The sequence below is a fragment of the Panthera pardus genome, unplaced genomic scaffold (assembly GCF_024362965.1).
Source record: "Panthera pardus isolate Hobbes unplaced genomic scaffold, ASM2436296v1 HiC_scaffold_13, whole genome shotgun sequence".
NCBI lineage: Eukaryota > Metazoa > Chordata > Mammalia > Carnivora > Felidae > Panthera > Panthera pardus.
The window spans coordinates 17,579,542-17,651,630 of NW_026526688.1; the positions used below are offsets into that span (position 1 = coordinate 17,579,542).

General features: G+C 41.2%; 1 protein-coding gene across 1 annotated transcript; it reads right to left on the reverse strand.

Moving 5' to 3' along the window:
• Window positions 1-15,308: 15,308 nt before the first annotated feature.
• MTNR1A (melatonin receptor 1A) lies at window positions 15,309-55,308 on the reverse strand. Its single transcript, XM_019422177.2, has 2 exons — window positions 55,083-55,308; window positions 15,309-16,426 (listed from the first exon to the last, which is right to left on the reverse strand). Exons 1-2 carry the CDS (start codon window positions 55,306-55,308, stop codon window positions 15,561-15,563), a joined length of 1,092 nt encoding a protein of 363 aa, XP_019277722.2. The 3' UTR covers window positions 15,309-15,560.
• Between the last annotated feature and the right edge of the window lie 16,781 nt (window positions 55,309-72,089).

The window sequence follows — 72,089 nt, forward strand, 5'->3', positions numbered from 1 at the left end:
TTTATTTTTGAGACAGAGAGAGACAGAGCACGAACAGGGGAGGGGCAGAGAGAGAGGGAGACACAGAATCGGAAACAGGCTCCAGGCTCTGAGCTGTCAGCACAGAGCCCGACGCGGGGCTCGAACTCACGGACCGTGAGATCGTGACCTGAGCCGAAGTCAGACGCTTAACCGACCAAGCCACCCAGGCGCCCCAATAATTTTTAAAATTATTGTTCATTTCAGGGCACCTGGGTGGCTTGGTCATGGAGTGTCTGTCTTTAGCTCAGGTCATGATCTTGCAGTTCGTGAGTTCGAGCCACACATCAGGCTCTACACTAACAGTGTGGACCCTGCTTGGGATTGTCTCTGTCCCTCTCTCTGGCCTTGACCTGCTCTTTCTGTCTTCCCCCCTCCTCCCTCCCTCCCTCCCTCAAGATAAGCTTAAAAAAATTAAAACAAAAATCCATAGTTTGTTTCAAACAAATCCATTTATTACAAGTGGTTAATAGGTCTCAATTCTCTTTTAATCTTTAGGTTCCCGGGGCGCCTGGGTGGCTCAGTTGGGCGAACATCTGACTTTGGCTCAGGTCATGATCTCCCGGTTCATGAGTTCAAGCCCTGCATTGGGCTCTGTGCTGACAGCTCAGAGCCTGCTTGGGATCCTCTCTCTCTGCCCCTCCCCATCTCTCTCTCTCTCTCTCTCTCTCTCTCTCTCTCTCTCTCTCTCTCTCTCTCTGAAAAATAAACATTTTTTTTTAAATCTTTAGGTTCCCCCTATATCTTTTCTTCATTCAATTTTTTGTTGGAAAAGGCAATGATTTGTTGTTGTTCTGGGGATTTTAGTGTAGTTTGAATTTTGCTGAATGCTTCCTGTGATGTTACATGTGCACCTGTTCCCTGTATTCCCTGATAATTTCTAGGTATATGAGTTGCAGTTTTGGAAGACAAGACTACTCCGTAGGTGATGTTGTGTACTTCCTTCTAGTTGTCTCTTTATGCTTTTAGCTGCTGAATATACGGTAATTATGTGTTACCATGCCTTTCCTGTGATGTGGTGAGCCCTTTGGAGAGCAAAGGCTGTATTCATCACTTTATCCGTACTATGTAGTACAGTTTAATATAATAGGTGCCCAATATTTCCTAAAAGTTTAGTGATTCCAGGTGCTCATGGCTCAGGGTCAGCTTTCACTAACTCTTTCTAGATCATTGGCAAGATAATTAATCTGTAATGAATCTCGTTTTCATGGTCGGTAAACGAAGACATTGGCTTAAACATGGCCTCTCTGCTTCCTTCAATGATTATATGAAATGGTCATACAAAGATCAAGAATATGAGCTATCTTTCCCACACCAAAGATTTCAGGAAGTAAGGGAACCCAGCCCACGTGCACATACTGAGTGAGAAACAATCTTTTCTGGGTTTTTCTTTAAAGCTTTCCACAGGACTACATTTGGAAATAGTGCACCAAATTTAGAGTAGGATATAATTTGTTGGTGGCATCTATCAGACTGAAGCAAATAATGTTAAATTCCCTTCTATGATGGATAAGAATATATAAAATACATGATATTTGAACACATATGAATAACTGAATAAATTCTGCTAAGAAAAACGCTCCAAGCAGAGAGATAGCCAGTTGTCCATAAACAGGTACATAACTTAATTATCAAACCACCCTCCATCCTTAAACACCGTTTACTTAATTCCCACCAAATAGAAAAATGAACTAATCGCCTTGAAGACAGTGATGAGAAATCAGTCATCTTTACATAGATACATACACACATATACAACTATTATTAGAATAAATATTAAAATTCATCTTTAGAAGTAACACAGTATAGACTTGAGTAAATGGAAGTAAAAAAATGCAAGTATATTATATCATGGGCTCTATTTTCAAATATATAAAAATAAACTGCCTTTTGAAAAAGGCTTTGTAGGTTTTACTCAAATTTATACCCAAATTACAAGAAAATATTTAAAAGTATAAAACAATGTCAGCTCTCAGATTACTGTCTTAGGTTTAACCTTACATTTGTTCATCTTTTTTTAAAGTTATTATTTCATTGTTTCTTTTAAAAAATGTTTTTAGTGTTTATTCGTCTTTGAGAGCGAGAGAGAGAGAGCACAAGTGGAGGAGGGACAGAGAGAGAGGGAGACACAGAATCCGAAGCAGGCTCCAGGCTCCGAGCTGTCAGCCCAGAGCCCAACGCGGGGCTCCAACTCATGAACCATGAGATCATGTCCTGAGCTGAAGTTGGACACTTAACCAACTGGGCCACGCAGGCACCCATTAAACTTTTAATTTTAATTCCAGTTAGTTAACATACAGTGTTACATTAGTTTCAGGTGACTACGTAGGGATTCACCACTTCTGTACATTACCCTGTGTTCCTCACAACAGATGAACTCCTTAATCTCCATCCTCTATTTCAGCCATCCCCCCGGTACCTCCCCCCTCGTAACCATCGGTCTGTTCCCTATAATTAAAAGTCTGTTTCCTGGTGGCCTCTTTGTTTTTATTTTCCTTTTGCTTGTTTGTTTTGCTTCTTAAATTTCACATATGAGTGAAATCATATGTCATTTGTCTTTCTCTGTTGGACTTACTTTACTTAGCATTATACTCTCTATAATGGCAAGATTTCATTCCATTTTATGGCTGAGTGATATTCCATTATATATAATGGAATATAACACACACACACACACACACACACACACACACACACACACACACACCCCATTCTTCTTCATTCATCAGGCAATGGACACTCGGGCTTCTTCCACATCTTGGCTATTGTAAATGCTGCTATGAATATAGGGGTGCATGTATCCCTTTGAATTAGTGTTGATACATTCTTTGGGTAAATAACCAGGAGTGCAATTGCTGGATAGTGCATAAGGTAGTTCTATTTTTAACTTTTGGAGGAACCACCTCCCTCTTTTCCTTAGTGGCTACACCACTTTGCATTCCCACCCACAGGGCACAAGTGTTTCTTTTTCTCCACATCCTCAAAATACCTGTCATTCCTTCTGTTGCTGATGTTAGCCATTCTGACGGGTGTGAGGTGATAGCTTATTGTACTTTAAATTTGCATTTCCCTGATGGTAAGAGACGATGAGCATATTTTCATGTGTCTATTGACCATCTGGATGTCTTCTTTGGAGAAATGTCTATTCATGTATTCGGCCCATTTTTAAATTGGATTATTTGGATTTTGTAAGTTCTTTATGTGTTTTGGATACTAACTCTTAATCAGCTATGCCATTTGCAAATATCGTCTCCCATTCTGTGGGCTGTCACTGACTTTTGTTGATCATTTCCTCTGCTATGCAGAAGCTTTTTGGTTTGATGCAGTCCCTATAGTTTATTTTTGCTTTTATTTCCCTTGCCTCAGGAGACACATCTAGAAAAAAGTTGTTATAGCTGATATCAAAGAGGTTACTGCCTTTGTTCTCTTTTAGGATTTTTTTTTTATGGTTTCTGGTCTCAGTTTTAGGTCTTTAATCTATTTTGAGGGTATTTTTGTGTATGTTGTAAGTACGTGGTACAGTTTCTTTCCTTTGTATGTTGCTTTCCAGTTTGCTCGGCACCGTTTTTTGAAGAGACTCTCCTTTTCCCGTTGGATATTCTGTCCTGCTTTGTCAAAGGTTAATTGACCATATAATTGTAGGGTTTTTTTCCTGGATTTTCTGTTCTGTTCTCTTGATCTATATGTCTAGACCTGTGATGCCTCCAGCTTTTCTTTTCTTTTTCAGGGTTGCTTTGGCTATTGGGGGTCATTTGTGGTTCCGTACACATTTTAGGATTGTTTCTTCAAGTTTGCTGAAAAATGCTGTTGTTATTTTGGGAGGGATTATATTAAATGTGCAGACTGCTTTGGATAGGGTAGACATTTTAACAGTATTCTTCCGATCCACGAGCATGGAATGTCTTTCCATTTCACTGTGTCATCTTCAGTTTCTTTCATCAGCATGTTATCGTTTTCCGAGCAGAGATCTTTCACCTCTTTGAATAGGTTTATTCCTAGGTATCTTACTATTTTGGGTGTAACTGTAAATGGGGTTACTTTATTAATTTCTTTCCGCAGCTCCATTTTTGTGTCTAGAAATGCAACAGATTTCTGTACATTGATTTTGTACCCTGAAACTTACGTGAATTCGTTTGATCCATTCTGCCAGTTTTTTGGTAGTCTTTAGAGTTTTTCCATATAGGGTATCATGCTATCTTTAAATAGTGAACGTTTTACTTCTTCCTTACCAATTTTGATTTCTTTTATTTCTTTTCGTTGTCTGATTGCTGTGGCTAGGACTTCTGGTACTGTGTTGAATAAAAGTGGTGAGAGGGGACATCTTTGTCTTATTCCTGGCCATAGAGGAAAAGCTCTCCGTTTTTCCTCATTAAGAATGATATTAGCTGTGGGTTTTTCATAGACAGACTTTATTATGTTCTGCGAACCTACTTTGTTGAGGGTTTTAATCATGAATGGATGTTTTACTTTGTCACATGCTTTTTCTGCATTTATTGAAACGCTCATATGTTTCTTAACCTTTCTCCTATTGATGTGATACATCACATGTTTGGTTTGTGAATATTGAACCACCCTTGAAACTCAGGAATAAACCCCACTTGATTGCAGTGAATGATTTTTTAAATGTATTATTGGATTCAGTTTGCTAGTCTTTTATTGAAGGTTTTCACATCTGTTTTCTTCAGGGATATTGGCCTGTAGTTCTCCTTTTAGTGGTGTCTTTATCTGATTTTGGTATCAAGATAATGCTGGCCTCATAGAATGAATTTGGAAGTATCCCTTCCTTTTATATTTTTGGAATAGTTTTAGAAGAATAGGTCCGGGGGCATGTAGGTAACTCAGTCTGTCAAGTGTCTGACTCTTGGTTTCAGCTCAGGTCATGGTCTCATGGTTCATGAGTTTGAGCACTGATAGTGCAGAGCCTGCTTGGGATGCTCTCTCTTCCTCTCTGTCTGCCCCCTCCCTGCTCACACTCTCCCTCTGAAAATAAATAAGTAAATTTAAAATAAATAAATAAAAAGAAAGAGGGGGAAGAGAAGGAGGAGGAGGAGAGGTCTGAACTCTTCTTAAATGTTTGGTAGAATGTCCCTGTGAAGCCATCTGTCCTGGACTTCTGTGTTTTGGGGGTTTTGGGATTACTCACTAACCTTTGTTGTTGGTTGTCAGTCTCTTCAAAGTTTCTAGTTCCTCCTGTTTCAGTTTGGGGAGTTGATATGTTTCTAGGAATTTATCCCATTTCTTGTAGATCGTCCAAGTTGTCGGCATGTACTTTTTCATAATTTTCTCTTATCGTTTGATTTCTTTGGTGCTGGTTGTTACTTCTCCTTTCTCATTTGTGATTTTATTTATTTGAGTCCTTTCTCTTTTTTCTTGATAATTCTGGCTAGAAGTTTATCGATTTTATTGATTTTTCCCCCCAAAACACCAGCTTGTTGTTTCATTTACCTTTTCTATCATTTTTCTAGGTTATGTATCATTTATTTCTACTCTAATCTTGATTATTTCATTCCCCTGCTGATTTTAGGTTTGCTTCTTTTTTCTTTTTCTGGCTTCTTTAGGCGCAAGCCTTAGGTTGTATATTTGAGATTTTTCTTCTTGAGGTCAGCTTGTATTATTGCTATAAACTTCCCTCTTAGAACCACTGTTGCTGCCCCCCAAAGATTTTGAACTGTTGTGTCTTCATTTTCACTTTTTTCCACGTACCTCTTAATTCCTTCTTTGGTTTCCTGGTTGAGCCATTTATTGCTGAGTAACATGGTATTTAACCTCCACGTATTTGTGGTCTTTACAGATTTTTTTTCTTGTAGTTTATGTCTCGTCTCCTAGCATTGTGGTCAGACAAGATGCATGGTGTGACTTTGCTCTTAATGAATTTGCTGACGTTTGTTTTGCAGGCTAATGTGTGATCTATTCTGGAGAATGTTACATGTGCCCTCAGGAAGAACGTGTATTCTGCTGTTTTAGGATGGAGTGTTCTGGACGTATCTGTTAAATCCATCTGGACCAGTGTGTCATTCGAAGTCATTGTTTCCTTACTGAGGTTTTACTTAGATGATCTGTCCATTGATGTAATTGGGTGTTAAAGTCCCCTACTGTTATTGGGTTATTATCGATTAGTTCCTTTATGTTTTTTTTATTAACTGTTGTATGTATTGGGGTGCTCCTATGTCAGGTGCATATTTGCAATTCTTTTTTTTTTTTTTTTTTTTTTTTTGGATTGTTCCAGAGTATCCGTCTTTATCTCTGCTTACAGTCTTTGTTTTAAGGTCTATTTTGTCCAATACACGTATTGCTACTCTGGCCTTCTCTTGATAGCCATTTGCATGATATTTCCCCATTTCCTGACTTGGAATATGCAGGTATCTTTAGGTCTAAAATAGGTCTCTTGTAGGCAGTATATAGATGGGTCTTGTTTTTTAATCAAATTGCCATGCTCTGTTTTGATTGGAGCATTTAGTCCCTTTACATTCAAAATAATCATTGATAGATTTGTATTGCCATTGTATTACTTGTTTTCTGGTTGTTTCTAAAGATTTTCTCTGATCCTTTCTTCTCTTTGTCTCATGTTTGCCAAATTTTCTTTAATTATATATATGGATTTCTTTTTCTTTATCATGTTTATTAGTGGTTTTGATATACAGTTACCATTAGGTTGTGTATAACCCTTCTGCATACAGCAGTGTGTGTTAAGATGATGGTAATTTAAGTTTAAACCCATTCTTTTTTCCTCTCCTCCCCGCACTATAGGTATATATTGTTATATTTTATATCCTTTTTCATGAGTTCCTTGACTGATTTTTTTTTACAGAAATATTCACTTTTACTGCTTTTGTGTTTTCTCTATTTATACTGTCACTTTTGATCTCTCCTTTCCAATCATAGAATCTCCTTTAAGATTTCTTGCAGGGCTGGTTTAGTGGCCACAGGTTTAGTCTTCGTCTGGGAAACTCTTTATCCTTCCTTCTATTCTGAATGATAGCCTTCCTGGATAGAATATTCTTGGCTGCAGATTTTTCCCATTCAGCACTTTGAATATATCATGCCACTCCCTTCAGACTTGCTAAGTTTCTGTTGGAAAACCTCCAGCTAGCCTTACGGGTTTTCCCTTGTAAGGTAAGGACTTCTTTTGTCTTGCAACTTTTGAAATTTTCTCTTTTATCACTATATTATGTAATTTTATTTATAATACGTCTTGATGTATAATATGTCATATGTATAATACGAATATCTGCTTTTGTTGATTTTGCTGGGAGTTCTCTGTGCCTCCTGGAGCTGGATGTCTATTTCCTTCTCCAGATTAGGGAAGTTTAGAGCTACTTTTTCTTCAAATCACTTTTCTGCCCCTCGTTCTCTCTCTTTGTCTGAGACTCCTATGACATGAAAGTTACTACATTTGATGGAGTCACTGAGTTCCCTAAGTCTGTTCTTTTTTTTTTCAATTTTTTTAAACATTTATTTATTTTTGAGAGACAGAAACAGAGCGTGAGCGGGGGAGGGGCAAGGAGAGAGAGGGAGACACAGAATCAGAAGCAGGCTCCAGGCTTGGAGCTGTCCGCTCAGAGCCCAACGCGGGGCTCGAACTCACAAACTGTGAGATCATGACCTGAGCCAAAGTCAGACACTTAACCGACTGAGCCACCCAGGCGCCCCTCTAAGTCTATTCTTGTTTTGCATAATTTATTTTCTCTCTTTTGGGGCTCTTGGATGGCTCAGTCTGTTAAGCATCTGACTCTTGATTTTGGCTCAGGCCATGATGTTACGATTTGTGAGATCAAGCCCCACTCTCAGCACAGAGCCTGCTGGGGATTTTCTCTCTCCCTCTTTCTCTCTGACCCTCCCCTGCTTGTGTGCTCACTCTCTCGCTCTCTCAGAAGATATATAAACTTAAAAAAAAAATGTTTTTCTCTTCTGTTCAGCTTGATTACTTTCCATTGCCGGGTCTTCCAGGTCACTGATCAGTCTTCTACTTCTTTCCCCCTGCCGTTCGTTCTGTCAAGTGCGTTGCCCGTTTCATTTCGTGTATCCTTTATCTCGACTGCGTTACTCTTTCTCTGTTTTAAACGTCTCACTCATGTCTCCCACTCTTTTCCCAAGTCCCGATAGGTATCCTTATGATCGTTGCTTTAAAGTCCGTATTTATCAGGTCTGTTACTTATCTCTGTTTTGCTTAGATCTCTGGCCGTGGCCTCATCCTGTTCATTGATTCCGGATAAATGTCTCCGTTTCCTCATTTGGTCTGCCTCTCCGTGTCTATTTGTCCGTGTTAAGAAATGCACCTGTGTCTCCTGCTCTTGAAAGTAGTGGCATAATTAAGTCACTGCCCTGCACTGCACTGTCTCCTGTTCACCGGAACCTGGCCCTTCAGGAGAGTGTCCTGTGCGTGTCGCTTACGCCCTGCTCTTGTGTCTGGGTCACTTATCTTTTCGGTGAAGTCATCTGCGTTGACTCTGCCTGCCGCGGGCTGTGCTTGCTCCCTGTGGCATTCGTGGCACCAGCCCTTGGGGGGCATACCACTGGGGAACTTGGGAGCAGAGCAAACTGAGCGCTGGGACACTTGTCCTATGCCTTATCCCCTGAAGTGCTTCAGCGGCCGGCGGCTGCACACCAGTGCAGCCAGGGGTATGCGGCTCGGCATGGTGTGGTGATTTGGCTCGTATTCAGCTATTTTGAATCGTCTCCACGTTTATTCACTAGCTCAGCGGTCACAGAGCCCGTGGTCACATAGCCCCTTGGCAAAAACACACAGGACTCAGTAGAGACTTGTCGAACTCATTATGGAATCAAAGTACAATTCATTTTTCCATTCCCAACGAAACTATTTTTCCACTCTGTGTTAACAAACCAGATACATTTGTATCACTCACTGGAAAGTAATGGTTGGATCAGAAATGAGAGTACCTGATTACCACCAGAAAAGGCAGATTCGGTAGGCAACGTCTAAAAGCAACAATAATCAATTGGTTTTGAAACAGGCATCTTCATCACTGACCTCCCGTAATCGAAACAGAAATGTGTCCTTGTAATAAATGGTTTCCTAGGGTGAGAGCATTATTACAAATAACAAAGCACAACATCTAAATAACCCTTTATTTTTTTTAAAGCTGCGATGCTATTCTTATTCTTGAAAATCATCAACTTTAAAGATGAATCAGTTGGCTAAAACACAATATGCACATGTACACACTCATACTCAAAAGCGTTCTCTGATGTTAACTCTTTAATGGTAAAAAAAAAAAGCAAAGTAATTGCTTTTATGAATTTAAAACGTTTCTGTTCTAGAGGTGGTAAATACAAAATATGAATAAAGCTTATGAGTCTAACATCATGATATATTCCTATATGTCGTATGATGTTCCATAGTTGAACTTAAATTCCTCTCTGTCACCTTAAACAGGGTGATTGCAAATGTGACTCCATTATCCTTCCGGTGGTAGACAAGCATGAGCTGACCCCAATTAGGATTTGCCCCAACATTTCAAGAATTTGACCCAGCTAAGATCATACTCCTCTAAACATTCTAATTACCAGATAATCTCTTGGTACCCACTCAATTTGTTACTGAGTTCTTACCCTGTTTATTACTGTTACATTATATGTCCACGGAGATTTTGAGTACATTTTTCTCCATTTTGGCTTTGTCCTGTATTTTACAAATCCTGTTTACATTCAATCTTTGGTTGTTCTGTAGACCTCTGCTAAAATAAATACTTATCAACAACATAAATATTGAATAGGACTAAAACCAATACCACTTCTCCTCTAAATTTTCACCAACACACAGTTTTAGGAGTTTTACAAAAGTTGTGATCAATATAGGAAAGTTGATGTTACCATTGTGTAGGACATCGCACTTTTTGTACTGTACGAGATAATTTTTTTTCTTTCTAAATTTTCTTTTTTTTTTTTTCAGTGTATGAAATTTATTGTCAGATTGGTTTCTATACAACACCCAGTGCTCATCCCAACAGGTGCCCTCCTCAACACCCACCTCCCACCCTCCCCTCCCTCCCACCCCCCAGCAACCCTCAGTTTGTTCTCAGTTTTTAACAGTCTCTTATGCTTTGGCTCTCTCCCACTCGAACCTCTTTTTTTTTCCTTCCCCTCCCCCATGGGTTTCTGTTAAGTTTCTCAGGATCCACATAAGAGTGAAACCATATGGTATCTGTCTTTCTCTGTATGGCTTATTTCACTTAGCATCACACTCTCCAGTTCCATCCACGTTGCTACAAAGGGCCATATTTCGTTCTTTCTCATTGCCACGTAGGACTCCATTGTGTATATAAACCACAATTTCTTTATCCATTCATCAGTTGATGGACATTTAGGCTCTTTCCATAATTTGGCTATTGTTGAGAGTGCTGCTATAAACATTGGGGTACAAGTGCCCCTATGCATCAGTACTCCTGTATCCGTTGGGTAAATTCCTAGCAGTGCTACTGCTGGGTCAGGGTAGGTCTATTTTTAATTTTTTGAGGAACCTCCACACTGCTTTCCAGAGCGGCTGCACCAATTTGCATTCCCACCAACAGTGCAGGAGGGTTCCCGTTTCTCCACATCCTCTCCAGCATCTATAGTCTCCTGATTTGTTCATTTTGGCCACTCTGACTGACGTGAGGTGATATCTGAGTGTGGTTTTGATTTGTATTTCCCTGATAAGGAGGGACATTGAGCATCTTTTCATGTGCCTGTTGGCCATCCGGATGTCTTCTTTAAAGAAGTGTCTATTCATGTTTTCTTCCCATTTCTTCACTGGGTTATTTGTTTTTTGGGGGTGGAGTTTGGTGAGCTCTTTATAGATTTTGGATACTAGCCCTTTGTCCGATAGGTCATTTGCAAATATCTTTTCCCATTCCGTTGGTTGCCTTTTAGTTTTGTTGGTTGTTTCCTTTGCTGTGCAGAAGCTTTTTATCTTCATAAGGTCCCAGTAGTTCATTTTTGCTTTTAATTCCCTTGCCTTTGGGGATGTGTCAAGTAAGAAATTGCTACGGCTGAGGTCAGAGAGGTCTTTTCCTGCTTTCTCCTCTAGGGTTTTGATGGTTACCTGTCTCACATTCAGGTCCTTTATCCATTTTGAGTTTATTTTTGTGAATGGTGTGAGAAAGTGGTCTAGTTTCAATCTTCTGCATGTTGCTGTCCAGTTCTCCCAGCACCATTTGTTAAAGAGACTGTCTTTTTTCCATTGGATATTCTTTCCTGCTTTGTCAAAGATGAGTTGGCCATACATTTGTGGGTCTAGTTCTGGGGTTTCTATTCTATTCCATTGGTCTATGTGTCTGTTTTTGTGCCAATACCATGCTGTCTTGATGATAACAGCTTTGTAGTAAAGGCTAAAGTCTGGGATTGTGATGCCTCCTGCTTTGGTCTTCTTCTTCAAAATTCTTTGGCTATTCGGGGCCTTTTGTGGTTCCATATGAACTTTAGGATTGCTTGTTCTAGCTTCGAGAAGAATGCTGGTGCAATTTTGATTGGGATTGCATTGAATGTGTAGATAGCTTTGGGTACTATTGACATTTTGACAATATTTAATCTTCCAATCCATGAGCAGGGAATGTCTTTCCATTTCTTTATATTTTCTTCCATTTCCTTCATAAGCTTTCTATAGTTTTCAGCATACAGATCTTTTACATCTTTGGTTAGATTTATCCCTAGGTATTTTATGCTTCTTGGTCCAATTGTGAATGGGATCAGTTTCTTTATTTGTCTTTCTGTTGCTTCATTGTTAGTGTATAAGAATGCAACTCATTTCTGTACATTGATTTTGTATCCTGCAACTTTGCTAAATTCATGTATCTGTTCTAGCAAACTTTTGGTGGAGTCTATCGGATTTTCCACGTATAATATCATGTCATCTGCAAAAATAATATCCTGTCATCTGCAAAAAGTGAAAGCTTGACTTCATCTTTGCCAATTTTGATGCCTTTGATTTCCTTTTGTTGTCTGATTGCTGATGCTAGAACTTCCAACACTATGTTAAACCACAGCGGTGAGAGCGGACATCCCTGTCATGTTCCTGATATACGAGATAATTTTTTAAAGGATATTCCTTAGAGAAAACTAAAAAGTGGGAAACAAATTATAAAAATTGTTTTTAAAAAGAAAAGCCTCCTGTATCCCTTGGGTAAATTCCTGGCAGTGCTATTGCTGGGTCATAGGGTAGGTCTATTTTTTATTTTTTGAGGAACCTCCACACTGTTTTCCAGAGCGGCTGCACCAGTTTGCATTCCCACCAACAGTGCAAGAGGGTTCCTGTTTCTCCACATCCTCGCCAGCGTCTGTAGTCTCCTGATTTGTTCATTGTAGCCACTCTGATGGGCATGAGCTGGTTTCTCAGTGTGGTTTTGATTTGTATTTCCCTGATGAGAAGTGACGTTGAGCATCTTTTCATGTGCCTGTTGGCCCTATGGATGTCTTCTTTAGAGAAGTGTCTATTCATATGTTTTCACTCTAATGCGGATCCTGAGAAACCTAACAGAAGCCTATGGGGAAGGGGAAGAAAAAAAAAAGAGGTTAGAGAGGGAGAGAGCCAAAGCATAAGATACTTTTAAAAACAGAACAAACTGAGGGTTGGTGGGGGTGGGAGGGAGGGGAGGGTGGTGATGGGTATTGAGGAGGGCACCTGTTGGGATGAGCACGAGGTGTTGTATGGAAACCAATTTGACAATAAATTTCATATTTAAAAAAAAAAAAGGCTGCTTATGCTCAGGCTATTTGCAAAAATAATAATTTAGTAATTTAAACTGACTTGAAATGTATCTAATTCCAAATGTGTCTGCTTATTCACAGTGAAGTATTTGATGATGTATCAGAGACAGTCCAAAAAATGGTCAAAATTATTATTCATTACACAACATTCAGGCTGAATGTGTTCACTTAATGAGCAATTATCGATTTAATCTCTAAGATTGGTCATCCTCCGGTATTACTTGCCAGAATATTTAAAGTCAGGTAGTTCTGCTACTTTGTCAGAAAAAAAAAAAGTCCTGTTTATACATGGAGATGGTTCCTACATAAATATTTGGTAATGAAATCTACAACAGAGTAGACAAACTGAAATTATTCCTCCCTCCCCCCATCTGCAGTATCTATTAGTTGTAACCAAATACAATCACATTTTCTGTGATCATGTAGCTTACATAACAATGTGTAGTCAGTATGTCCCAAACTCCTGTGTTGCAAACAGGTATAAGAAATAAAATAACATGTTTAAAAGTGACGTTCTCTAGGGGCCAGCAAGAATCCTACGTAATTTACATTTTTCATACGAGAATACAATTGAGGTGGTCATTCCACTGGTAATAGTCAAATGATTTACTTAAATTAGAATGGTCAAATTCTTTGGTCTATCCACTTCAACTGAGTATTAGGAACTTAAATAACATAATGTTAATAATTGCACACGATTCTGGCAGTTGATTTCAGAAGACAATGATAGATGTTTTGCTCTCCTTATTCCAAATCAAATGGTCTTGTGTAGATTTTACGTATCTAGAGTCTCAGAATCCACTGACTGTTTTTGAGAAAAAGACATCCCCCCCCCACCCTGTTACGACATATGTACTGTTTTCAGCCTCACAAAGCCTCCAGCCTATACACAAGCTATACACAAATATTAATATATTTAGTTAAGGACTTCCTACTTATTAATTTTACAGTGAGGAAGCCACTGATAATATTTTGAATGTTTAAAAGACTTCTACAAGGAGATACCATTAGAGGAAATCTGAGACTTTGCCTCTGATCTTGATGAGTTGCTTTCTTATTGTCAGTGTTTGAACGAGCTACTGTTCCTATGTAGTGAAGAAAAAACATTTCAAGACTTTAAAGTTACACACCTCATTTTCTGGTGAGATACTCTACTTGGCAGACAATTTTTAAAGGGCACAGTTTCTAGTCAGCATTTTTGCTATTGTATAAGTTAAGAAACAGAATTCTATAAAGAGCAAAGGAACATACAGTTAGCAACGTAGTAATTCATCCCCAGCATCAAGATAAAAGTGTCATACACTTAAAAAAGAGTTTAGCTGCCATGGTTAATATTTTTAAGGTTCAATTATATGAAAATTGGAACATGGATTTAAAACTCATCTCTACTATTTAGTGTTGGTTCTGACTAGAACATTTACACATAAATGACTCGATGGGTCAAGTTCTAGACATAACTTACACACACACACATATACACCTACATTTGACTCCATAACCCCACCACAAAGCATGACTTAATGTTTCTCAAATATCCTTGATAAAAACAGTTAACAGAAGAACCTTTTAAAACCATTGATAGAACTTTCCAAGGAGATTCTGATTATCTAGACAGAGATTAGCAGATATATGAGATCACTTTGTGTCTTATGTATATAGCTGCAAATCACCAACTCCTCCCGTGTGACAGTTTTGTTGCAGAACTTTATAATGCCAGAAAACATGTCTCTAATTTCCTGCAAAGCACTCCAGTAACAAACCTCAAGGTGGTCCTAAATAGCTTTTTGGAGTGAATGAGAGCCATAGTTCATGAAACCATAGTTTACCTGTGCGTTTTTTTCTTCTCCTAGACTTTCAGGATTATTAGAGCAATCAAATACTAAAATGAATTATTAAAGAATATTGTTTTGAAATATTTATACAAGGAAAGCAATCTGGTTCAGATATTTACTTGCCGAAAGAGATTATCAATCTAGAGCACAGTCAGCACTATACCTAAGGATCTATAGCTCTTTGATTCTTGGTACATTTTAACTAAACTCATTAAACGACTTCATAAATTACCAGCGATCAATTCAAAACAATTTGTCAGTGACATGAATAATAATCTTCAGCGACAAAATAAGAAGCCAATATCTAATAAAATCCAATAGAATTTTGTATTTCGCTATTGCTTTCAAATACTGTGGTTATTGAGATCTGAAAAAGAGCTCTGTCATATAGTCCATGCTTTATCTAGTTGAACATGCAACACTCAAGAGAAAGAGACCGCATTTAGAATCATGACTATAGTCACCCAATGCTACCAGTGCCAAGTGAAAACTTTGCTGTGGTTTGTTGCTGATGTGTTGTCATTCTCTGATTTATTTTCAGCCTTTCGCTGTGTAATGAATCAATCATCCCACTTCTCTCTTGTTGTTCCATTTGCTTGTTTATGACTACGACACATCATTTGTTTTCCTCTAAGAAAGCTTCAAAAAGTGGAGGAAAAAAGCAAATCCTTTATGACACCCATTTGCAATAAAAGTTTGCACACTGTTTCTCCACGTGAATACATTTAGCATTTTTATTTAAAATCATTGCCCGCCCACGCCTCTGTCCCTGAACCATATTCTCCGATTAACATATAACTCTTACGTTCTGTATTTCTCTTCATAAGCAGAATTAGAGACTGATTCAAAAGGCTGAACCCACAGAGCTCATAAACTAGAGACAACCTCCTAAGAGTGCAAGTTTTCTCGACTACCCTGTGCTTCTAGGCATCTGTCAAGAGGGAGGCAACCACGAAAATGAGTAAGACCTTGAGAAGTGTGTATACCTTGTCAGCAATGCCTTGTGTTTTAAACAGACTCCACTTTTACTAGGTTCTTGTTGGTCACTAACGGAGAGGGTTTGCATTTAACCCTATCTGTGTCATTAGAACGACACGCAGAGAACATTCTGGCTGTACACAGTGAGACTATAATTCTTCTGTATTCCTTTCTGAAATTTTGGTTCAGGAGCCCATAAATAATTGCATTGAGGCAGCTGTTGAAATATGCCATATAGTAACTTGCCACAAATAGCCACTCTGGGATCCTGGGTACCATGCCGGCGGGGTCGGAAGCCACGGCAAGACCAATTAAGTTGAGAGGAGCCCAGCAAATGGCAAAAAGTACAAAAACCACAAACATGGTGACAAAGTTCCTGAAGTCCTGTGGTTTCATCTTGGGTTTACTGTCAGGTTTCACCCTCCGCCTGACCCGAAGAACCAGGATCCATATTCTCAGGTAGCAGAAGATGACTATGGTCATAGGAACGAGGAAATGAAAGACCACTACCGCGATTGTGTATGCTGAGCTGACAGACTGCGTAAACGTGCAGGAGTAGATCCTCGGGTCGTACTGCAGGGTGCCGGTACGCAAGTTGGGCACGATCGCCACGAGGGTCAGCATCCATATCAGGAACACGCAGCAGAGGGAATTCCTGTTACTGTACAGCTTGTCGTACTTGAGGCTGTGGCAGATGTAGCAATAGCGGTTGATGGCAATTCCAGTGATATTGAATATTGAGCCAATGACACTCAAGCCCATCAGGAACCCGCTAATTTGGCAGTGCAGATGGCCCAGATTCCACCCGTTGTTAAATATAGATATCAGCACCAAGGGGTATGGATACACGGCTACCACCAGGTCTGCAACTGCCAGGCTCACCACGAATAGATTTCCTAAAAGAGAAAGGTTTAGAAAATACAGGTTGTTACCGATCTTGTGCGGATTGCAGGGGTTTTCTTTCACAGTTCTTTGTGCTCAAAGAGCTCTTCTTACAACTCAGCTAACCGGGCATCACGGCTGCTGCTGCATGATAAATGAAACGGAGGCCATCTTCACCCGGAAGTAAGCCCACCATTGCCCTGGTCAAATCAGTTCTGCTGTTCACAAATTCCCACGTCCCTAAAACGAGGCATATTCCATGTCAGAAACTGATGTTCTTCAAACCATTTGGTTTCTCTTGTAATTAAAAACAAAACAAAAGAAAACAAAAAACTCGAGTTCAGTATACTCGTGTTACATATTTTGTTCTGGAATAGTCTACATGACCTGAGAAACCTCATGTCCCACATTTTCCCAAGTGACGTGTGACTTCTCTAAGTTCTGAGCTTTCTGTCCCTCTAACTCTCCAGCCACCCTCAAAGGCTGCCTCTGACTCCTGTTCTTGGGGAGCAATAAATCCTTGGCCATAGTGTAACAGTTAAGAGGAAAAGGGTTCTTTCGTCAACTGTCTGGGTTAGAATATTGACTTCACCCCTTGCTAGCTGTCTCCCTGAGGCAAGTATCATCATCTCACCAGATGTCGACTTCCTCTTCTCTAAGATGGGGATAATGATAGTACCTTCTTCATAAGGGGATGATGAGCGCGAATTGAGACAGTCTATGTCAAGTACCAAGCAGAATTTGTCACGTGATAAGCGCTCCACAAATGTTGGCATTCTACAACACTCACCTCAATCCAAAGGAAAAGGTAGAAATACTTGTAGATTTCATAAAGAACTTAAGGTCTAAAAATTAAACCCTAAATATTTTCTATGTTCATAACACAACACATTTTAAAGTCTAAAAACAAGGAACTCTAGTCAAATTTTAGAAGATACTCTGCAAGGATGTTCTTTACTTTGGTGGCTCATTTTGTCTTTGTTTCTTACTCCTCTTTCTGCCTTGAATGGCTCCTCTCTCTCATTTTTAAAATGGTACCCATTTTTCCAAACCCATTTTCGATAGAAATGCCCAAAGCCTTTACTTATTTGCCCAACTACGGGGAAAACCTTCCTCTCTTGAAGGCGTCTAAATCACATTTTTATGCCACATTTAATTTGGATTAACTTATGATAAATTTCATTCAATAATACCTTACCGAATGCATTTAATAGGTGGTGCAGAAACAGAAATGTACAGACAGTGATCCTATAATCCTTAAGCTTAGAAAAATAAGATAGAAAGAGTACAATACGTACAGAAAAGGAATGCAGTGAGCATGAGAGAAGCAGGGAGGAACATTCCAGGCAGAGTGACCTTATGTTTTGCATTTTATTATATTTGTGCACTTCACTTTGCTTTATTTCCAGACTGTAGTACCCTAAAAGTGTGTCCACCTCGTAAATGCATCTAGAATAGTACCCACTTGGGACTTCTTGTTCAAATGCTTGATGGCAGATATTAAATTGTCATCTCCCAATACCTGAAATAAAATCACCTTTGTAGGGGAAGTTCCTGTCTGGTTAATTTTATTTCACAGTCCTCCAAAAATTGCAAAGAAGTGAAGTAAAACAGTTGTGGCTAAAAAAAAAAAAAAAAAAAAAAAAAAAAACACAACTCATGGATTTGCCATTTAAGTAGGAATTTCAGATAAATTGTTGTAAATACAACTTCTTCAAAAGCTGGCTATACGAGGCCAAATTAAAGCAATCAAAACAAATTTATGTCTCCCCAGAGAACAATTCCAATCGCCAGTGAAATATGTAAATTCCAACGTGGGCATGTTTTAATGAATTTTTAACTCAAAGTGGGTAATACTTTAAAAATATGTACCATATGTGAAATTCAGCTACAACTTGTCATCGAAGCAGTACATTTTTACCTAAAACGTCATGATGACAAATGGCCATAAATAGATTTATTTTTCAAGAGCCTAAAACTGAGATCATCAACCGTGTCACAGGTTTGTTTCATAGCATTCATCCTCTGCCCCATGTAGTTCGCAGCAATTAGGCTTCTTTTTTTAAGTCGTTACATTAATTAAATCATTTGTTTAGTTTTCTTTGAACTAATCCCATTTTACCAGAGTTGGGAGAAAAAAACAATTAAGCCATAGGCTCTTTGTAGATGTGGCTAATAGTGTCTCAGCTGGAAGCTTTATCACATCTGCAATGTGTGCGTAGAGGGTGTGTGTGTTGGGGAGAAGAATGATAAGGTAAGAGTAATTAACTTAATCATGATCATCCACATTATAAGATCACCTATTTCATCTCAGCCCTGTGTGTGTCCAGATAGACCGCCATCTCTCCATTTTTGCAGACACCCAACCCTCTGTACAACCAGCACAACAACGCGTTATGAAATTTCAAGTAAGTCCTGTGAACGGCTAGCAATTCCTCTTCGGTTGGATTTACGTCCAGCCCTTGCCCCAGAGGAACTGTAGACTCAGGGGATGTTAAGATGGGGAGGAACACTAGTGATCATGCAGGATAATTGCTACTTTTTAGAGGTGAGGAAAGCTGAGAAACGGGGAATTCAATCGGAAGAAGTCCTACCATGAATGCAAGATTGCCACGGCGCTGTTGATTTGTTAATGTCGCTCGGTGCATTTCCCTAAGAGAGTTCCTGTGGCTAGAAGTAGGTGAGGGTTGGGTAATGGGCCCTCTGGCCAGGCAGGCCCTGGCTTAGAGCCTCTTTAGGCATAATTCTAAAAAAGCATCTTAGAACCAGAATGAGGGGAAGGCAGTTACGGGTCTCTGTACCGGTAACAAGAAGATACCGCAAACAGCCTCACGATGATTAAAGACACAGGCAAACTATAAAGTGCTGAGCAAACAATCATTCTGGTGAATAAAACCTTAAATTGTAAGTGAAATGTGGCACGGATGTGAATAAGATCAGATAGCAGACAGCTGAAGAGTTGCCTTGTCTGAACCGCCTCCTTCAGCACGAGTCCGGGGACTTCCCTCTGGGAATGGCCAGAGCAAGGGGTCATCGCCTTTCTATTTATAAGTACTTCTCTTCTTCTTACCATCTTCCCACAGCTCAAGCTGTTAAGTCCATGAGGGCGGCGCCCACCTTACACATCTTTCTCCCCCTACGACAGGGCCTGGCGCAGAGTTGTGTCTTGACACAAAATGCAGAGTGGGTGTATCTTATATGGACTAAGCTGAAAGGGCATTTGCATGCAGAGCTTCAGGGTTTTCTGTTCCCGGCAGAGACCATTGCATGAGGGGTAAAAGGTGGAAGCGAAGCAGCAGTCGAGTCCTCTGTGTGCTTCCAGGCGGGCGTACGGCCCCAGGCACTGTGGGGTCTCTGGCCCTCTCACTCCTGTCCCCGGCCTGCAGTGAGGGCTGCTGATGCAGGGGGCCCACAGCGTCTCCTGCTCCTTCTCGGAGCTCCAGCCTGGCTTGGAGGAAGGGAGACTGACAAGAGTTCAGTCCGTCCTCCTGGGTTCCAGCCCTTCCTCCAATGATCTCATTTGCCCTTTCTTTCCCTCTTGACATTCATCTTTTCTTCTCAGGTGCCTTATCTATAGACTCTAGGCTCCTGAAGGCTAATTTGATGTGTCAGCACGACCAGGGTCAGAGGATGCTCAGGGAGCTGGTTAAACATCACTTGTGGGTGTGTCTGGAAGGTTGGTTCCAGAGGAAATTAGCATTTGAATGAACAGACCTGGTAGAGCAGAGGTCCTCAGGTGTCAGCCAATCTAGTAAGGGCCTAACACAGAAAAGTTGAAGGAAAGGGAAACTCAGTCTCTCTGCCTGCCTCCTTAGGCTGGAACATCAGTCTTCTCAGTCTGTAGAATGGGATGACAGTACAGGTGCTCTCGGGTCTTGGGATTCAGACCAGAACTACACCAGCTCTCCTGGGTCTCCAGCTTATAGATGGTAGACTGAGGGACTTCTCAGCCTCCACAGTCAAGAAAGCCAGTTCTTGATAATAAATACAGTAAGCCAATATAATGTTGTAGGGTATATAACATATTAATAAAATAGATCTATTAATAAACTAATAGAATATACTATTCTAAATAGAATATATACTAACATACTAATAGAATATTCTGTTATTTATTGTATATATCCTATGGCCTACTGCTATTTAGAGAACATATTATTCTCTGAATAGAATACATTGAACATACTACTAGAATATATATATATTCTGTTGGCTCCGTTTCTCTGACGAACCCTGGCTAATACAAGGCCCCGGCATCAGACACAGAAGCAACACCTTCAACTGAATTGTTTAATCAGCTCCCATAATTGCTCTACTCATTTTGTTTCTCAGATTGATTGAACCCTGACTGATACAAAATTTGGTACTAGGGGCGCCTGGGTGGCGCAGTCGGTTAAGCGTCCGACTTCAGCCAGGTCAGGATCTCGCGGTCCGTGAGTTCGAGCCCCGCGTCAGGCTCTGGGCTGATGGCTCGGAGCCTGGAGCCTGTTTCCGATTCTGTGTCTCCCTCTCTCTCTCTGCCCCTCCCCCGTTCATGCTCTGTCTCTCTCTGTCCCAAAAATAAATAAAAAAACGTTGAAAAAAAAATTTTTTTAATTTGGTACTAGAAGTAGACCGAGAAACTTTAAGGAGGGTTTCTCTGTGTTGGTTCTTAGCGGCCTGGATCTAATTCTCTAATGGCATTAGATTTAAAGGCATTAAAAACCTTATTTCCGGGAGCAAGGAGGACCCTGGTAGTTCATGGCATGCAGTGGCAAAAGAGTTATTTAAATTATCACCTGTATTCATCTTCCAAGGTGAAGAACAAGTTGGTGCATCACCCTCCTACCACTAAATACACACACACACACACACACACACACACACACACACCCCTAATTTTGACACGCTACACCAATCCGTTTACTGAGTAACCCAAAAAGCAGGCAGTTTCGAGTAGAGCCGAGAATAAGAAAAGTCTCTGAAAGCTATTCTACCGTTGGACTCATATGATCCACTGGTGTTTGAATTGTTTGTTGTAGATCTGGAGATGTAAGGCTCCCTTACCAGGCCTACAGGAGTGACTTATAACCATAGACTCAACATTTTGTGACAAATCTATGCCTTCCTTTGCAGACTAGAATTCCCCTTTAGAGAAACAGTCATTGGCTTGCTCCTCAGCATTAGCAGAGTCTGAAAACTTGACCACAGATGACCAAGTGACCGTGTGATCTGAAAAATCTCTTATGGACTTCGTATTGTCTGACCCACTAAAATCAATCAAGTTGGCATGCACCGTATAGAACAGAAGTGGTGTAGACAAAATCTGGCCCAAGCATGTATTGAGGGCACAAGGAAATTTCATGAGCAAGTGTCACAGATGCCTGTGGCCCACATTCCTACCACATTGCCCCCCTTTTCACAGCCTCCACCTATGGCCTCATGAGGAGTCCCCTGTGGTCAGTTAATAAGGAACGAAAAAACTCCTGGCATGCTTTACTGATGGTTTCTCGTGACATGCTAGTCCTGTCCCAAATTGGATGTTGCAGCACTACAGGCCAACTATACCCAGTGAATAGAACTTTGAACAGAACTTCAAACTGCTTGTTGATTTTGCCTGGAAACAGAGATGGCCCCAGGCACACACTTACCCTGATTCATAGACAGTGGCTAATGGTATAGCGAGATGGTCAAGGACTGGAAGGAACAGGTTTAGAAAACTGGTAACACAGGAAGCCGGAGAAAGAGTAGGAACACAGGCCTCTCAGAATGGGCAATGAGTATGAAGACACGTGTGTCCCATACAAAACTCACCAGAAAGCAATCTCAGCAGAAGAGGATCTGGGGTATTTTGTTTGTTTTTTTTGTTTGTTTTGGGGGGTTTTTCTTTTGTTTTTAGCCAGAAGAGGATCTTTTTTTTTTTTTAATTTATTTTTTAAATTTACATCCAAGTTAGTTAGCATATAGTGCAACAATGATTTCAGGAGTAGATTCCTTAATGCCCCTTACCCAAGCCCATCCCGCCTCCCACAATCCCTCCAGGAACCCTCTCTTTGTTCTCCGTATTTAAGAGTCTCTCATGTTTTGTCCCCTTCCCTGTTTTTATATTATTTTTCTTTCCCTTCCCTTATGTTCATCTGTTTTGTCTCTTCAAGTCCTCAAATGAGTGAAGTCATAAGATATTTGTCTTTCTCTCACTTACTAATTTCACTTAGCATAATACCCTCTAGTTCCATCCATGTAGTTGCAAATGGCAAGATTTCATTCTTTTTCATTGCTGAGTAATACTCCATTGTATACATATTCCACACCTTCTTTATCCATTCATTCGTCGATGAACATTTGGGCTCTTTCCATACTTTGGCTGTTGTCGATAGGGCTGCTATAAACATTGGGGTGCATGTGCCCCTTCAAAACAGCACACCTGTATCCCTTGGATGAATACCTACTAGTGCAGTTGCTGGGTCATAGGGTGAATCTACTTTTAATGTTTTGAGGAACCTCCATACTGTTTTCCGGAATGGCTGCACCAGCTTGCATTCCCACCAGCAGTGCAAAAGAGATCCTCTTTCTCTGCATCCTTGCCAACATCTGTGGCTGCCTGAGTTGTTAATGTTGGCCGTTCTGACAGGTATGAGGTGGTATCTCATTGTGGCTTTAATTTGTATTTCCCTGATGATGAGTGATGTGGAGCATTTTTTCATGGCTTGGTTGGCCATGCAGATGTCTTCTTTGGAGAAGTGTCTATTCATGACTTTTGCCCATTTCTTCCCTGGATTATTTGTTTTTTGGGTATTGAGATTGATAAATTCTCTATAGATTTGGGATACTAACCCTTTATCTAATATGTCATTTGCAAATATCTTCTCCCATTCTGTCGGTTGCCTTTTAGTTTTGCTGATTGTTTCCTTCCCTGTGTAGAAGCTTTTTATTTTGATGAGGTCCCAGTAGTTCATTTTTGCTTTTGTTTCCCTTGCCTCTGGAGACATGTTGAGTAAGAAGTTGCTGTGGCCAAGGTCAAAGAGGTTTTTGCCTGTTTTTTCCTCTAGGATTTTGATGGCTTCCTGTCTTACATTTAGATCTTGCATCCATTTTGAGTTTATTTTTGTGTATGGTGTAAGAAAGTGGTCCAGGTTCATTCTTCTGCATGTCGCTGTCCAATTTTCCCAGCACCACTTGCTGAAGAGACTGTGTTTATTCCATTGAATATTCTTTCCTGCTTTGTCAAAGATTAGTTGGCCATACGTTTGTGGGTCCATTTCTGGGTTCTCTATTCTGTTCCATTGACCTGAGTGTCTGTTTTTGTGCCAGTACCATACTGTCTTGATGATTACAGCTTTGTAATACAGTTTGAAGTCTGGAATTGTGATGACTCCAGCTTTGGTTTTCTTTATCAAGATTGCTTTGGCTATTAGCAGTCTTTTCTGGTTCCATACAAATTTTAGGATTGTTTGTTCTAGCTCTGGAAGAATGCTGGTGTTATTTTGATAGGTATTGCATTGAATATGTAGACTGCTTTGGGTAGTATTGACATTGTAACAAGACTTGTTCTTCCTATCCAGGAGCAGAGAATATTTTTCCATTTTTTTGTGTCTTCTTCAATTTCTTTCATAAGATTTCTATAGTTTTCAATTTTAGATTTTTCACCTCTTTGGTTAGATTTATTCCTAGGTATTTTATGGTTTTTGGTGCAATTGAAAATGGGATCAATGCCTTGATTTCACTTTTTGTTGCTTCATTATTGGCATATAGGAATGCAACTGATTTCTGTGTATTGATTTTGTATCCTGCAACTTTGCTGAATTCATGGATCAGTTCTGGCAGTTTTTTTGGTGAAATCTTCTAGGTTGCCCATATAGAGATCATGTCATCTGTGAAGAGTAATTTGGGTGCCTTTTATTTCTTTGTGTTGTCTGATTGCAGAGGCCAAGACTTCCAATACTATGTTGAATAACAGTGGCGAGAGTGGACATCCCTATCTTCTTCCTGACCTTAGGCGGAAAGCTCTCAGTTTTTCTCCATTGAGGATGATATTAGCAGTGGGTCTTTGATATATGGCTTTTATGATCTTGAGGTATGATCCTTCTATCCCTTCTTTCTTGAGGGTTTTTATCAAGAAGGGATGCTATATTTTGTCAAATGCTTTCTGTGCATCTGTTGAGAGGATCATGTGGTTCTTGTCCTTTCTTTTATTGATGTGATGAATCACATCGATTGTTTTGTGGATTCTGAACCAGCTCTGCATCCAGGTATAAATCCCACTTGCTTGTGGGATAATTTTTGAATAATTTTTTAATGTATTGTTGGATCCAGTTGTCTAATATTTTGTTGAGGATTTTTGCATCCATATTCATCAGGAAAATTGGTCTATAGTTCTCCTTTTTAGTGGGGTCTTCATCTTGTTTTGGAATCAAGGTAATGTTGGCTTCATAGAAAGAGTTTGGAAGTTTTCCTTCTGTTTCTATTTTTTGGAACAACTTCAAGAGAATAGGTGTTAACTCTTCCTTAAATGTTTGCTAGAATTCTCCTGGAAAGCCATCTGGCCCTAGACTCGTTTTTTGGCAGATTTTTGATTACTAATTCCATTTCTTTACTAGTTATGGGTCTGTTCAAATTTTCTATTTCTTCCTGTTTCAGTTTTGGTAGTTTATATGTTTCTATGAATTTGTCCATTTCTTCCAGATTGCCCATTTTAGTAGCGTATAATTTCTCATAATATTCTCTTATTATTGTTTGTATTTCTGCTGTTGTGGTTGTGATCTCTCCTCTTTCATTCTTGATTTTTATTTATTCGGGTCCTCTCCTTTTTCTTTTTGATCATACTGGCTAGTGGTTTATCAATTGTTAATTCTTTCAAAGAACCAGCTCCTGGTTTCATTGATCTGTTTTTTGGGTGATTTTTTTTTTTTTTTTTTTTTTTTTTTTGGTTTCAATAGCATTGATTTCTGCTCTAATCTCTATTATTTCCTGACTTCAGCTGGTTTTGGGTTTTATTTGCTCTTCTTTTTCCAGTTCTTTAAGGTGTAAGGTCAGGTTGTGTATCTGAGACCTTTCTTCCTTCTTTAGGTAGGCCTGGATTGCTACATACTTCGCTCTTATGACTGCTTTTGCTGCATCCCAAAGGTTTTGGGCTATGGTGTTATCATTTTCGTTGGCTTCCATGTACTTTTTAATTTCCTCTTTAACTTCTTGGTTAGCCCATTCATTCTTTAGTAGGATGTTCTTTAGTCTCCAACTATTTGTTATCTTTCCAAATTTTTTCTTGTGGTTAATTTTGAGTGTCATAACATTATGGTCTGAAAATATGCACGGTATGATCTCTATCTTTTTGTACTTGATGACAGCTGATTTGTGTCCGAGTATGTGATCTAATCTGGACAACGTTCCATGTGCACTGGAGAAGAATGTATGTTTTGCTGCTTTAGGATGAAATGTTCTGAATGTATCTGTTAAGTCCAACTGGTCCAGTGTGTCATTCAAAGCCGTTGTTTCCTTGTTGATTTTCTGTTTAGATGATCTGTCTATTGCTGTAAGTGGGGTGTTGAAGTCTCCTACTGTTATGGTATTATTATCAATGAGTTTCTTTTTGTTTGTAATTAATTGATTTATATATTTGCTTTCACATTTGGCGCATAAATGTTTACAATTGTTAGGTCTTATGGGTGGATAGACCCCTTAGTTATGTTACAATGCCCTTCTTCATCTCTTATTACAGTCTTTATTTTAAAGTCTAGATTGTCTGATATAAGTATGGCTATTCTGGCTTTCTTTTGTCTAGAAGAGGATCTTAATGACACAGCCTGTGTACGTTGATCTTCGTTCAGCCACCACTGTCCCTGACCACTAGGCTCACAAAGTTATGCACCGGAAACAGAAGTTATTAATGGGCCCACCAACATAGAGTACTCCTCATTAAAATGACCTGGTTATAGCCACTGCTGACCTGGTGTGTCAGCAACCTGTAAACGGCAGAGACCAACACTGATATGGCACCATTCCCCAAGAATATCAGCCAGACAATAGCTGTAGATTGATTACATTGGACCACTGCCATCATCAAAGGGGAAGTACTTTGTTCACAGTGGAATAGAAGCATATTCTGGATCTGGATTTGCCTTTCGTACCCTTAATTCTTCCACCAAGCTGACATTCATAGACTTACAAGATACCTTTGTCTTTGTTTTTGGTAAAAACACTGCTTCTGATGGAGGAACTCAATTTACAGCAAATGAAGCAAGGCATGGCAGTAGAATGCCTTGTGAAGGTTTAGTTCCAGCCCCAGCTGGATGAGCCTAGGGTGTCCCCCAGGGTGTAGTGTGTGTTCTAAATCAGTGACTGGATTCATGGATCAGAAAATCAAGGGTGGAAATGGTCCTTTTTCTTCACATAATTATCCTAGTGATACCCTAGCAAAATATTTGCTTCCTGCCCTCACAACTATAGGTTCTGTTCTCAAGTCTTAGCTCCCAAGAGAAGAATGCTCCACCAAGAGACATAACATTGGTTTCCCCAAACTGGACGTTGAGACTGCCACCTGGCTGCTTTGGGCTCCTCCTCCCAGGGAATCAATAGACCGTCCTGAAGGGGGTGAATAATCCTGATTTTCAAGGGAAAACTGGGTTGTTACCACACAGTAGGAGCAGTGATGTGTGTGTGTCTGCAATGCAGGAGCTCCCCTGCAGTGCCTTGGTTTTGCCACACCCTGTGATTAAAGCCACAGGAAAACCAAGCATCCCAATTGAGGCAGAAATGCCAATGTGGGAAACTTTGAGAAGGAAAGTTGGAGTCACCTGACAGGCAAGAAATCTCTCTCCCTAACACTGTATAAAGTTTGGGCCTTGAGTTTGTCTTCATCAACATGTTTCTACTCTAGCTATCTTGTTCCTAATTTGGTAACAATTAAATCTGTGCAATGATGTAACCTGCGGAGAATTCTTTTGCTTATGTGGACCCTCTTCAAAATGCTGGCGGGGGGAGCCCATTACTATGGCAGGCTGGTCTCTGGGTTGTTTGTTACCTCTTCTCTATGTCACAGGCCTTGGAGTAGATGTTGCCGATATCTCTTTCAAGTCCCTTTTTCAAGTCCCTCTGCCAGGCTGGTAGGTGCCCTTATCCCTGGAATTTTGATGAAGTTTGGGTGCTTCCATTTAGTTGCAGCTACACCCTTCTCCAGAGAATTGCCCTCAGTTGAGTAGACAATGGATGACCAATTGACAATGGAGTACAAAAGGCCAGCCCCTTCACCTTCAATGGCTACAACTCTGTGGTTGGATTTACATCCGGAGGCCTCAGCTTCTCAGATCAGGCCAAGTCTCCATTTGACCTGAGATCCTTTCCTTGCCTGCCTCTCCCTGCCCTAGTCAGAGTCCTTCACCCACCACAGGTCTCTCCCAAGAGCACTCCCTCAACAAAGCAGGAGCAGCGAACATGCCAGCTCCCTCTCAGGTTCTGTTTCTAGGCAACCTGAGATAGACGTTCAGCTCTGTGATGCAGTTAGGTAGTTTTCTACACAAGTCACCCGCTTCTAAGATAAAAAAAAAAAAGAAAAACTACTTACTATGCTATCTTACAGAAACAAACCAACCAGCCATATTGGGTAGAGGGTCCAGAGTTTAAATGCTTTTTGGTATTGCTTATTTTTTTTAAGTTTATTTATTTTGAGAGACAGAGAGAGAACATGCGTCCTCCTGAGCGGGGAAGAGGTGGAGAAAGAGGGAGAGACAGAGAATCCCAAGCAGGCTCCACACCATCAGCACGGAGCCCGACGTAGGGCTCCAGTTCACTAACCATGAGATCATGACCTGAGCTGAAATCAAGAGTCAGATGCTTAACGGACTGAGCCACCCAAGTGCCCTGGTACTGCTTTTCAATCCTTTCATCCTTGTTATGTGTACACGTTTCCAACATCAAACCCCACATGACCCCACTCATGTGCATAGAAGTCTGTCTCCCTCTAAAGACCTCTTGAGGTCCAGGACTGTGAATGCACGGTGCCTGGCACGTAGCACATGATCGGGAACAGTTTTCTGGGTGAACAAACCTCACTCATGCAAAGGTAGAAATTAGTTCTTTTTTTTTTTTTTTTTTTTTTTTGGCTCTTATTTGCCAAGATGTTGGTTTTCTCAACAGGCCAGTATTAGCCTGGAGTTGGACTTGGAAAGCAAGATTAGAGACCCCCTGAGTTATTGTTCATAATTAAAAATATAAAACCCTGGCTGTGCCTGAATTGTGCCTAACATCAAAGAGATAAAGACCAGTTTAAAGAGCGAAAAAATATACTTTGGCTACTCTTGAAAACATTTTTCATTTGTTTTACGCAGCAAATCCCATAGACTCACATCTAAGAAGTCTGGCTTAAAAGAAGAAGCTATCTATTTTGCATATCAAAGCTCACAGGCAGTGCCTTACATTCTTAGATTTCAAAGGACTATATTTGAGAAACTTCTCTTTTCAGATTATTGGAGGCAGTGTGGACCGTAAGTTTAGAAACAAAAACATCAGCATTCAGATCCTGGCTATGACACCTGCTAACCACCCTCGGGTAAGTCACAGCTTCCCGGAGCCTCGGGCTCCTAATATGTAATAAATCAGGGTAACAATGACCACAGTGAGGAGTTGAGAGAGCGCATAGAGCACATTTGGCTTTGGATATTTATTCCTTCTCTTCCACCGTGATGAAAACCACGTGTTGTGCTTCACAGAAAGTTCCTCCCCGGTCAGAAAGCCCTGGCTGAGGTGGCCTCTCTCCCGGCAAGGACTCCTCTCCCAATCCCTGCCGTCTTGCAGGGCTCTTCCTGGACACATAAGCCTCCTTTTATCCTTCTGGCTACCAGCCCTTTCCTCTCCCCTCAAAGGTATCCCCTCTCTTGTCTTCCCACCTGCTTTCAACTCACCTTCCTGTAACATCTGGCTTCTACCCACACCGCGTTGCTGAAACTTCTCTCCAGTCATCAGGGGCATTCTTTTTTTTTTTTTTTTTTTTTTAATTTTTTTAACGTTTTATTTATTTTTGAGACAGGGAGAGACAGAGCATGAACGGGGGAGGGTCAGAGAGAGGGAGACAAAGAATCTGAAACAGGCTCCAGGCTCTGAGCTGTCAGCACAGAGCCCGACGCGGGGCTCGAACTCACTGACCGCGAGATCACGACCTAAGCTGAAGTCGGCCGCTTAACCGACTGAGCCACCCAGGCGCATCAGGGGCATTCTTAATGAGCCTTCAGTCAGCCCTCCTCCTCCTTATGGTCCTGACATCTAATACTCTGTCCACGCAAACCGTCCATATACAACCCTGTGCGAAGAGTGTAACATACTATGCATGTGATACCTGATCACACCTTAGATTTTCGCTGTCTTGCTTCCTTGACCCCACTTGCCTCCCTGGCTCTTGACGCTCTGTCTGCATCTCACTGTGTTCCCGGCCCTACTCCTTACCTTGGTGGTGACTCTTTAACACTGGAAACTTGAGTTGATCGATGGAGAGTGTCTTGGCTGTTCTGTTACCATACAGTAATATATGTAGTAAAAGAGACTAAGAAAACTTCCGCATATCATAAAGCGACATAACCCTCAAGCTGTAGTACAGTTTTCAATTTTTAAAAGTGTGAAATCCTGCCAAGAACTCTCCTCATTTTCTAGATCTCATTACTCTTTTCCCAGAAGGGTGGTTTGGGGAGATGTTTGTAATATGTAAATATCCACACTACAGTCCCATTGATTCGGCCTTTCATGTATAAGCTAAACACAAACTACCGATGTCAGCGGGGAGCCTGGGAAGATGGCGGAGTAGAAGGGCCCTGAGCTCACCCTGTCCCACGTTGACAGCTAGACATCATCCGCATCCAAGTTCGTGACCTGGAGAGCGACCTGAAGACTGGAAGGGCAGACTCCGCAACTACATATAGAGAGGAAGCTGCATCCGAAAGGTTGGGAAGGGCAGAAAGGTGGAGAGGGGCTGGCTGCGGGAGGGAGGGAGCCACCTGCATGGAGAGGGCAGAGAAACGGGCCCTCGACCCGGGAGCTCACACGGGGAAAACTAATCCCCATACGGTTTGACTATAAGAGCCAAAGGGCAGGCTGACTTGAGTTTGTAAAACCAGCGGGACTTGGAGCCTGGAGCTTTAAGAGTCAGCTGACTCAGCACTGGGCCACCCAGGCACCAGGGATGGCCAAGTGGCTGCCCTTAAAGAGACACAGCCTGTGTGGAGAGGCAACATACGCACAGCCGTTTACGCGAGGCTGGGAGGCAAAGAGGAGACAGGTCTGTTGGTCATGGTTTGGGAGTGTGTTTATGCCGCTTCCCGGCATAAACATGGGGCCACCTGCAGGGGGCAGGGTTGCACACACGTGTGTACCTCAGCACAGGCCTCAGGGCAAATTTGGCGAAAGCCGTGCCCGTGCCCCACCCGGCCACTGCTGCGTGCCTGGCGGCACCCCTGCCCAGACGCTGGGGGCACAGCTGTCTCCCTGCCCCGGGCCCAGCCGTGTGCTCGACAAACAGCCCCCAGCCACCACAGCGCTGCAGAAGATCTGGCCTAGGACGAGTGGCCCAACGTGAATTTTGCTACCACCAGTGCCCCGTTCTCAAGGTCCCTGCAGACAGGCACCCTCAGAGCTGGCCTGCCTGGGTCCCGCTAATACCACACAAAGCAGACAAAACCAACAACTGGCAAAGAGTCCGTGCGGACGACCGAACGGAAAGGAAAAGTGACTCAGACACAGCAGCAGGGCATAAGCAACACACACGGGACACTCTCCTGAAGTGCCAGGTTCTGGTGAACAGGGGACGCTGCACTGCAGGGCACTCGAGGACCTCTTCTTCATAAAGTCACTACTTTTTTTTTTTTTTTTAATTTTTTTTTTAACGTTTATTTATTTTTGAGACAGAGAGAGACAGAGCATGAATGGGGGAGGGTCAGAGAGAGAGGGAGACACAGAATCCGAAACAGGCTCCAGGCTCTGAGCAGTCAGCCCAGAGCCCGACGCGGGGCTCGAACTCACGGACCGTGAGATCGTGACCTGAGCCGAAGTCGGATGCTTAACCGACTGAGCCACCCAGGCGCCCCTAAAGTCACTACTTTTGAAAGAGAAGACACAGCTGCCTTTTTTTTTTTTAACAGAGAAATAGGCACGGAGAGGCAGACAAAAGGAGGAAACAGAGAAGTTTATCCCAAATGAATGAACAGGACAAGGGTACAACCTGAGATCTAAGTGAAACAAATATAAGGAAGATGCCTGATAGAGAATTTAAAGCACTGATCATAAGGATATTTACCGGAGGAGCACTACTTACATTAGACAAAATAGGTTTTAAAACAAAGACTGTAAGAAGAGAAAAAGAACACTATATAATTATAACATAATCTTCAATAAAAAGAACAATTGTGAATATTTTTTTAATATAATATTGTCAAGTTAGCTAACATACAGTGTATACAGTGTGCTCTTGGCTTTGGGAGTAGATTCCCATGACTGGTCACTTACGTACAACACCCAGTGCTCATCCCAACAAGTGCCCTCCTCCATGCCCATCACCCATTTACCCCTCTCTCCTCCATCAACCCTCAGTTTGTTCTCTGTATGTAAGAGTCTCTTATGGTTCGTTTCCCTGTTAGTAACTATTTTTTCCCCTTCCTTTCCCCCATGGACTTGTGTTAAGTTTCTCAATTCCACATATGAGTGAAAACATATGATATCTGTCTTTCTCTGACTGACTTAGTGCACTTGGCATAATACCCTCCAGTTCCATCCACGTTGTTGCAAATGGCAAGATTTCATCCTTTTTCATTGATGAGAAGTACTCCATTGTGTGTGTATGTATATATATATTATATATATTACACATATATATACACATATATATAATATATATATAATATATTAAATATTATATATATATATATATATATATATATATATATATATATATATATATATATAAATATATAACCACTTCTTTACCCATTCATCTGTTGATAGACATCTGGGCTCTTTCCATGATTTGGCTATTGTTGATAGCCCTGCTGTAAACAGGGATACATGTGTCCCTATGAATCAGCACTCTTGTATCCTTTGGATAAATTCCTAGTAGTGTTATTGCTGGGTCGTAGGGGAATTCTATTTTTAATTTTTTGAGGAAACTCCACCCTGGTTTCCAGAGTGGCTGCATCAGTTTTCATTCCCACCAACAGTGCAAGAGGATTTCCCTTTCTCCACATCCTTGCCAACATCTGTTTCCTGAATTTTTAATTTTAGCCATTCTGACAGGTGTGAGGTGGTATCTCATTGTGGTTTTGATTTGTATTCCCCTGACAATGAGTGATGTTGAGCATCTTTTCATGTGTCTGTTAGCCATCTGGATGTCTTCTTTAGAAAAATGTCTGTTCATGTCTTCTGCCCATTTCTTCACTGGATCATTTGTTTTTCAGGTGTTGAGTTTGGTAAGTTCTTAATAGATTTTAGATGCTAACCCTTTATCTGGTATGTCATTTGTAAATATCTTCCCCCATTCCGTCAATTGTCTTTTAGTTTTGTTGAGTGTTTCCTTTGCTGTGCAGAAGCTTTCTAGCTTGATGAAGTCCCAATAGTTCTCTTTTTCTTTTTTTCCTTGCCTTTGGAGACATGTTGAGTAAGAAGTTGCTGCATCTGAGGTCAAAGAGGTTGTTGCCTGTTTTCTCCTCTAGGGTGTTGATGATTTCCTGTCTCACATTTAGGTCTCATCCATTTTCAATTTATTTTTGTGTGTGGTGTAAAAAAGCGGTCCAGTTTCATTCTTCTGCATGTTGCTGTCCGGTTCTCCCAGCACCATTTGCTAAAGAACTATCTTTTTTCCATTGGATACTCTTTCCTGCTCTGTCAAAGATTAGTTGGTCAAACATTTGTGGGTCTGATTCTGGAGTCTCTATCCTATTCCATTGGTCTATGTGTCTGTTTTTGTGCCAATACCATACTGTCTTGATGATTATAGCTTTGTAGTACAGGCTAAAGTCTAGGATTGTGATGCCTCCACCTTTGGTTTTCTTTCTATTTATTTATTTTTGTGAGAGAAAGAGCATGTATGGGGGAGGACTTGAGAAAAGAGGGGAAGACGTGAGTGAGACCCTTAACACAGAGATAAGGAATATCATAGCAGGGATAAAGGACTTAATAAATGCAATGAGAAACATGCCTGATGGAATGAATAGCAGGATGGAAGAAGCAGAAAAACAAGTTAATGACCTAGAAGACACAGTAATGGAAAGTAATCAAGCTAAATGGAAGAGAGAAAAAGAATTACACAAACTAAGTACAGACTTGGAAAACTCAGTGACTCCATGAAACATAATAACATTCATGTTTTAGGAGTCCCAGAAGAAGAGAGAGAGAAAGATAAGGCAGAGAAGTTATTTGAAGAAACAGTACCTGTAAACTTCCCTAATCCGGGGAAGGAAACTTCCCTAATCTGGAGACATCCAGATTCAGCAGGCACAGAGAACTCCCATCAAAATCAACAGAAGCAGGCACCAAGGCATATTATAATTAAATTTACAAAATAGAATGATAATAAGTTTTAAAAGCAGAAAGACAAAGGAAGCCCTTAACTAAAAAGGGAAAACCCGTAAGGCTAGCTGGAGATTTTTCAACAGAAACTTAGCAAGTCTGAAGGGAGTACCGTGATACATGCAAAATGCTGAATGGGAAAAATCTGCAGCCAAGAATACTCTACTCAGGAAGGCTATAGTTTAGAATAGAAGGAGAGATAAAGAGTTTCCCAGGCAAAGACTAAAGGAGTTCATGACCACTAAACTAGCCCTGCAGGAAACAGTAAAGAGGACTTTTTGAATGGAACGGAGAGACCCAATGTGACAATATAAAGGTAGGAAACATAAAAGCAGTAAAAATGAATATTTATGTAAAAAATCAGTCAAGGCACCAACAATAACATGTACCTAAAATGTGGGGAGGAAAGGAGAAAATAAAAGGTTCAAACTTAAATGACCATTGGCTTAATATAGACTGTTATATGCAAAAGAGGTTGTATACAAACTTAATGGTAGCCATATATTAAAATCCACTAATAAATATGCAAAGAATAAAGAGAAAGGAATCCAAATATATAACTAAACAAAATCCACAAAACATGAAAGAAATACAGGAAAGGATCAGAGAAAATCTTCAGAAACAACTAAAAACAAGTAATAAAATGGCAATAAATACATGTCTATCAATAATTACGTTGGATTTAAATGGACTAACCACTCCCATCAAAAGACAGAGTGACAATGGATAAAAAAAAAACCAATATTTATGTGCTTCCTATAAAAGAATCATTTTAGGGGCGCCTGGGTGGCTCAGTCGGTTGAGCATCCGACTTCGGCTCGGGTCACGATCTCGCGGTCCGTGAGTTCGAGCCCCGCATCAGGCTCTGGGCTGACGGCTCAGAGCCCGGAGCCCGCTTCCGATTCTGTGTCTCCCTCTCTCTCTGCCCCTCTCCCGTTCATGCTCTGTCTCTCTCTGTCTCAAAAATAATAAACATTAAAAAAAAAATTTTTTTTTTTAAAATAAAAGAATCATTTTAGACCTAAAGTCTCCTGAGATTGAAAGTGAGGGGATGGAGAAATATCTATCACACAAATGGAGATCGAAAGAAAGCCGGAGTAGCAATACGTACATTAGACAAAATTGGCTTTAAAACAAAGACTGTAATAGAAAATAAGAACACTATAATATAATATAATATAATATAATATGATATGATATGATATGATATAATATAATTAATATAATATAACATATCTTCAACAAGAATATAAAAGAATTGTAAATATTTATTTTTTAATGTTTATTTTTGAGAGAGAGCATAAGTGGGGGAGGGGCATAGAAAGAGGAAGAGAGAGGATCCCAAGCGGGCTCTGCACTGTAGGCACAGAGCCCAGCGTGGGGCACAGTCTCACAAACCTGTGAAATCATAATGTGAACGAAACTCAAGAGCCACATGCTTGACTGACTGAGCCCCCCAAGCGCCCCACAATTGTAAATATTTATACACCCAACATAGAAGCGCCTGCATACATAAAACAGTTGATGGCAAACGTACAGGAACTAATCGATAGTAACACAATAATAGTCAGGGACTTTAACGCCCCACTTACATCCATGGACAGAGTATGTCCACGGAGCATCAACAAGGAGACAATGGGTTTGAATGACACTCTGGAACAGCTGGATTTAACAGATAATTTCAGAATATTCCATCCTACAACCGCAGAATACACATTCCAAGCGCACATGTGCACATAGAGCATTCTCCAGAATGGATCACATGTTAGGGCACAAAACCAGCCTCACCAAATTCGAGAAGATCAAAGTCCTACGATGCCTCTCCTCTGACCACAAAGCGATGAAACTAATAGTTACCTGTAAGAAAACAGTCTGAGTGGACCACAAATACGTGGAGGTTAAATAACACGCTACTAAACAATGAGTGGGTCAACCGGGAAATCAAAGCCAAATAATGAAGTACATAAAAACAAATGAAAATAAAAACACAACAGTCCAAAACCTCTGGGATAGAACAGAGGTGGTTCTAAGTTTATAGCAATACAAACTCACCACAAGTAGCCAAGAAAAATCTCAAATACACAACCTGACCTTAAGCCTAAAGGAGCTAGAAAAAAGGAGTTACAAATGAGCAAAACCTAAAAGCAGCAGACAGAAGGAAATAATAAAGGTTAGAGCAGAAATCAATGATATAGAAACTAAAAAAAAAAAAAAAAAAAAGTCAATGAAACCAAAAGGTGGTTCTTTGAAAAAAATCAGTAAAATTCACAAACCTCTAGCCAGACTTATCAAGAAAAAAAAAAAAAAGAGAAAGTACTCAAATACTCAAATAAATAAAATCACATGTGAGAAAAGGGAAATAACACCACAGAAATAAAATCATAAGAGAACATTACGAAAAACTGTATCCGAACAAATTGGACAACACGCAAGAAATGAACAAATTCCTAGGAATGTAAAAACTCACAAAACTGAAACAGGAGGAAATAGAAAATTTGAAAAGACTGATAACCAGTGAAGAAATTGAGTCAGTAATCAAAAAACTCCCAACAAACAAAAGTCCAGGAGCAGATGACTTCACAGGTGAATTCCACCAAACATTTAAAGAGGAATTCGTACCGATTTTTTTAAACTACTTCAAAAAATAGAAAAGAAGGAAAACTTACAAATTCATTCTATGAGGCCGGCATTACCTTGAACCAAAACCAGATGAAGACACCAATAAAAAAGAGAATTACAGGCCAATATCTATGGTGAACATTGATTCAAAAATTCTCAGTAAAATACTAGCAAACCAAATCCAAAATACATTTAAAAAATCATTCACCATGATCAAGTGCAATTTACTTTAGGGCTGGAAGTGTGGTTCAACATTTGCAAATCAAACAAGACACATCACATCAATAGGAGAAAGGGTAAAAACCACATGAGCCTTTCAATCGATGTAGAAAAAAAAAGCATTTGACAAAGTAAAACATCGATTCATGATTAAAAAAAAAAAACAAACTCAACAAAATAGGTTTAGAGGGAACATACCTCAAGATAATTAAAGTCCGGCTATGAAAAACCCACAACTAACTCATTCCGAATGGGGAAAAACTGAGAGCTTTTCCTCTATGGTCAGGAACAAGACAGGGCTATGTACTCTCACCACTTTTATTCAGCATAGTATTAGATGTCTTAGCCACAGCAATCAGACAACACAAATAAATGAAAGGAATCAAAACTGTTAAGAAGGAGGTACAACTTTCCCTATTTCCAAATGACATGACGCTCTGTATAGAAAACCTAAAGACTGCAATAAAAAACTGCTAGATACAAAAGCACTGTATGGAAACTGGTTGCATTTCTGTACACTCAGAATGAAGCAGCAGAAAGAGAAATTAAGAAAACAATTCCATGTACAATTTCACCCAAAACAATGATACCTGGGGAATACATCTAACCAAAGTTGCGGAAGACCTGTACTCTGAAAACTCTAAAACACTGATCAAAAAGACTGAAGATAACAGAGAGAAATAGGTAGACATTCCATGCTCACAGATGGGAAGAACGAATACTGTTAAAATGTCTATACTATCCAAAGCAATCTGCACATTTAACGCAATCCCTATCAAAACACTAGCAGCATTTTTCACATAGCTGGAACAAAGAAGCCTAAAATTTGTATAGAGCCGCAAAAGACCCTGAATAGCCAAAGCAATCTTGAAAAAGAAAAAGCTAGACGCATCAAATTTCTAGATTATAGGTTATATTATAAAGCTGGAGTAATAAAAACTTGAGGGTGCTGGCACAAAAATAGACACGTTGATCACTAGAACAGTATAGAAAGCCCAGAAATTAATCCACAATTATACGGTTGATTAACTTTCAATAAACCAGGAAAGAATATCCAATGGGAGAAGGACATTCTCCAACAAATAGCGTTGGGAAAACTGGACAGCAACAAGCAAATGAACGAAACTGGACCACTTTATTATACACAAAAATAAATTCAAAATGGATTAAAGCCCTAAATGTGAGACTTGAAACCATAAAAATCCTAGAACACAGGCAATAACCTCTTTGACATCAGCCATAATAACATTTTTCTAGTCGTGTCTTCTGAGGCAGGGGACGTAGAAGCAAAAATGAACTATTGGAACTCCATCAAAATAAAAAGCTTTGCACAGCAAAGGAAACCATCAACAAAATTAAAAGGCAACCTACAGAATGGGAGAAGATACTTGGCAAACGACATATCTGATAAAGGGTTAATATCCAAAATATATAAAGAACTCAACACCCAAAGACTAATAATCCAATTGAAAGATGAGCAGAAGGCATGAACAGACGTTTCTCCAAAGAAGACCTCTCAGATGGCCAACATGAACAGATGCCCATCATATCTTACCATCGGGGAAATGGAAATCAAAAGTACAACGAGCCACCACCTCGTCCCTGTCAGAAGGGCTAAGATCAACAACCAAGAAACGACAGGTGTCACTGAGGATGTGGAGAAAAAGGAACACGTGCACTCTTGGTGGGACTGCAAACTGGTGCGGCCACTGTGCAAAACAGTGTGGAGATTCCTTAAAAAGTTAAAAATATAACAATTGCACCACTGGATATTTACCCCCCAAATACAAAAACACTGATTCAAAGGGATGCATGCACCCCTATGTTAATAGCAACATTATTTACAATAACCGAAGTCTGGAAATAGTGCAAGTGCCCATCAGCTGATAAATGGATAAAGAAGTGGTATGTATATATATACATACATATATATGTATATGTGTATATACATATATATGTATGTATAGATATATATATGTATATGTGTGTGTATATATCTATATATATATAGATATAGATATAGATATATAGATATAGATATATAGATAATGGAATATTAGCCATGAAAAAAAGTAATGAAATCTTGCCATTTGCAACATGGAAGGGGCTAGAAGGTATAATGGTAAATGAAATAAAGTCAGGCAGAGAAAGACAAATACCGTATGATTTCACATGTGTGGAATTTAAGACACAAAACAAATGAGCAAAGAGAAAAAATATGAGAGAGAGAGGTAAACTGAGAAACAGACTCTTAATTACAGAGAACAAGCTGATGGTTACCAGAGGGAGAGGGGGTTGGGGGATTGGTTAAATAGGTGATGGGGATTAGGTAGTTCACTTGTCGTGTGGAGTCCTGGGTCATGTATGGAAGTGTTAAATACACTATATTGTACACCTGAAGTTAACATAACACTGTATGTTAACTGGAATTAAAAACTTAACCAAATTACTGATGTCTACACCATTATTTACATTACAAAATCAAGAATAAAACTTTAAACACAAACAACTTTAAAAACATATTTTAACCACCTTAACCGGCAATCAAAAAAAAGCTCAGGTTCACTCTGAGATCGTAGTCTTTACTTTCTTTATCTTGAAGAATTCTGTGAAATCTCAGCTTATAAAAGCAAATCAATGGCACTTAGTAATATTTCTAATTAGACAAGAGCTCTAAATTGCTAAATTCCAAACAAGAATTACTGTCATTATTTAAACAGGAACAATCATAGTATCATCCTATTTATATGCTAAAATGGGAGGAAAAATGAAATAAAAGCTAGTACTACAAAAGTATAAATTAAGATTCTCATAAAGTTCATTTTAGAAATTCAAAATGTGACTCTCTTTTTTATGTTCTTAGAATTTAAATACTTAGGGGCACCTGGCTGGCTCAGTCAGTAGATCATGTGACTCATGATCTCAGGGTTGTGAGTTCAAGCCCCACGTTGGGTGTAGAGATTACATAAAAATAAAATATTTTAAGAAACAAAAAAGAACTTAAGTACCTAAAGTAGTGTTAAGTATTGTACTCTGCCTTAGAAATAAAAATACATTCACCTGTCTTAATTCTACCCAAGTACTAAATAACAAAGAATTTATTGTGTTTCCCAGGATGTTACATTTAAAGCACAATGAACTTTAAGTTTAGCAATCCTGTAATCCTTACAGCATTAGTACTGTCCTGAATTAATAAGTGAGGAAATTAAACAAATAAATTTCCCAAGGTCACACCCATTGGATGGCAGGGCCAGGATTTTACTCCAGGTTATCTGGTTCCACAGCCCACGTTCTTCAGAGGGAACGTACTACCAAAAATGATTGAGTCTATAAAGAACTAACTTTCCACAGATAAGGAATGTTTCATATATAAAGTATTAAATATGAGACAACTTTATATACGTGTAACCTCCCTCTATCTCTATCTCTAACCTGTTTTGTAAACAAGCTTTTAAAAAACTTACGTGGTAAAGAATTTAATACCTGCACACACACACACACACACACACACACACACACACACACACACACAATGGACTATTACTCAGCCATCAAAAAGAATGAAATCTTGCCATTTGCGGTGACATGGAAGTAGAGAGTATTATGCTAAGCGAAATAAGTCAATGAGAGAAAGACATACTGTATGATTTCACTCCTAAGTGGAATTTAAGAAACAAAACAGATCAACATGTGGGAAGGAGGGGGAAAAAGAGAAGAAACAAACCACAAGAGAATCTTAATGATAGAGAACAAACTGAGGGTTGATGGAGGTGGGTGGGGGATGGGCTAGACGGGTGATGAGTATTAAGGAGGGCACTTGTTGGGGCGCCTGGGTCACTCAGTCAGTTGAATGTCCATCCTTGGCTCCGGTCATGATCACATGGTTCACGAGTTTGAGCCCCACATCGGGCTCGCTGCTGTCAGCTCAAGACCCGCTTCATTCCTCTGTCCCCCTCTCTCTCTACCCCTCCCTCGCTCACGCTCTCTCTCTCAAAAATAAATTAAAAAAAAACAAACATTTAAAAGGAGGGCACTTGTTGTGATGAGCACCAGTTGTTGTAAGTGATGAATCATTAAATTCTACTCCTGAAACCAAGATTGTACTGTGTGTTAACTAAATAAAAATAAGTAAAATAAAAAGCTAGAAACAAAGCCTGTTATCCCTTTCAAGATTATAAGAGAGTTTTGTATTTCTAAATATGTTAAGAAAATTAGAAAAGAGGAAATAACTAGTTATTGGCTATAATATTATCATCTTCCCTTTAATAACTATGTCAGGAAAGGTTTTAAAATTTAAGTTAGCAGGCAAGTTCTCAAACCTTCTCCAACAGGTGTTTTTTCAGGCTGTATCACTTTCTCCAAAAGATATGAGCCAGTGTATTATTCGCAAATTGCTAGGCTGTGTCTCCGTTACTGACAATTACTCGGAGGTTCTCGCCTTAATTCTGCCCCTTGTGTGAACTCACTTTCATATTTCCCTATTTATTACCTATTTTTTCATCCTGAGGTAACGTCTTTTATTTATTTATTTTTAATTTGAATTTTAGCTACACCATGAATAATTTAAATTATTTTAAATTTTTTAAGATTTTTCATTGGAATAGAGCTGACCTACAGTATTATATTAGCTCCATGTTTACAAACAACTCAGTGATTCGACTTTCCTGTACATCACAAAATGCTCACCATGGTGAGTGGAGTTAGCATCTGTCAGTCAAGCAGGATCTTTTTTTTTTTTTTTTTTTTTTGAGAGGAAGAGAGAGAGAATGAATACAGGAAGGAGGGGGAGAGAAGGAGGGGAACAGAGAATCCAAAGTGGGCTCCACGCTGACAGCCAACAGCCCGTGTGAGGCTCGAACTCATGACCGGAGCTGAAGTCAGCCTTAACCAACTGTCACCCAGCTGCCCCTAGGCAGGATCTTGTAAAACATCTCATGACTACTTCAGGCTTCAGCTGCCATCTAACCAGCCAACTTGCAAATTCCTCTTGAAAAATTTTTCTGCTATATAAACATGTTTCTAGTCTTACACCTCTGTATGCCAGGTCTTAATTTTTATTTGAAAATAAAAGAATTTTAAGTGCCCGAATGAAAGCAACCTCTTTGGAAGTAGGATCCAAGCTTAGCATGTCGTCTTGTATTTTGACAAACCAAGCATTTGCTGACAATTTATATTCTGTCTTAAACTGTAGGTATGCAATAAATATTGACTTAAATGAATATTCAATCCAGTAAGTTCCAAAAGCGCTCACTGCCAGAGCAGGCAAGCATCCTTTTAAGCCGGAAGTGCCACAACTCAAATTCAACCTAAGTAGCCTGAATAATATTCAGCACCAAGTAGATTTGTTTGTTGTTCTTTTCCTTGTCCCCTTTTTCTAAGACGATGCCTTCAGTGTGATTGCCAAAAGTGGATAGCTCTGTAGAAGAATAAATTTTAGGACATCTCAGTCGAAAATCCAAAAGTTTATTCCACACTTGCAGTATCATTGAACTTCACTGAAATTTCTTGCTTGTCACATACAGCCCCCAGGTGTCATGTAAACTTGGTCAGCCAACCTATTTGAAAGGTGAAGAACTTAGGATGCCGATTAAGGAAGCATCTTTACAAAGGCGGGGGTAGGTGACACTGGTGTTACCGTGCGGGGTTCTAAGCACGAACAACTGCTTCTTTAAAAACAATCCATTAATTGCCTCTGGTAGCCTAGAAAGGTGCTGAGAGCGTGCATATTTCTTATGTTAGAAAATAGAAATAGAAAATAGAAAATTTCGCTCAGCTAGGCAACTTAAAACCGCTTAAGGGAGGAAATTCAAGCCACCTTAGGAAGATCGTCCTATTCACCTCAAATACTCCAATTATCATTTTTAAAGATACTAATAAAGAATTAGAACAATGTCCAGAGACTCTATGGAGATTTAAAACGACGTCCAAAGCAGATATTTTTCCAAACGGGTATTTTTTTTAATTGATGTATAATTGACCTACAATGTTGCATTAGTTTCTGGCACACAACATAGTGAGTCAACACCTGTATCTGTGATGCTCTGCTCCCCACAGATGTAGCTACCGTCAGTCACCATACACTAGTGAAATACCATTGAATACGTTCCCTTTGCTATACCTTTCATTCGTGTGATTTATTCATCCCATAACTGGAATCCTAAACTTCCCATTCCCCTTAACCAATTTGCCCATCTCCTATCTCCCTCCTCTCTGACAACCACCAATTCTCTGTATTTATGGGTCTTTTCTGTGTGTGTGTATGTGTGTGTGTGTGTGTGTGTGTGTGTGTGTGTGTGTGTGTGTTGGGCGATTCCACATGTAAGTAAAATCGAATGGTATTTGTCTTTCTTTAACTTACTTCACTTAGCATAATACCCCCTAGGCTGACTTATGTTGTGGCAAATGGCAAGATCTCATTCTTTTTTATGATTAATATTCCATTGTGTGTGTGTGTCAAATTCTTTATCCACACATCTATCGATGGACACTTCAGTTGTCTCCATATCTCAGCTGTTATAAATAATGCTACAATGAATATGGGACATAGATCTTTATAGGCTGGTGTTTTTGTTTTCTTTGGGCAAATAACCAGTAGTGGAATTATTGAATCATGGGGTATTTCTATTTTTAATTTTTGGAGGAACCTCCATACTGTTTTTCACAGTGGCTGCACCAATTTCCATTCCCACCAACAGTGCGTGAGGGATTTCTTTTCTTTATGTCCTTGCCAACACTTGTTATTTCTTCTTCTTGATTATAGCCATCCTAACAGATGTGAGATGATACTTCATTGTGGTTTTGATTTGCATACTCCTGATTATTGGCGATATTGAGCATCTTCTTATGTGTCTGTTGGCCATCTGTATGTCCTCTTGGAATAGTTTCTGTTTATGTCTTCTGTCCACTTTTTATTCAGATTGTTTTTTTTTATATTGAGTTGTATAAGTTCTTTATATGTTTTGGATATTAATTGCTTTTTGGAGGTATCGTCTGCAAGTAACTTCCATTCAGTAGGTTGACTTTTAGTTCTGTTGATGATTTCCTTCACTGTGCAAAAACTGTTTTTCTTTTGACGTACTCCTACTAGTTTATTTTTGCCTTTGTTTCCTTCACCTGAGGAGACATACCTAGAAAAATGCTGCTATGACCAGTGTCAGAGAAATGACTGCCTGTGTTCTCTCTAGGATTTTTATGGTTTCACATTTAGGTCTTTAGTCCATTTAGAGTTTATTTTTGTGTATGGTGTAAGAAACTGGTCCAATTTTATTCTTTTGCATGTAGGTCTCCAGTTTCACAGCACCATTTATTTGAAGAGGCTGTCTTTTCTCCACTGTATATTCTTGCCTCCTTTGTCATAAATTAATTGATCATATAACTGTGGGTTTATTCCTGGACTCTCTGTTCTGTTCCATTTATCTTTGTGTCTATTTTTATGCCAGTACCATATTGTTTTGACTCCTACAGCTTTGTAGTATATCTTGAAATCTAGGATTGCGATGCCTCCAGCTTTGTTCTTCTTTCTCAAGATTGCTTTGGCTATTCCGGGTCTTTTGTGATTCTATACAAATTGTAGGACTGTTTATTCTATGTGGAATAATAATATGGCATTTTGATAACGATCGCATCGAATCTGTAAATTGCTTTGCGTAGGGCAGACATCCTCACAATATGAATTCTTCCAATCCATGAGCATGGTATATCTTTCCATTTGTTTGTGTCATCTTCACTTTGTTTCAGCAGTATTTTATCGTTTTCAAAGTACAGATCTTTCATCTCCTTGGCTAAGTTTATTCCTAAGCATTTATTCTTTTTGGTGCAATTGTCAATGGAATTGTTTTCAATTCAGATACTTTTCCAATCAGGTATTTTAAAAACAGAACCATCAAATGTTGGTAAGAACTAAATGCAGGAGGTTTAATTTAGGACATTTTATCTTTGGTTACCTTTCAGAATAGCCAAGGGAAAAATGATTGTGAAAGCTAGCAAAAATAACCTCCATCATATCCACGATTAATGCTGAAAGTTGCTACTTTCTTATGTAATGAATAGGTGGAGGAACCACAGATCAGATCCAAATTTAATCCTGTAGACCAAAACTCAATGACATATTTAGGAGTCTTAATCCAGTTTCCAGGCAATTCTGAGGATTCCTTTGGCAAATTTGGATAACATTTGGGGTTCGATAATAAAATACTACACAGACCAGAAAAAAAATCAGAAAAATTTAAACAGTAGCCAAGCATGCAAGAGAAAAAAAAATCAATAAAATGTCTTTACAAATAGAATATTGCCTTGAATCAATAATTTTAAATATCATGAAGAGCTGTAGGAAGAGAATGTCAACAGTACAGAGAAGAATTCTATCAGATAGTGAATTGTGTTAAACATTGACTTTGTTAGCTTGAAATCATTTTCCACGTCTGTACATACATTTAGGTTATAAGTTTTTGAATGATAAATACTTGTCTGAGAAAGTTATTGTAGCTTGCAGAGGTGATTCATTTTAAATTCGAGAATGGCTTGGATATTGAAATAATCAGCCTCTCAAAGGTTGGATATTGAAACAATCAGAATCTCAGTCCTACATGCTGCAGGGGGATAATGTTTATTATGAAAGGGAAAATGGACACCTAAGAGAATTTATGCAATTTCCATAATGTTGCCAAAGAGAATTCAATCCTAAATCTTTAGTTTCTGACTGATTTCACTTATCATTCATATTGTCCACTTAAAAAAAATGAGCATTAAAAAAAATAACAGGGGCGCCTGGATGGCGCAGTCGGTTAAGCGTCCGACTTCAGCCAGGTCACGATCTCGCGGTCCATGAGTTCGAGCCCCGCGTCAGGCTCTGGGCTGATGGCTCGGAGCCTGGAGCCTGTTTCCGATTCTGTGTCTCCCTCTCTCTCTGCCCCTCCCCCGTTCATGCTCTGTCTCTCTCTGTCCCAAAAATAAATAAAAAACGTTGAAAAAAAAATTAAAAAAAAATAACATAAAAAGTACTAATTGTAGAATACATACTAATAATAACATAATAGCATTATTTCTGTAGTATTTTATAATTTCAAGGCGATAGGTAGGTGGATGGGTGGTTGGGTGGGCCGAATCTAAATCTATTCTCCTAGCATCCCTGTGACACAAGATGGGGAACTAAGGCTTAAACAGATTGAATAACTAGACCCAACACATAGTACAAATAAAGGTATCGCAGATAGAAAGGACTCAGCCTGGGTCTTCAGATTTTAATTCCTGTGCCCCTTCCGCTGTTCCGCACTGGGATGTATGCTGGAGTAAGAAATACTGGTCATTTATCTGTGAATTTGGAGTTTCAGGGTTGTTGTTTTTTTTTTTAATCTACCTGAGGAGGTCTATATAAGAACAAATAAAAGAAAATGTGGGGAAGTGCTTTGAAAATTGAGAATTGCTCTATGTGCACAAGTACAAAGCACTAGGCCTCCTAAATAAGAGGTTATTTTTATACTTCATCTGCAGAAATCAGATCAAAATAGCTGTCTGTGAAAAGTGCACCGCACACAACAATCTCACAAGTTGCCTACGTTCCTTTTCTCAAGCTTGAAAAACGTCTCACACGTGAATTAATAAATTTGCAAAATAAAATTGTAGGATTGAAAATCTAAGTGCCTTTAATAATAGGGGTTAGCTTGATAAGGGCACTGGAAAATACTCCTGTTTTAAATGGAAATGTTCATCATAAGATGACCAGCAGTTTTTGCAAAATCAGTTATGGATGAGAACAATATAAAAGAGGCTTTACTTTTATCACAAAAGGTTTAGATTTTCATTTAAGACACCGGAGCTGAGTTTTGAGGAATACTCTGGATCTGTTCTAATTGCCCATGTCCCAGAAGTCAGACCTTTGTTAGAATTCTATTTACTTTATATCTGAATTCTCTGGATATTAAATGAATCATAGGACAGCATCACTTTAAGGAAGAAGAGACTGTAACAGGCAAAATGAACCTTTATGAAAAAAAGATTTCTGAAAGGAGAAACTGACTCAATAATATTGTCCAAAATGTATTGGCTTTTGTTTGTTTTAATGTTTATTGAGAAAGAGAGCACGCGTGAGCAGAGGAGGGGCAGGGAGACAGGGAGACAGAATCCGAAGCAGAATCTTGGCCGTCAGCACAGAGCCTGACGTCGGGCTCAAACCCACGAACTGCAAGACCGTGACTTGAGCCGAAGTCGGACGCTTAACTGAGCCACCCACGTGCCCCCAAATGTATGGTTTTTATTTTTATCGTGGGATTGGGGCGTTTGGTTCATAAACGGATATTTTGTTTGATGTTTTGGGCTTTAAAGATCCCACAGAACACTGGGTTTTAAATCACCAGTAAACTATGAAACTAGCCACCTTCAGGACCCCAGTAGAGACATCCCAAACTGATTTTGCAGGAGAGATTGACTGATTCTTTATCCTGTAACACGGTGAAGGGCTTCCTTCTATCTTTGAACACCTATCTATCTTCCTTCTATCTTCCCTCCATCTTTGAACACCTAAGAGTGACGTGCTCACTCACGTGAACCCCCCCGTTCTTTAGACGTGTGTTGTCAGCAACAAGCGGCCAGGCTGGCTGCCAACCTAGCCTGTTCCTCCTAAGTGGTTACATTTTTGAAGGGGTCACTACAGGCCTAGAAGAGCCAGTCCAGGTGGTCCAACCAGAGGCCAGAAAGCTCCCCCAGGGGGACTGTTCCCGCCCATACCCCGTGGGTCAGTTCATCATAAGTGTCCCCAGCGCATCCCACCCAAATTCACAAGAACCTGCATAAATCCCAGGGATCCAAACTATTGTCTCTGTGTAGTCGGTTACTTCGTTCTCTGCCAAGAAGGGAGAACTACTTGGGAAATGTCTAAACCTCGGGAGCATTTCTTGGGAAATAAAACAGGGAAACTAGATGTTCTGCTGAGATATTTTTTAGCAGATAGGAGACGAATCACCTAGACAGTTTAGGACAAGTGAGACATACTTTCATCATAACACCATTTCCTAGGTCTGCGATGCCTGTTATCACTGTATGTGTACATAACATTGCACTCACAATTCTTTTTTTAATTTTTTGTAATGTTTATTATTTTTGAGAGAGCGAGCATGGGAGGGGCAGAGAGAGAGGGGGACAGAGGATCCAAAGCGGGCTCCATGCTGAGAGCAGCCAGCCCCATGTGGGGCTCGAACTCATGAACCGTGAGATCATAACCTGAGCCAAAGTCAAATGCTCAACCGACTGAGCCACCCAGGAGCCCTGCACCCACAATTCTTATTGCTAGTCAATCTCATAACATTAGAATGTCCAACTTCACAGTGAGTTTAATCACCATACGAAAAAGGATACTAGAAGCAGAAAGACTCAGATTTTGTCCCACCCCATCATTTTGCTGATGTGAAAACAGTCTGGGGAGATGGTGATTTATCTGTGATCGCAGATCCATTCAGTAAAGAAGACCTGGAGTCCAGGTTCTAGATCAGTTCTCTTTACAGGCTCCTCCCACACTTCCCTGTAGGATCCGGTGACAGGTTTGTCCCCAACACAGGAGTACTTGACTATAAGCACATGCATATACTTGTTTGCACCCCATATGTGATGACAAATCCACCTCTATCATCATGCCTTGCCCCTGAACTTTCTCCTGACATTTGAGTTAATAAGGGAAGCTTCCATATGCCCCTTCCATACCACCTGTCCCCATTCTCACAGGATCCCAAGCGAGTCAGAACTTAGAACAAGGCGGATTGCCCTCAGGAGCTCATGAATGGCAGGTGACCCAGATATTCTGAGTTTTATTTCAGACATATTACTCCTTTGAATTATTTTGCAGGGTAGCACAGAAGCCAAAATATAGATGAACTTTTCTTTTAAGGCATTTGTAAGGGAACTTCTAGAATATGATACATTTGTAAGTTCAGAACTATCTTTTTTTCTGATGCAGGACACAATTAGGAAACAGATGCACATGTGACCTCTTTGAAGAGATCAAACCTAATGATGGTGATTAAAAGATATTGAAGAACAGAGTCAGAAACCGTGGTGGAGAAGAAAAGAGAAAGCGAAGGAAGAGAAGGAAAGAGAGCAAAGAGAAAATGACAGCCAGGGATACAGTGAACAGAGTGGTCAAGGGCTCAATCAAGGTAGGTGTGAACACATTCAATGGGACCTAGCCAGGAATACTGGTGAACTGATGGTGAGGGTGGCCAAGGGCACTGGGGGAGGCAGTGAGCCTCAGCTTTCCTTATCTGAGCAAAGGATACAAACAAAGAGTCAAGTTCAATACAGGCAACCAATTGTTTGTGGATGGTAAAAGAGAAAACATTCACGTTGGCGGTTTCCAGTACTTAGACTTGGCATAAGTTCTAGTTCAAGCTGTGAATAATAATAATACTGCCATCTCTCAACACCCTTATTTCATTTCCAAAAGTGACGGTCATGTGTGTATACATGAGGAAAAATATATTAAGCTGCGTATTCATGTTTTGTGTACTTTATTGTCTGCGTTATGCCTTGACTTCAAAACAGTGGGTTTTTTTTTTTAATTTAATGTTTATTTTAGGTGGGGAGGGGCAGAGAGAGAAAGAGACAGAATCTGAAGCAGGCTCCAGGCTCTCAGCTGTCAGCACAGAGCCCGATGCGGGGCTTGAACCCCCAAGCTGTGAGATCATGACCTGAGCCGAAGTAAGACACTTAACTGACTGAGCCACCCAGGCGCCCCTCAAAATAGTATTTTTTAAGTAGGCATGCCTGCCTAAGACTGTAAGAATCTTAAAAACAGCCCTGGGGCATCCAAGGTTTGCAGCTTCTCTGAGTAGAAACGCAAGAAGGATAGAGACAATACAGGCCTGAAAGAAACCAGTGCGTTCAGTCTTGTATCTAACAGGAGTTACACTCCAGCAGAGAACACAGTGCTGATGATGATCTAGTCTTACAGTCATTCTGGGAACTTTTTAATTTGTTTCTTTTTATAATACTGACAGTTTACCCCACTGCGTACCAGATTTAAAAATAATAGTAAACTCCTATAGGCAGGTATCTTTCTAAAATAGTATGGTGCTGTCTTCTTAAACAGAATACACCTGCTGTTTCAGGAGGAATTAATGGTGAGCAGAGTTCTTCTTCACAACATTCCCTCCAGAGATTGTGCTTTTCAGTTTTTCAGACCTGTTGTTAATGAGTCAGTTTCAACCCGTGCTGTTGGCCACGTGTGTTGTTCCTTTAAATGTGTCAGTCATCCTCCTAATTTATGGCTTATAATCTGGACACGAGCCTCAGCGCTCTACGGTGCTGTAAGAACAAATCAGGGGCGCCTGGGTGGCTCAGTCAGTCAAATGTCTGACTCTTAATTTCAGCTCAGATCGTGATCTCATGGTTCGTGAGTTCAAGCCCTGCATCAGGCTCTGTGCTCATGGTGTGGGGCCTGCTTGGGATTCTCTCTGTCCCTCACTCTCTGCCCTTTCTCTCCCTCTCTCTCAAAATAAATAGACTTAGTAAAAAATTCTAAGAACAAATCAGCAATCAGGGCGTGTCTGTTATTTGCTTCTTTCCATTTACTGGCTCTATTCTAGATAGGTTAGATTGCCAGATCAGTGAATTTTCAATAGGCAAGATACTAGAATTTTGCTTTATTTATTTTTTAGTAAAAGTTTTTTTTTAATTTTTTTTTAACGTTTATTTATTTTTGAGACAGAGAGAGACAGAGCATGAACGGGGGAGGGTCAGAGAGAGGGAGACACAGAATCTGAAACAGGCTCCAGGCTCCGAGCTGTCAGCACAGAGCCCGAAGCGGGGCTCGAACTCACGGACCGCGAGATCGTGACCTGAGCCGAAGTCGGCCGCTTAACCGACTGAGCCACCCAGGGGCCCCTAGTGAAAGTTTTTTTAAAGCATAATATACATAGAGGAAAGTATACAAATTGTAAGTTTAGAGTGCATGGTTTTTAACAAGTTTTAACAAAAAAGACTTAAGGGTTTTTAATACACCCTCGTTAGCTATACCTAGAAAAAAAGAACACATAACATTACCTACTTCGTCCTTTTCAAAGTATGCATCATTTTCCACATGCGATGTGTCCTCTCCCATACGCATGGTCTCACTAGGTAACTGCAACAATTGTGTGAGGCTAAGAGATGAGAGGTTTTCTGTACTTGACAAATGGGGACGGTGAGGCTTGGATAACTTACCTGATGTCTCAGATCACAAAGTAGAGAGCAACGATCCTAATCCTAGTGTCCCAGGGCAGGACTCTTCCCATTACTAGGCTGTGAAATTGACTCAGAAGATGGAACGTGGTGGTACCAACTCTAGTCTCACAGTTTGGACAGGAGAGAGCTGCACCCCAGCAGCTAAGAGCCTGGTGGGCTTTTGGAGCCCGTGTCCGCTCCGACTGACCAGTGCCCCTGAGATACGGCTGTGAAACATTTTAAACTTCTTCTCGGGGAAGTCACCTGTCAACATACCCTCTTAGGCGAGGGAGGGGCGTAAATTAAGCCCGCCATTATACCAGATTTCCAAAGGAAACGTCAAAGCTGCAGATGCCTTAGTTTTCTTATTTCCTTACCTCATTTCTTCTGTTCTCTTCTTTGAGTCTTCTCTCATTAATACCAACACAATAATTTAACTGAAATGGGAGAATTGAACAATCATGAGAACTTTTGATAAGCATCCTATAACTCATTGGACTCAGCGCTCTCTCTCTCTGTTTCAAAATTACCAACCATTCTAGAAAGCCTCAAATGGTTAGAATTGCAGCAGTGGTACAAGTGAAGAAACAAAATCCCAATTATAAAAATATGACAGGTCTAAAGCTTTGCAAATGAAAGCTCACAACGGGTCTCCCGGCTAGCCACAGAAATGCAGTGTGCCCTAGGCGGCCTTATTGAAAACTTGCTATTGAATACAAAATACAAAGTAGTGTGGAAGGCACCCTTTGTACAACTATTTTTCACAAAACAGAAGAAGCTGAATTGTTTCAGGCATGTGAGTGTTTTTTAAAATGAAAGTTCTTGCAAGACCCAAACGTCCCCAATGACGTAATAGTTGCTATCAGCAAGGCAGAATGAGCTCTGGGGACAAGCTCTGTGGGTTCGATACCCCGCTCCACCGTGTGCCTAGAAGTGCACACGACCAATCTGTGTCCTCAGTTCCTCCCCTGTGAGGAGGCCAAGGGTAGCACCCTACTACAGCGCTTCCCCAAGGATTCAGTTTACGTGGCTTTCAGAACTATGTCTGGCCCACAGAAAACTGCTTTTATTGCTAGGAGGGAAGGAGCCTCTTTTGTGTCTGTTTTTGCAAGGAGACAGGAATGCATGCAACGGGTCAGAGCAAAAGTCCAGTTATCAAATCCTAATCCAAGAAATTAAAGCAATCACTAACACAATGAGGAGGCTGCGAAGCAGATTAACCTACTATAAGCAGAGCCAGCACCCCCCAGATCCCAGAAATAGAGGGAACAGTGGAGACTGGCAAGAAATCAGCCATGATGAGAAAGCAGGCTTCCCCCACTGCTTTGCTCCTGGGGATGACAGGTAATTTTTTTTTTAAGATTTTTTCTAATAAGACCTTTTAAAAATTTTTTAATGCTTCTTTTTGAGAGAGAGAGAACGTGACAGTGTGTGCGCAGAGGAGAGGCAGAGAGAGAAGGAGACACAGAATCTGAAGCAGGCTCCAAGCTCTGAGCTGTCAGCACAGAGCCCCCACATGGGGCTTGAACCCAGGAACTGTGAGATCGTGACCTGAGCCGAAGTCGGACTTAACCAACTGAGCCACCCAGGTGCCCTTATTTGTGTTTTTAGATTTCACATTTAAGAGAGACTATATGGTACTGGTCTTTTCTCTGACTTATTTCAGATAGCATAATGCACTGAAGGTCTATCCATGTTGTCACAAATGGCAAGATTTCATTTGTGTGTGTGTGTGTGTGTGTGTGTAACTTCTGTACATATGTATGCATGTGTATGTATATATATGTGTTCATATATGTATGTATATATATAGTACATCTTTCTCCATTCATTGTCGATGGACACAAAAGTTGTTTCCATATCTCGGCTATTGCAAACAATCCCCCAGCGAACACGGGGGTGCCGGTATCTTTCTGAGTTAGCATTTTTGTTTTTGCTTGGCACGGAACTGCCGGATCATCCGGTTGTTCTATTTTTCATTTTTTAAGGTTTATTTATTTATTTTGAGAGTGAGAGAAAGTGTGAGTGGGGGAGGGGCACCGAGCGAGGAGAGAGCGAGAATCCCAAGCAGGCTCTGCACTACCAGGCAGAGGTGGGGCTCAAACGCACGAACGGTGAGATCATGACCTGAGCTGAAGTGGAACGCTTAGGCAGCTGAGCCACCCAGGTGCCCCTATTTGTAATTTTTTGAGGAACCTCCATACTGTTCCACAGTGGCTGCCCCGATTTGCATCCTAACAATTTACAACAGTGCACAGGGTTCCCTTTTCTCCACATCCTCACCAGCCCTTGTTATCTCTTCCTTTTGATAATAGCCATTTGATGGGGGTGGAGCGATACCTCATTATGGTTTTGATTTGCATTTCCCTGATGGGTTACGTTGAGCATCCTTTCGCGTGTTTGTTGACCATCTGGATGTCATCTTTGAAAAAACTGTCTATTCAGACCTTCTGCCTGTTTTTAAATCAGATTACTTTTTTGCTGCTGAGGTGTATGATTTCCGTATATGTTATATATATCGTATTATATATTTCGTATATACATTCCATATATATTATATATATCGTATATATATTATATATATCGTATATAATATTTTAAGTATTAGCCCCTTATCTAACATGGATCGCCAATAGTCTCTCCCAGTCACCAGGTTGCCTTTTCATTTTGTTGATAGTTTCCTTTCCTGTGCAGAAGCTTTTTAGTCTGATGTAATCCCAGCTCTTTATTTTTGCGTTTGTTCCTCCTCCTTTTGGTGTCAGATTCAAAAAATCATCACCAAGACCGATGCCAAGGAGCTTACTGCCTATGTTTTCTTCAAAGAGCCTCTTCTTGAAGGCAGAATTGCTCTAGTTTAAGCCCAATCGTATGTGAAATGAGGTTATTCAATGGACTAACTCAAATTCACTTTGTGTTAGCAGGTGATAATCAAGTTAATTCTTTTTCTAAAAAAGATTTTTTTTTTTTTTCAGAGAATGTGAGCAGGGCGGGGGGTGGGAGGTAGAAAGCAAGAGGGACAGAGGATCTGAAGCAGGTTCTGTGCTGCCAGCAAAGAGCCCCACGTGGGGCTTGAACTCACGAACCAGGAGATCATGACCTGAGCTGACATCAAGGGTCGGATGCTTACCTGACTGAGCTTAAACCATTCACTGTCGCAAGCATTATAGAGAAAAAGGGGGCCCTCCCAGAGGGCAGCTAAAGAAAATTAGAGTGTGACCTACTACCTTATTAGAACAAAAAATACTGCTTTTTGACAAACATGTAAGTAAGTGCAAGGTTCTTTCCCCTCCCCACCCCCACCTCCAGAAAGTCAGCCTCCAGCTCAAGAGCTAAGTACCTCATCACTTAAAGATCTGAACACCCCCTGTCCTATGCAAGGCCGTCCATGGTCTCCCACCCAAGATAAACCAATTTCAGTTCATTGCTTGGAAGATAAAGCAAGTTAAACTCAAACACAAAATTAGCTTTAGGTAGTAGATTATATGTAAATATACTCTTTTCTGTAACAATTTCTTTTAAAATGGCAACAAGTTTACATTCTAACTTGGAGGAGTAATAACCTCATTTAGGAGCCTTCATGAGTCTTTGTCAATTGCGTGCCCAAAACTGAAAACTACTCCTGACAACAAAACTAAAATAATGGCATTATCATTTCACCAGCTTTTATATTTTCTCCTATTTTAACAAAGTTGGGAGGAACAATTGGTAAACTCATTGATCTGATTGGCAAGGACTTCTTGAGGAACTTTCTGCAATCTCTCAATCCAGTAAAAGCTCCGAAACCGAAAACCGTACGGTGGGGGTTTCCCCTAAAATAAAGAGGATCTGACTCTGGTCGAGTTTTCTACCCCCTTGGGGACTTCAGACTCCCTGTTTTCTTGGAGGGGAGGGGATAGAGAGAAAAGAGAAAACTTACACATGCAGGTTAAAGGAAAAGTAAAGTGACAGGCTTCTGTCCCTTTGGGGAAAAATTAAGCCCCCAGTTTGTAAGAAAAAACGCACTTTTTTAGAAAAAGCTAATGGACAGCTGGGGCCGGGGGGCTGCGTTCCGGAAAGTGGCCAGGAAGGAGGGGAGGCGGCCGTCGGGTGAAGGTTGGGGGGCGGCCGGGCCCCCCGCCCCGGAGCCCCTACCTGCGTTTCTCAGCTTCTTGTTCCGATACACGGACAGGATGACCAGGAGGTTGCCCAGGACGTCCACCACGATGGTGAAGATGAGGGTGAAGGCGAGCGTGCAGGCCAGCCAGGAGGGTCGCGGCCGCGCCCCCTCCCCGCCGCCGGGCGCCCGCTGCGAGGCGTTGAACAGCGCGCTGCCGTTGCCCTTCAGGGTCCCGCCCGGGGCGCCCCACGACCCTGCCATCGCGCCTGCCCTCGGAGCGCGGCGCGGCGCCACCCGGCCCGCGGCTCAGGGTTCCTCCGGGCCCTGCCCGCGTCTACCTACGCCCCATCCCGAGCGCTCCCCCGCGGCCGCCCTGCCCGCTCCCCCGCTTCCCCGCCACCTGCAGCCCGGGGACACAGGGCAGCCGCCCGGAGGCTCCTCGGTCCCCCGGGGCTCAGCCCGTGGCCACAGCGCCCCCGTGCGGGCTGCCTGCGCCGGGCCGCCCGAGCTCCAGCCTGGCGGCGCGCCCCGCGAAGCCACAGGTGGAAAAAAGTCAAGGAACTTTCTCAAGTGTTGCACCATTCATGGAACAGAAATCATCTTCCCCAGCTCCTCCGCCCCCCGTACTGCAAAGGCAAGCCAGAATTTTCATAATCTTCCCCCCCACAAGCTACTTTTATTTTGATCTTTCTTGAACATTGTAAAGGTTCAGTAGGTCAACTCTGTCTCCTTCAATTAAAAATAAAAATAACTTTTCCAATTTAAAAATTCCAAGTTCTCAGCCTCAACCTCTGTGCGTGCCTCTGGTTGCTGCCCCCGGTGGAGAATCTGGACACTGGAAATGGCCCCTTGAAATGGCGGGAAGATTCCACCGGGAGGGCTGATTCAAAGCAAGTGTGCACTTTTCGTTTCGATTTCAAACGTCAGCGGACTGAATGGTTTCAGAGTAGCCGCAGTCTTGCTTCGGCAGCCGCCTTTTCTCCAGCTGACTTCTTCCAGGAGTGGTACCGATCCTAGCCGTGTGCTCTCTCCCTGTAGAGGTCCAAGATTAGGTTTGGCACATACTCACCCTCGAGCTTTTAACAAGAGCTTCACTCGGGGCGCCTGGGTGGCTCAGTTGGTTAAGCGTGGACTCGACATCAGCTCGGGTCACGATCTCCTGGTTTGTGAATTCAAGCCCCACATGTGGCTCTGTGCGGACAGCTCCAAGCCTGCTAGGGATTCTCTGTCCCCTGTCTCTCTGCCCTCCCCCCTTCATGCGTGCTCGCTCGCTCTCTCTGTCTCTCGCAAAAATAAATAAAACTTAAAAGCATGTAACTTCACTTGGCCATTGAAGGTGTCCAGGCAATCTGCAAAGTCCTAGGTTCCAATCAATTCCATGGCGTTCATGAATGTACTTGTTCGGGAAGTAATTTACAGACTTGGCTCAAAACACAGCCCTTACCCTCCAAATGGCAGGGTGTGTGTGCTATGGGGCATCTGTGAGCTACAGAAGTGACGTGCAGGAAGGGCAGCATTAAGGAAGGAACTTAGAACTTAATAGGCACATTAAATAAGTTGAGTAATGGAGGTTTTTAATTAATTTAAATTTTTAAGTAGGCTCCTTGCCAGATGTGGGGCTTGAACGCACGACCCTGAGATCAAGAGTCAGATGCTCTACCAGCTGAGCCCCCCAGGCATCCCAATAAATGTTAGTTTTTAGAACAGTTTTCGACATACAGCAGAATTGAAAGTACAGAGATTTCCCAGATACCCCCATCGTCTCAGATGCACAGCGTCCCTACTGGCTACAGCCCACATCACCGTGATACATTTATTGCAATCTGAACCCACACTGACTCATTGTTGTCCGAAGTCACAGTTGACAGTAGGGTTCATTCTTGGTGGTGGACATTTTGTGGGTTTGGACGATTGGATAATGACACGCATCTACCATTGTTATGCGTCCACTGCCTACGAATCCTCTGTGCTCGGCCTCTTTTTCGCTCCCTGTTCTCTTCCCTCAAAACCACTGATCTTTTTAGTGTCTTTAGTTTTGCCGCTTTCAGAATGTCCCGTAGTTTGGTATCGTATGTTGTGTCACCTGGCCAGGTTGGTTGGCTTCCTTCACTCAGTAATCTGCTTTTGGGTTTCTTCAATGCCTTTTCATTGCTTAATAGCTCATTCTTTGTAGTGCAGAAAACTATTCCATTGTCTGGATGTCCCACAGTTTACTTATCCATTCGCCTAACAAAGGGCTTCTCCATTGCTTCCCAAGTTGTGGCTGTTGTGAATAAAGCTGCTATAAACATCCACGTGCAGATTTCTGGGTGGACAGAGGTTTTTAGCTCCTTTGGGTAAATGCCAAGGAGCACCATTGCTGGAGTGTATCTTAAGAGTATGTTTAGTTTTATAACAGTCCACCAAATTGTCTTCCAAGTGGCTGGACCATTTTACATCCCCCCCCCCCGCCCCCCTCCCGCCAGCAATGAGCGAGAGTTCCTGTTGCTCCAAATCCTCATCAGCATTTGGTATCCTCAGTGTTCCAGATTTGGACCATCCTAGCAGGTCTGTAATGTTATCTCCTCGTTTTAATTGCAGTTCCCTAGAGACATAGGATGTTGAAAGTCTTTTCATATGCTTCCTCGTCTGAATGTCTTCTTTGGTGAGGTGTCTGTTCAGGTCTTTCGCCCGTTTTTTAAATTGCATTATTGTTTTCCTCACTGTTTTTTTTTTTAACAAAATCTTTTTTTTTTTTTAAGTTTATTTATTTAGAGAGAGAAAGCAGGATAGGAACAGAGAGCGAGAGAGAATCCCAAGCAGGCTTTTTACACTGTCAGCATGGAGCCCAATGTAGGGCTTGATCCCATGAACCAAGAGATCATGACCTGAGCCAAAATCAAGAGACGCTCAACTGACTGAGCCCCCCAGGTGCCCCTCACTGTTTTAAGTATTCTTCTTGTATTTTAGATAACAGCCCTTTATCTGATGTGTCTTTTGTAAATATTTTCTTTTTTTTTTCTTTTTTTTTTTTTCTTTTTTTTCAATACATGAAATTTATTGTCAAATTGGTTTCCATACAACATCCAGTGCTCATCCCAAAAGGTGCCCTCCTCAATACCCACCACCCACCCTCCCCTCCCTCCCACCCCCCATCAACCCTCAGTTTGTTCTCAGTTTTTAAGAGTTTCTTATGCTTTGGCTCTCTCCCACTCGAACCTCTTTTTTTTTTCTCCCTTCCCCTCCCCCATGGGTTTCTGTTACGTTTCTCAGGATCCACATAAGAGTGAAAACATATGGTATCTCTCTTTCTCTGTATGACTTATTTCACTTAGCATCACACTCTCCAGTTCCATCCACGTTGCTACAAAGGGCCAGATTTCATTCTTTCTCATTGCCACGTAGGACTCCATTGTGTATACAAACCACAATTTCTTTATCCATTCATCAGTTGATGGACATTTAGGCTCTTTCCATAATTTGGCTATTGTTGAGAGTGCTGCTATAAACATTGGGGTACAAGTGCCCCTATGCATCAGTACTCCTGTATCCGTTGGGTAAATTCCTAGCAGTGCTATTGCTGGGTCATAGGGTAGGTCTATTTTTAATTTTCTGAGGAACCTCCACACTGTTTTCCAGAGTGGCTGCACCAATTTGCATTCCCACCAACAGTGCAGGAGGGTTCCCGTTTCTCCACATCCTCTCCAGCATCTATAGTCTCCTGATTTGTTCATTTTGGCCACTCTGACTGACGTGAGGTGATATCTGAGTGTGGTTTTGATTTGTATTTCCCTGATGAGGAGGGACGTTGAGCATCTTTTCATGTGCCTGTTGGCCATCCGGATGTCTTCTTTAGAGAAGTGTCTATTCATGTTTTCTGCCCATTTCTTCACTGGGTTATTTGTTTTTCGGGTGTGGAGTTTGGTGAGCTCTTTATAGATTTTGGATACTAGCCCTTTGTCCGATATGTCATTTGCAAAGATCTTTTCCCATTCCGTTGGTTGCCTTTTAGTTTTGTTGGTTGTTTCCTTTGCTGTGCAGAAGCTTTTTATCTTCATAAGGTCCCAGTAGTTCATTTTTGCTTTTAATTCCCTTGCCGTAGCAATCTCTTACTTGACACATCCCCAAAGGCAAGGGAATTAAAAGTAAATATTTTCTTCCATCCTGTGGCTTATCTCTTCATGTGGTTGTTCACAAAGCAGAAGTTTGTAATTTTAACGAGGTCTAGCCGACCAATTATTTCTTTTATGGATTATGTCTTTGGTGTTGTATCCAAAAAGTCTTCTCCACATCCAACATCATTAGGCGTTCTCAGCATTGTGTTCGAGAAGTTTTAGAGTTTTGCATTTCACACTTGGTCCGTGACCCATCTGAGTTAATTTTGTGAAAGGCAGAAAGTCTGCGTGTAGATGTGCACATGGATGTCCAGTTGTTTCCGTACCGTTTGTTGAAAAGACACTGTGATGAGGGGCCTTGAGGCAAGCTGAGGGCCAAGCCCAAGCCGGCATTACCCACCCCACAGGCGGGATATGTGTGACATTCCTCAGGCGCTCCTGGCTGCCCAAGGACAAAGGAAAGGACACAAAACAAATGGTTGAACTGATAGAGATATTTACAAATATCTCAGTAAATGACAAGAAAAAGGCAATCTGATCAATAGCCTAACCTCTAAAAACCTGCAGACTCCGTGTCCTGGGGCCCCTAGTGTCACCCTCCCCTCCATAGTGAGGTGGGGAACAAAGGCACGAAGGAAATGGCAGGTAAAATTAAATTTCCTTGTAACCTGCAGCCTCATGACAAATACTTGAGGCAAATCCAGAGTAGAATGTTTCTCCAGGAACCCCCTTCTTTCCTGATGTTAATGTCTTTCGAGAGGGAAAGCAACCTTAGCTTGACAAAAGCAAGGCCTCAGGTATCTTAAGAGTCCTCTTTAGCGTATCCAAGTCCCTCTGGAGGCTTCGCTTTTGTCTTTACCTCCCCAATTCCACAGTATGTAACCAGTCAGTCTTCACAAGCCCAGTGCAGCTCTTCCTGCCCATGAAGAGCTGTCCCCGTGCTTTAATAAAATCACCTTTTTGCACCAAAGACGTCTTCAAGAATTCTTTCTTGGCCATCAGCTCCGAACCACCCCGCCATCACCCCAAAACTTCCACCAACTGTACTGCCTTTGCTCTTTTTCAGGGTCAGTTGACTCTGTTTGTGAGTCTGTTTGTGCGATCTCTATTCTGTTCCATTGATCTATGTCTACTCTTTCACAATCCCATACTCTCTTGATTACCGTAGCTCTACAGTAAGTCTTGAATGCAGGTAGTGTCATTCTTCTGACTTCGTTCTTCTCTATTAATACTCAGCTGGCTGTTCTTTGTGCCTCTCCATATAAATGTTAGAATCGGTGTGTCCAAAGACACAAAAAGCTTGCTGGGAATTTAATTCACATTGCATTTCATCTAGAGGTAAAGGTGGGAAACTGACATCTTGACAATATTACGTTTTCTAATGTATGAACACAGGCTATGTCTCCCATTTTTCAAGTTCTCCTCGAGAGCTTTCATCAGAATTTTACGATTTTTCTCATGTAGATCTTGTACGTATTTTGTTAGATTTATACCTAAGTATTTCATTTTAAGGGGTGATCATGGAATGGTGATGTTTGTTTTGTTTTTGTTTGTTGGCTTTGTTTTTTGTTGTCATTGTTTTGGTGCAAAAAGGTGGTTTTATTAAAGCATGGGGACGGGACCTATGGGCAGGAAGAGCTGCCCTGGGACCATGAGAAGAGACTGATTATATACTTGGGAGTTGTGGGAGGTAAAGGCAAGGGGAAGTTTCCAAAGGGATTTTCAGGTGCTAAAGAAGACTGGAGGCCTTGCTCTTGTCAAGCTAAGGTTGTTTTTCCCTCTACCAAAGCATTGATGTTAAGACAGTAAGGAGTTCCTGGAGAAACGTTTTACTCTGCCTGCCTCAAGTATTTGTCAATGAGCTGCAGTTATAAGGAAATTTAATTTTCTCTGCCATTTCCTTCTGCCTTTGTTTCCCACGTTATTTCCCCCTGAACAATTTTGACCCTTAAATCTTTAAGGTTGCTGAGGGTGGAAGGTCTTCTCTTCTGTAACCTCTTCTTGCTAGATAGGGACATAGCGATGTCCCTACCTATGGGTCAACATTGGTCAGTTGGGGACTTTATATATATAGGAGTTACCACAGGCAGAGGCAGCCAGTCAAAGGTAGACAACATATGTGAACCTCCTTGAGTAGAAAGGATCATCTGTCAGCTAGAAGTTATGGAGGTGAAGGAGTCTTGGCAACAGGCAGGGGGACACCAGAAAAGACAACCAAATAAAGTTAATATGATGAGAAAGAGAAGCCTAAATAGACAATCTTGCAGAGTTAATCAGAATTTTCCTCATGTCCTTTACAAAGGTGGTTTTTTTTAAGTGTTTATTTTTGAGACAGAGTGCAAGTGGGGGAGGAGCAGAGAGAGAGAGGAAGACACAGAATCCGAAGCAGGCTCCAGGCTCCGAGCTGTCAGCACAGAGCCCTACGTGCGGCCCGAACTCACAAACCGCGAGATCATGACCTGAGCCGAAGTCAGACACTTAACCAACTGAGCCACCCAGGCGCCCCTCCTCATGTTCTTTATTGTCATTTGAAGAGAAATTCAAGGTCTTGCACTGTGGTGGAGCCCCTCCCTAAGGAATCTGGTGGAATTCTTCTCAGTACAAAGGAAGGCGACGTGCAACATGGCCCAGTCAACTCCTAGACACGTATGCACAGCTCTGACCCGACACTGTAACTTGCTTGGACTGTGTCCATTCAGGCTAGATGTGTCACCAAATATGGGAGACAGAGAAGTAGAAATTTCCTAAAAGGCTCCACCCCGCTCTGCTCGGGGCTCAGCCTTATGGGGGGGGAGGGGGGGTCTTAGCCCACTGAGCCCATGCCGGCACAAGTAAAGTTGCTTCCTGGACAAAAAGCCTCGGCGTCCTGTCTCCCTGTGCGAGAATCTGGCTACGCCACAGGTTCACCACAGGAATAAAAAGGCGCATTAGTTTGCTCATTGGTTTCCAGCGAGGGAGGTACAGGTTTAATTCTTGATGGAGGAGTCCGTGAGGAATGTCCTAATTTTATTGCAGGGGGAGTATGTAATATGACCTGGCAGGGCCCTTCCATTTGGGATTAAATCCCCTGCTGTATTAGACTTCCAATCAAATAAACCAGGTTTCCTGGGTTTATATGGGGTGGGTTGCTATTTCAAACTTCGCTTGTTCACTACTGGTACACAGGGAAGCAATTGACTTTGTACATTAACCTCATATTCTGCCACCTTGCCATAACAGCTTATTAGCTCCAGGCATTCGTGTGTGTTCTTTTGGGTTTTCTACCTAGACGATGGTGTCATCTGTACAGTTTTATGTCTTCCTTCCCGATGCGTATGCCTTTTATTTCCTTTTCTTGTCTGAATTGAATTAACTAGAATTTCCAGCAGGATGATGAAAAGAAGTAATAAGAGGTCGCATCCTTGCATTGTTTCTGATCACAGTGGAAAAACGTCTGCTTTTGTACCTTTAGGTATAACGTTCGCTGTAGATTTTTGGTAAATGTTCTTTATCAAGTAGAGCACGTTCCCTCTATTCACAGTTTACAGACAGTTGTTATCATTAATGGGCATTGGATTTTGTCAGATTCTGTTTCTGCATCTACTGATACGATCGTGTGATTTTTCTTTTTTAGCTTATTGAAGTGTCAGATTATGTTGATTTTCTAGTGTTGAACCAGGCTTGTCTACGTGGGATTTATCCCACATATATGCGATAAATTTCCCTCTAAGCACTGCTTTCAGTGTATTCCACAAATTTTGATAAGTATTTTCGGTTTCATTTAAAATTATTTTGCAATTGCTCTTGAGATTTCTTTTTTGGCTTCTGTGTTGTTTATCTGTTTAATCTCCAAGTATCTGGAGATTTTCCAGCTATCTTTCTGTCATTGATGTCTGGTCTGAAAACAGATATTGCATGATTCCTATTCTTTTCAATTTCTTGAGGTGTATTTAATGACCCAGAATGTGGTCTTATGACCCAGAATGTGGTCTGTCTAGGTAAGCATTCCCTGTGACCTTGAGAAGAATATGTAACGTGCTCTTGTTGGATGTCTTTAGATGTTAATTACATCTCGTTGACTCATCATGCTCTGAACTTCAAACATGTCCTGATTTTCTGCATGCTGGATCTGTCCCTTTCTGATAGAAAAAATGTTAAAGTATCTGCCTAAATAGTAGATGCATCTATTTCTCTCGTTTGATCAGTTTATGCCTCATGTATTTTGAGGTTGTGTTGTTAGGGGCATACGTGGACAAATGAGCCCTCTATCGTTATGTAATGCCCCTCCCTATCCCTCCAAACTCTGAAGCCAACTCTGTCTAAAATTAATGTAACTACTCCCGTTCCCTTTTGATTAGTCTTAGCGTGATACATCTTTCTTCCTCCCTTTAATTTTGATCTATATCTGTCCTTATATTTAATGTGAGCATTGTTTTAGACAATTTATAACTAATTGGGTATTATTTTTTGATCCCTTCTGGCAATCTCTTTTAAGTGGCATATTTAGACTGTATATGTTCAAGGTGATTATTGATACAGTCGGATTAATATCTACCATGGTCAGTATAGTTTTCCATTTTTTGCATTTCTCCTATGTTCCTGTCTTTGTCATCCACTCTTTTGTTTTAGTTGAATGTTTTATATGACTCTATTTTCTCCTTTCTTAGCATATCAATTCTTTTGTTTTTAACTTTTTAAACATTTATTCATTTTTGAGAGAGAGAGTGAGAGAGAGACAGATAGATCATGAGCAGGGTTGGGGCAGGGAGAGAGGGAAACATAGAATCCAAAGGAGGCTCCAGGCTCCGAGCTGTCAGCACAGAGCCCGACACGGGGCTCGAACTCACAGACTGTGAGATCGTGACCTAAGCTGAGGTCAGATGCTTAACTGACTGAGCCCCCTGGGCACCCCAATTCTTATTTTTTAACTTTTTTTAGTGGTTGTCGTAGAGTTTGTAATGTACATTTGTAATGAATCCAGGTCCACTTTCAAATAACATAAAACGACTTCATGGGTGGCACAAATACTTCATAATAACAAAATATTTCTAATTTCTCCCTGTCATTGTTGGTATCATTATTGTCGTTCATTTCACTTAGACATAAGCATACAAAAGTATATATGTGTATACAGCATACATAATCAAATACATTGTTGCTCTTCCAATTTTGAGCAAACTGTAATGTTAGATCAATTAAGAATAAGAAAACGAAGTTATTTTACCTTTATTCATTCTTGAATACCCTTCCTTTCTTTATGTAGATCCAAGTTTCTGACCTATATTTTCCTTCTCTCTAAAGAATGTCTTTTAACATATCTTGTAAGGCAGGTCTACTGGCAATAAATTCCCTCAGCCTTTGTTCGAGAAAGTCTTTATTTTGCCTTTGCTTTTGAAGGATAATATTTCAGGGTACTGAATTCTAGGTTGGTGGGTTTTTTTTTCTCTCAACACTTTAAATATTTCCCTCCACTCTCTTTTTGCTTATATGGTTTCTAAGAAGTCAGATGTAATTGTTACATTTGCTCGACTATATGCAAAGCATTTTTTCCCCTCTGACTTTTTTTTCCCCTTATTCTTAATTTTCTGCAGTTTGAATATAATATGCCTAGATGTCGGGGGGGGGGGGGTGGTGGTTGGTTGGTTGTTGCTTAGGGTGGGGAGGGCGTTTGTGTGAGTTTTGATGCATTTATTCTGCTCGCTGATCTCCAAGTTTCCTGGATCTGTAGTTTGGTGTTTGACATTCATTTGGGGAAAACTCTCAGTCATTATTGTTTCAAATATTGTTTCTGTTTCTTTCTGTCTGTCTTCCCTTTCTGATATTCTTATTACATATATGTTATAATTTCTGTAGGTATCTTACAGTTCTTGGACATTTTGGGGCTTTTTTTTTCAAGAATATTTTTTCTCTTTGCTTTTCCATTTTAGAATTTCCTCTTGTCATATCCTCAAACTCCGAGATGCTTTCCTTAGCCATGACCAATCTAATGATTGCATCAAAGACATTCTTCGTTTCTTAGTGTTTTTGGTCTATAGCATTTCTTTTCTTTTCTTTCTTAGAATTTCCATCTCTCTGCCCACCTTATCCATGTGTTCCTACATGTTGCCTACTTTTTCCATTAAAATCTCTTAGCATATTAATCATAGTTTTAAAACATTTCCGATATGATAATTCCAACATTCCTACTATCTCTAACTCTGTTTCTGATGCTTCTTCTCTTCAGACTGGATTTGCCTTTTAGTATGCCTTGTGATTTTCTGTTCAAAGGTGGACATGCTCTATTTTATCCACTAGAGAAAAGGATGCTCTATTTTATCCACTAGAGAAAAATGGTAAATGGGCCTTTAGTAAAAAGTGGTAAGGGGTGGGGGAAGGGGGAGTATTCTGTAGTCTTCTGATTAGGACTGTTAGTGACGCTGTGCCCCTGGACTGTGAACTTCACCAGTGGTTCTCACTTCCCCCAACCTTTGGTGGGACAGAATGGCTGGAAGGGATTGAGGATGTGTATTTCCTTTCTGCCACGTGGAAGTCTAGAGCTAGCTGGAATTGGGTATTTCTCTCCCCCCCCCCCCCCCCCCCCCCCCAGGAAATGAGGCTTTGGTAAAACCCCAGCAGTTTAGGTTCTGGTTAAACCGATTCTCCCGAGGGTGGGCCTTGTTAAGAAGAACAGAAAGCTTTGGCATGTTTTGAAACATTTTTCCCCCCCTCATCCTGCTGGCATCAGTAGGGAAGCACAGAGATACTCACCGTGAAGAGCTGAAAGGACTCCCGGAGGTAAGCTCACATAAGTGCGGAGGCCTCTGTAATTGAGTCCTTCTGTAGTTCTGAACTCTCAGGCTTGTCCACACCAAGTCTCTAGTAATGACACCGTGGGTCACATCTTCCTGTTCCAGCCTGTGGGCTTCTGCTCCGCTAAGTTGCGATTCTCTATAGCCGCCCGTCTCTCGAACTTTGGGGGCAGCAGGAACCAGGTGGAGTTGCTGATTTTCCATCTTTTATAGGTTTTTACTTGATGTTAGAACGGAGCGGCGGCTTCTAAGCTCATTATATGCCGGAAGTAAATAAGGATTCACAAAAATAATTTATTACGACCAAATGGGGTTAATTGCAGAAACTTAGGGTGTGTAGAGTATTGACATATGTTAATGTAAGTTACCATACTGATAAATCAAAGGAGATAAACTACATGATTATCTTAACACAGGCTAAAATGGTATTTAAAAATTCCCTGTTCATTCCCAATTTGGTAAAGTTTCCATAAACTTTAACGAGAATGGACACCATAAAGGATATTTCAAAATAATGTCTATCGTAGACTTAAAAGAGAAATAGTAATTTTCCTCTAAGTTGAGCAGAAGAGGGAGTGCCTGCTAATAACATGCCTATTTAGCATTGTACTGGATGGTTCTGATGATGAAATGAGATTAAAAAGAGAAAAAAGTAAACCTCAACATTTGCAGACGATAGGAGTGTATGTACTTTGTTAAATGACAGGAAAAATGAAATAGTACCCAGAATAGAAGATCTGATATATAACAGCAATCCATGTAAAATTACTGGGAACTGGCTTAATCAGCAGTATTCAGGCCAGTGTGTAAAATTCTTTTAAAAACCTCAAAACTTTGCTAAGACTCATGAAAGAAAACACAAAGGGAAAGACACAGTGTTCCTGGACTGACATCTTGAAAACGAATGTCCCTTACGCTTTTTGCCAGCCAACAAAAAGACCAATAGAGATTTTTAAAAATGACGAAATTCCTTGAAACAAAGTGTAGCAAAAAAGGATTTGAATGAGTGGGAGAGGGTGTGAGTTGCCAATGTTAAAATGTACATTAAAAGTCACAATAACTGAAAGAGTATGAGCGTTGTCGATAATTGAAGATCACGTAAGACATAGGTTTGATGAAGTTAACATTTCACATCAGTGGGGGAGGATTATATTATGAAAACAAAGATTCATTGTAAGAAAATGTAAGTAAAAACTAGGGGCGCCTGGGTGGCTCAGTCGGTTAAGCGGCCGACTTCGGCTCAGGTCACGATCTCGCGGTTTGTGAGTTCGAGCCCCGCGTCGGGCTCTGTGCTGACAGCTCGGAGCCTGGAGCCTGCTTCGGATTCTGTGTCTCCCTCCCTCTCTGCCCTTCCCCCACTCATGCTGCCTCTCTCTCTCTCTCTCTCAAAAATAAACAATAAAAAATTTTTAAAAAATGTAAGTAAAAAATGTAGATACATGTTTATGTAACCTTGGTGAGAAGAACTCTCTGACGTGGAAAACAAGAGAAGACAGAAAATACTCATAACCATAGAAAGAACAGTAGTAGCGACCATTGGCTGCACACTATCATGGTCCAGCTCTCGTAAAAGTATCCTTCGTGCGTTACCTTCCACAATCTGCTAGGGGTCCTAAAAGCTGGGGCATTTCTAGTATTTTATGTATGAGAAACATACATGAATGGCTCCGAAAGGTCAAGTGGTGCGCCAAAGGCACGCAGCTAATAAGGGGTAGAAGCAGAATTTGTCATTTCACCTCTTTGATTCCAAAGCATCGACCCTCGTTACTGAGCTACGGTAGTGTTTCTCAGTCATGACAGATTTGTCTGCAAGAAGGTTAAAAGTTCTTATATTTAAAAAAAAAAATGCCATAAATAAGTAAAAGCTAGATAGACCATGGAAATGGTTTGCAACATATCAAAGGATTAATGGCCTTGATTATATACAGAATTTTTTCAAAAAAGAAAAATGATAGACATATATTTAAAGGACATAATTAAAGAATTAAAAACTAAAAATATATATATGCAACCTCTGTTTTTTTTTATTAAAATTTTTTTTTAACATTTATTTATTTTTGAGACAGAGAGAGACAGAGCAGGAATGGGCGAGGGGCAGAGAGAGAGAGAGAGGGAGACACCGAATCGGAAGCAGGCTCCAGGCTCCGAGCCATCAGCCCAGAGCCCGACGCGGGGCTCGAACTCACGGACCGCGAGATCGTGACCTGAGTCGAAGTCGGACGCTTAACCGACTGAGCCACCCAGGCGCCCTGCAACCTCTGTTTTAGAAAACAAAAATCAGAAGTATGGGCAGTTGCCATTCCAGCTATCACTTTTGAAAACAGTACAAGAAATCACTAGTACTAAGTGTGATCAAAACAATACTAAAATGTGAGGAAAAGCATTCCTGTGCACTACCTATAAGTCTTAAAACTGCATACCCTTTGACCCAGTAATGGCACTGTTAGAAAATAATTGGACGCATGTTCAGATGTGAATGGGCATGGGGTTGTTTGTCCCAGCATTGTTTGTGGTATTTAAAACCTAACCCTCAGGGCACCTTGGTGGCTCAGTCAGCTGAGTATCCGACTTCGGTTGAGGTCATGATCTCGTGGTTCGTGGGTTCGAGCCCCGCGTCAGGCTCTGCGCTGACAGCTCAGAGCCCGAAGCCTGCTTCGGATTCTGTGTCTCCCTCTCTCCCTCTGCCCCTTCCCCACTCGCTCTCTGTCTCCCTCTCACTCTCTGCCTACCACCGCCCCCCCACTTGTGTGCACACGCTCTCTCAAAAATAAACATTTTAATAAAAAAAGAAACCCTAAACCTCCTATAATTGGGTCTTTCATAAACTCACGCAATGAACAGATAAATCTAATGGCACAGATGGCCGTCTCTCTCCCACATAGTGGGGGTGCATATGGAAAACCCCCCAGTCTTTCTGGCTGGGGATGAGGCAAGGGAAGCTGGAGAACCACGAATAGGCACAGAATGAGAAATCTCTGGAAGGAATGAGCCAGAGCAGGGATCCTCAGACTCTGACTGCCCCGTCAGAAAGCGAGCAGTGTCCGAAACCACACCCGTGAGGAGAACACTCACAGCAGCCCCAAAGTCAGGGTCTCACTCAGACTGGAGTGGCCACCCTTCAGTCACGCCCACCGCTCCTTGGAATCCAGCCAAGTTTTCCGAGGCTTCCCTCGCTTGGCCTTTCCGGCCTTGACCTTCCTAACCATCCTTTCAGCCAGTACACCTGGTCCACTCTCCAACCCATGAACTTTCTCTAGTTCCTCATCGTGTTACCCCCTTCGCCCTGTTTCCCACGTGTGCCTTCTGAATGGAACACCCCTTCTACACCCTTTTCGGGACTCCCTCTGATCCTCCCGTGAGGCTAGTCCCCACGTGTTGGTTATGCTTTCCTCCTTTGCACTCCCGCCGTTCACTGCGTCTCCTCTGTCCTATTACCTCAAGCCCTACCGTACCTGGTTTCTTGCTGGAATCCCACCGCAGGACCGTGGAGCCAGGCTGGTGGCTTGTTCTTGGTCGCACCCCAGGACCGCACGCGGTGTCTGGTGTTCAGAAGACACCGACAGTTATTTGTTGAATAAAATGAGAGAGTCAGTGAATCAATGATTGCCTGGTGGCCTTAAGATAACATAATTTCCGTGAAATTATGCCTTTCATCATATTTGGAAACTTCTAATTTATCAGAAAAAAATGGCTATTTGTCAGACTAATGGGTTTTTAATGCATTTGTCACCCTCAAGTCATGAGACATTTTCTCCGTATTTCTCTGGTCAATGGCAAGAAGGAGGAAGTGTATTTTTTCACTCAGAGAATTTTTGTGTTGCATTTTAATAGATTAGTTAATATGGATTTTATCTGCTTGCCTGTTATAAGAAAACCATTACAGTTAGGTGTTCTGGAAGATGTAAAACAACAGAAGAGTTGACATTTAGGGTATATATACTTGCACTAAATGTACATGTATCCTAATTTCATGAGCTAAGTATACCATTAAATAATTTTTTGCCATTACTTTGTGTAATTTGCAAGCTCTCATTTTCATACTAATACAGGTGAAATTTTGCTGGCAGAAGCATATAGTTTATCATATATTTATTATATTCATTATATATAAGAAATATCAGGGATAGTCAAAGTTTTCATGGCGGCATGTATAAATATGTGTGACAAAAGTAGTAACGTGACTATTTATCACGGTGGTGGTTATAAAATAACCACCACGTTTTTGTTTTTGTTTTTGTTTTTGTTTTTACCCCATGATTTCTGCTGGAAATCTGCCTTCTGACTCAGAGGCCCCACCTGCTGACCCCAGGGGATACAGGCTGGGGACCGCAGGCTGTTTCTGGGGTCTTTGGTGGGCAAGACGAGAACACAGAAAAATCCCAGTGAATTCATGATCAAGTTCCAAGGTGTGTATTATAATACTTCTAGTAGATGAAGTATAAAGATGGATACAACTTAAAAAATAAAAATAAAAAATCGAGGCTACTTTTCTCCAAATTGCAGGAATATATAAGGACTTAGGCAGAAGAGATGGGTGAGGTGCCACTGGAACAAGAGCGGGAGCCCATTATCGGATGTGCCGGGAAGGCAATGAGGTCGATGCGGAAGAACGGCAACTCGGGCCGTCAGTGCAGAGTGGTGGAGAGGGATTTGGTCTGCAAGTTACGGTGAGAAACTGCCTCCGTTTGTTTCTCTCAAACTTACTTGCCACGCTTTGAAAAAATTACTGAACCTAAGAGCTAAGTACCTTAAAGCACCTGTTAGTTATTTGCTGTCCTCTAGGGAGAAGGTGCTCCGGTCAAGGATAAATATTTGAATATTGCCCGCTATCCTCAAATAAAATGATGATAAAATGGGTGTAAACAAGCAGACACAAGCAAAATTCCCCGTAGCCAGTGGTCATTAGGAATTTTCCTGCTGGTGAACACAATGGAGTCTTTGTGGAGGCGGTGATGGGCTCAGCGCGCACTCGGGGTGGCACTGAATGGGAGCTTCTCTCGGCAGGGCCAGGACCCCAGCGTAAACACCTCCCCAGGGGCCTCCGCCCCTTTGGTCTAAGTCGGAACCCTCCGAGCCAGTATTTGTGGAGCACGTGTGAGAAATGTCAGGAAGTCAGAACACGCGTAACCCAGAAAGCACGATCGTGTCCACGAGGGTTCGGCGCACGAACCAAAACAGCATTGGCAATGGCCGCGAGCGGCGTGGGCCGCCTGCCCGGGGAAGGGGACTCGGTCAGCGGAGCTCCCTGCACGCAGATGCTTTCATGGGTGACTCGTGACGGCACAGTGACACAGCCCGGCGTCCCAAGTCCGTTGCTCCCCTTTCCACCTCTGTGGCCGCGTTCACATCTGCAGCCGGGGTGGGGGCGCATCCACCCGGCCCCGGCCGCCGTGCCGCTCACGGTTCCTGTCGCCAGGCACTGGCGCATCAGCGACCCGCCGGGGAGAAGCCGTGTTCGCTGCGACGTCCTTCACTGCTCATGACCGACAACCGATCCCCTGGGCCCCCAGTTACCGTCACTGCTGAGGTTCTACAGACGAACAGGACAGAGATCACGCCTCTGGAGTTTCGAGTTAACGTGTAGAGAACTCGTAAGTAACTAGGAAACGTTTCTGATTTTGCTTTCCCGTGACCCCACGTGTGTAACTCTTCTTTGAGCCACTGACCTGTTCTAGAGCGTTTTTGGAGTTGGGACAAAGAGCGCAGCACCTCATAGTTCAGTTTTTATTAAATAATATGTTGCTGCATTGGCACACAAGCCTCGACCACACTGGAAGTTTTTTCCCAAAGGTCACATGATTGCTCACAAGGAAGTTCTGCTCACTTTTATGAGCCCAGGGGCCAGCAAAGGGTGGACTGAACAAATATTAATGCAACTGAGAAAATCAATTGAACCAAGTGAATGAACGAACGAACGAAGGAATGAGCGAACGGTTGGATGGACAGACGGATGAATGGAGACGAGGGGCGGTGAGTGAAGAGACGCACCCGACCCCGGAAGCACTACTATTTGGACCCCAGGTGAATGCAGAGTATATTTTTGTTACATGCAGCAGGTGGGAGAACAAGACACAGGAAGCTGTAAACTTGACCCTGAACATTCTCCTCTCATTCCTAAGACGGTTGGGGGGGGGGGGCCGCGGGGGGGACTTGATCTTGTTCATCATCCAAACCTGATGCT

Bases quoted from the DNA above. Each gene is read 5' to 3' on its own strand.
- MTNR1A (XM_019422177.2), bottom strand. From the start codon at position 55,308: ATGGCAGGGTCGTGGGGCGCCCCGGGCGGGACCCTGAAGGGCAACGGC. The intron at 16,427-55,082 runs GTAGGGGCTCCG...TTTCTCTTTTAG, and splicing joins CAAGAAGCTGAGAAACGCAG to GAAATCTATTCGTGGTGAGC.